The sequence below is a fragment of the Eschrichtius robustus genome, chromosome 13, assembly GCF_028021215.1.
Source record: "Eschrichtius robustus isolate mEscRob2 chromosome 13, mEscRob2.pri, whole genome shotgun sequence".
Lineage (NCBI taxonomy): Eukaryota > Metazoa > Chordata > Mammalia > Artiodactyla > Eschrichtiidae > Eschrichtius > Eschrichtius robustus.
Window position 1 is genome coordinate 95,770,750 of NC_090836.1, and position 68,879 is coordinate 95,839,628.

The following is a 68,879-nucleotide window of genomic DNA, read 5'->3' on the forward strand; positions in this document are numbered from 1 at the left end:
GTAGGACCAGGGAGCAGCAAATGAGGTGTGGAAGCGAACAGCCGAGTGTGCAGGGCTGGGTGAGGGCCCTCTGGCCAGAGATGACCGGGGGCAGCTGGACACCGCGTATCAGCAGTGGACAAGCCTCACAGACAGAGAGTCCTCAGCTGGGCCTGGTGCAGCAGCGGAAGGCCACCTGCCTCCCAGCCCTGGCCGTCTGTCTACACTGCGTGAGCCGGGTCCTGATCCTGGAGCTCTTGGAGGGACAGGTAGACATCGGTGTTCAGGGTCAGGCAGGAGATGGGGGCCCGGACTTGGCCTTGCCCAGGAGAGCTGGCCCAGGGGAAGCCGGCCCCCTCCCTCGGGCTGGGGACAGACACCTCCACTCCTGCTTCTCCCGGCGCCGGCTCCGGGGGTGACTGCAAATCCACCAGGTCAGGGGCTTCCGGGGTGGGAGGCCCCAGGGGCTGGGGGTCCCAGTCTCCAGGGACTCCCTCCTGCGGGGCGGAGGGCAGCCTCTCTTCACCAGCCCCAGTGCCCCCCAGGGCAGTGTTCGGGGGGCCTGGGCCACCGAGGAGACTGGGGGAGAAGAGCAGCAGGTCGTCCCCAGGGGGGAAGGTGCAGTAGGCATCCTCTTCCCCTGGAGGAGGTGGCAGGGGTGGGAGAAGAGCCCCCTCTGGCACCCCGGGCCCACCCTCATCGGGCTCCTCCATGAAGGGGTCGTAGGCAAAGTACACCTGGCAGGCCTCAATCTCCAGGGCGTTTGGGAGGTGGAAGAAGAAGTAGCCCTGGTTGGTGAAGCAGCTGGTCACCGAGTGGCCGCTGGTCTCGGTTGAGGATGGCGAGCCCTTGTCCTGCTGCTGCAGAAGGAGCAGCTGCGTGGCCTTGGAGTCCCTGTCCAGCACCTCCAGTGGGGAGATCTCGGGCAGTGGGCCGCTGGGGCTGAAGGAGGATGAGGGGAAGGGCGAGGAGAGCCACTTCTGCCAGGAGAAAGAGCAGCGGGAGGGTGAGTGGCCACCTCTTCCAGACTCAGCAACGTCCCCTAACTTGTCCTCCTTCAGCAGTCCGCTCAGGGCTGCCCCCTCCGGGAAGCCCTCCTTGACTGTAGCCCCCACCTCCCAAACACACACACACACACACACACACACACAAACCCTGCCCACTGGTTTGGGGAACCCTCTGCATCAGCCCAGGGGGTGTGGCTGTTTCCCAGGCCCAGCACAGGCCTTCCTGGCTCGCTGTAGGTGCCCAGGGGATGTCTTGGTTCAATGTGTGACTGTTTATCAAGCAGCTCCTGTGAGCCTGGTGCCGCTCTCGGTCCCGGGAACATAGCAATTGGTAGAATCCTCAGAGTGTCTGGTGGGGACCAGTGAGAGTGTGTGAACCAACCAACCACTGCTGAAGCAGAAAGGGTCCCGAGAGCACATCACAGTCACCATACAGCTGCCCAGAGAGGGCCTGTGCCCGGGCCCTGATCACACAGCCAGCAGGTGGAAGAGCTGGGTCCCAGGTTCCCCACTCACACTGCCATGGAACCATCTCCAGTGGGGAGCTAATTGTCCCCCAGTTGACCACTCCCTCCTGGTGCCCTGCAGCCCTCCACCCCCCATGCCCTCCATCCACAGAGAGAGGAAAGCACCCATCAGGGCACTTCTCAGTTGCTCTGGAGTCCACAGAGCCCTGGCAAGGAACAGGGAGACCTGGGTTCCAGCCCTGGCGCTGGCACTCTCTAGCTGTGTGACCCTGGGCAGGTCACTGTACCTCTCTGAGCCTCAATTCCACATTTAGCTGCCTCTTTCCTGACTTCCTCACTATGGGCCAGCAGAGAGATGTTAAAGAAGAAAATGAAGGTGGAAACACCTGGCACAGGTAAAATGCAGACTACCCAGCAGAAGTGTAGGGGAGTGTTCACCCCTCAGGGCAGGGTGATGGGGCCTCAAGAGGGTGCCCTTGAGAACCCCCAACAGCCTTCTGTCCTGGGACCCCTCTGCAGCTGGACTGTGGTCCCCCCAGCACAGGGACCAGGCCTGATGGGACCAGGCCCCCCGCACTCTTGTGCCCAGCACAGGGCCTAGGGGCCCAGTTGATGTTCTGCAGATGAATTAATGGACCAGAAGAGAAACATCCTGGTTCTCCGTTCCCGGAGTGAGTTCCCGGGGCTGAGCCACTCGACAAAATCTACACCCTCCCCCAAACCAGGAGTTCATGTTACAGGAGAAAAGGCCGAGAGAGAGGGAGAGCGAGGGCAAACTAAGGATGGCAAAGAGGGATAGCAGGCTAGGGAGGCAGGGAAAGAGCCAGGTCAGGTGTGGCTCCAATGCTAGAAGAAGCAGCAGAGGGCAGGGCCAGGCAGCAGTGCTGAGCAGGGGCCAGAAGAAAAAGAGGGCAGGCCTGGGGCCAGCACTGGTGTGCTGGGCCTCGCTGGGCCGCCCTCAGAGCTGTGTGTGGTCAGGCACTTCCTGGGCCTAGGCCTCCATCCACAATGCCCTGAAGCGCAGATGGGCGGGGGGCACAGGAAGAGACTCATCCCCCTTCATATACACTGGCACACGCGTTCCCAGGTCCCACAGGCAGGGCAGTGGGCCTTGCAGTCTTGGAGCCGGGGGTTCTGGGGCAGAGAGAGAGAGAGCAGCTGGCCTGTCACCCACATGCAGAGGAGAGGGTGGGGTCCCTCTTGGCCAGCCCCCAGTCACATCATGCATCCCCAGGGCCTCCTCAGGACACCCCCTCCACACAGCAGGCCTGGGCCAGGCATCTAGACCTGGGGATGACCTCGTGGGAAGATGGAGTGGCTTGCAACTCTCTAGAAAGGACCCCAGTCCCACCTCAAAATGTCCTAAGCCCATAGAATGAGAAGGACTTCAAGGCAGAAGAGGTCTGAGGATGCATCTAGTCCTGCCTCCAGCCGGTTCCAATGTAGGAATCCCTTCTGCCATGTGGCTGACACATAGTCAGCCAAGGCTGACTTGAATACCTCTGTTGATGGGGAGCTCACTACATTTAGGGCTGAAGGAGGAATTTTAAGGAGATACATTCCCCCTCATCAAGAGTGCTGTAGGTAAGCTACCCCCAGTCATGGGAGTTTTCCGAAGAATTCCAGAAGGGGCTCTGATCAGCCCTGATAGAGAACACCAAAGCCAGCTCCTGACAGCTCTGGTCCAGCATGGCTTTCCAGCCCCTCAACATTCCTCCTGACTTCTCTCCGCCCCCACCTCACCGCCCCCCCCCTCCACCAACACCAATCCAGGGAGCCTAGAGCGGGGGTGGGGTGGTAGAAGCAGCCCACCACATCCCCCTACCCCCTTGAAACTTCCTTCCTGAAGCATGTGTGGGCTGAGGGAGGGGAGATGACTAAACTTTAAATGGCGCTGAGTGTTCTGACATGTGGGTGTGCACTTTTAAAATGAATCTGTGTTTTGTAACTAGAAATGCCTAGAGGCCTTGCTTACGTCTGTGATAAGTCACGGCGCCTGGCCAGGGAGTTTTTGCAAGAGCAGGGAAAGCACTAGCCCCACGGGGCAGGTCTGCACAGGGAGCGGGGTGGAGAGAACTTGCACCTGGCAAATCCTGCTCCATCAACAGCCTGGTGCCAGTAATTCTGGCTAGAGCTTCGTGAGCACTTGCTGTGTGCCAGGCAATGTCCTTGGGACCATACACATAGTAACATTATCCCCCCACCACCCACCATTTTACAGGTGAGGAAATTGAGACACCCAGAGGTTCTATAACTTGCCCAAGGCCACACAGCCAGGAAGTGGTGGAGCCGGGGTTAGAGCCCAGGCAGTCTGGCTCAGATGGGAGCTGCCATTCAGCCTGAGAACACTGGGGAAAGGGGCCCGCGTCCATCCGCGAGGCAGCTCACTTTACATTTCTTCTTCCACAAAGGGCAAAAACCCGCTGTTCCTGCACCTCCTCCCCACCCATTCCACACCACTGCCCACCCTCCGGCCAGCCCGTGCCAACTGCCTACTCTGTCCTCCACCTCCAGACTCCTACCTGGAAATCTCCTCCATGCTCGGAGCTCAGCTGGGAAAAGAACTCCGAGGGGTCTGGGATGTGACACTTCAGAACCTTCTTCAGCCTGGACAGGGGAGAGGAAGGGAGGGAAAGAGGGTGAGAAGGGAAGGGGACCACAGTGTCCTGCCATCAGCCCCGCAGCTCTGAGGGCAGGGCGCCGAGCTGTTCATTTATTTTGTCGGTATTGATCGTGTGCCCAGTAAGGGAGGGTACTGTGCTGGGCACTGGGGACGCAAGAATAGCCAACAGAGGAGGTCCCTGCTCTTAAGGAACTGACATTCTAATGGGGAGCCAGACAGTGAAGCAAGTGTGCAAGTTTACCATTCATTGTAATGAGGAGACAGAGGGCAGGATGCCATGCAAGAGAAGGATGCGAGGGTGGGGGACCATGCAAGCCAGAGCGGTAGGGGACAAAGAAGAAAGGGCTCTGATCAGCCCTAATAGAGCAGAGTGAACCAAGAGGAGGGAGGTAGGAGAGACACCAGATGGTGAGCCACCTAGTCAAGGCTGCCATGGACGGTGGTTCAAGCTGTGCACTGCCCAAGGGCACCTGGGGTTTTTTTGGGGGTGGGGGGGGCGCGGTGGTGAATGGAGGCTGAATTCCAGCCCATGCTCTGCTTGCCAAGCTGAGTGCCCCAGTATCTGTGTGCATCTGCCTCAAGTTGTATGCCACAGCCTCAAGACCCCCAGAAAACCTGGCTGCCACCCAGAGGTCCATGCTCGGGTCCCGAGCTCCTTTCTGGTCTCTGGCCACACCCACCTCCCTGCATTTTCAGTTCCTGGAATGCTCCTGCCTTGTTCCCACCCAGGATCTTTGGACAAGCTATTTCCTCCTCCTGAGATGTGCTCCCCGACCCTTCCCTGACTGGTTCACTTCTCCAGATTTCAGTGGACTCAATCATTACTTCCTCAGGGAAGCACCCCCCCGACCCCCGGCCACCCCTTAGCTGAGGTTCCTTTCCCTGTTGCCTGCTTCCAGTACATATGGTACCTTCCTTCCTTCACCAGCCTAATCACGTGTGTCGTTATAAACGTGCATGATTAAGATGGATCTGCCTTCCCCCATGGGACTGTGGGTCCATGAAGATGGGACGACATGCCTGTGGTTGCCCTTGCGTTCCCAGCAGTCAGCACCGTACCCAGCCCAGAGCTAGGACTCAGTAAATAAAGGAATAAACAAATGAATGCCCAGACACACGAGGACCCCCCAACACACAGGCAGCTGGCAAGTGCACACACACACGTACTCAAGTCCTGGGAATGATGCTCTGGGCAGGGCTCCCGTGGGGCTCTCCCCGCCCCACTCCCCTCGGGCTGGTTCCATGGGCTTCCATCTTTGGCGGAAAGGCCAGGTGTTAGGCAGGGAGGGCTCTTGGGAGGGCAGAGGGAGCACTGGAGAGTGAGAGCAGGGGGCTCAGCCCAGAACCTGACCTGGCGGGGAGGGGGTCGTGTCAGACAGGAGCATGAAGGACAGGGAGGGGAGCGCTCTTACCACAGCCTGTTGTACCGAAAGCTGGTCAGAAAGTAAACCAAGAGGGCAAAACCAAAAGCGCAGCTGAGGCCCAACATGATGTGGCCCAACCAAGGAAGGGTCGGGGTCTTCTTCCTGGTTGCTGCCCAGGGTGGGAGGAAGAGAAGGGGAGGGGTTAGAGAAGTGCCCCCACCCACCCTGGCTCAATCCAGCATCCCCCACCCATGACCTGGTGCTGAGGGACAGGCCGACCTCTGACCCAAGGCCTTTACAGGGTCCCAGCTGGTCCAGCAGTCCTGCTGTGTGCCCAGCCGACACGGGGCGTCGCGGCCGACATGCTTTGTCACAGCATCCCTGCCTCGGTACCATGGTACCCACTTTACAGATGAGGAAACAGGCTAACAGGTGAAAACAGCCCACCCCTGACCTCGGCAGAAACCAAGAGTTTGACGTTTCAGGGTGGAGAGAGTGGAAGGCGCCTCGCTGGCCTCCCCACGAACTCACAAGGCCAATGGCAAGTCCCACCCCCTCACTGGTCCCCTGTTCCCATCTGTAAAACACGCCCATGTTGCCCACCCTGTGGGTCACATCAAGTGAGCTAATGATGGCCAAAGGGCTCCATACCTACACCCCAAGCCTCCCGCACCAGCCACTGCCTCCTGCCAGAGCTGCATCCCCACCCCAGCTCCCCATCAGTACCTGCAGGCTTTGTCCTGAAGGCCAGGGGCTGGCTCCAGGGGCTCCAAGCCTCGTGGTTGCCTAGCTGGGGCCTGGCCCGCACCTGAAGCTCATACAGCGTGTCTGGAGCCAGCATCTCCAGGGAGATCCATTGCTGGTTCTGCCTGAGGGTCAGCGGCAGGGTGTCCTGGGGCAGAAACAGGGCTGTCAGACCAGAGGGGTCCCCACTGCCCACCTCACCTCCTGTGGCAGGGCTGGCCGAGACGCCGAGCAGAACAACACCTTCCTTTATTCCCTTCAGCCACCTGCCCTCCACTGTCCCCTCATCCTACAGAAAGGCTCCCTGACTACCCAGTTGCTGGGGCCCAAAACTCCAGGGTCATCCTAAACGCCTCCCACATCCAAAGCCATCTGCCAGTCAGCTGGTTCCACGTCCAGAACCTGGTTCCGCCTCTGGAAACTATCTCTGCACCCTTCCGCCTTCTCTCCACTCCTTCCTCCTCCAGGTCTGAGCTCCCACCACCTCTGGGCACCATACAAGGTCCCCCTGCTTCCCCTCCCCCCAACCCCGTGCTCTGCTATAGTCTATTCTCCACTCGACCAGAAAGAGGGATTTCCCAAACACTTCTCCCACCTCTGCATCACCCTTTTTGCTTTTCTTCCGGTGCCCTAGACACACAGGCCATGTCTTGCCTTTGCAATGGCTCTTTCTTCTGCTTGGAAGACCCTCCCCAGATCCTCAAAAGGTCAGCTCCTGCTTGAACCCCAGATCTCAGAAAGGCCTTCCCTGGTCACCTGAGTCTGAAGTAGCCTGGCCCAGCCCTTCTCAACTGCGTTATCACATTTAATTTTCATGATAGTATGTATCAACATCCCATAGTCTCCTGTTTCTGGGCACCGGCTGTCTGCCCCCATCCCCCATGTGAGTTTCCTGAGAGCAGGCAGCTCATCAGGCCCGCCCTCCACTCTCTCCCCGCATCTAGCACGTAGTAGGTACTCAGTGAACGTTTGTTGAGTGAGTGAGTGAGTGTGAGTGAGTGAGAGAATAAAGGAATGGATAAGTGAATGAGTAAGCAACCAACCCCTGTGGACTTGTTTTTTTATAGTTTGTTTTTTTTTTTTTTTTTTTTGGCAGCACCCCTTGGCATGTGGGACCTTATTTCCCGGACCAGGGATCAAACCCATGCCCCCTACAGGGGAAGGGCGGAGTCTTAACCACTGGACCGTCAGGAAGTCCCAGCTCCCGTGGACTTGGACCACACTGGATTTGAAGAGGGAAGGGTGGTTGCCCAGGGCCTCTGAAATCTCCAGAGAGGGCAGTCGCCTGCCTCTTGGCTTTGTAAATCTTGCCTGGAATCCACCACCAGCTGGACCCCTGGGGTGTCAGGGGACACACGGAGGGAGGGGGAAGCGGGGCAGGCAGTACAGAGGAGCGGCAGCGGCTGCTTAGGGGCTTCTGTGGCTTTGCTGAGATGAAGGACAGCCAGGGTGACGAGGACAGGAAGGAATCAGGGCAGGTCCGGGTGGAGCTAGGTACTCACCTCCCAGCTGCAGCCCGGGGACCTTGTCCGGACCTCAAACTCCACGCTGCTCTGAATGTAGTGGGAGAACTGGGAGACATTCCAGGTTATGTTGCCTCTGTGGGTCCCTATGTGGACGACTTGGAGGGAGTGGGGGGACATCAGACGAACTGGAGACGGGAAGAGATAAAAGGAGAGAGAAAAAGCTTGGGGGACACCGGAGGCTGATGCTGAGATGAGAAAGCCGTGCCGGGCTCCCACCTCCACCTTTGCACGTGCTGCTCCTCCCTCCCTGCGTTCCCTTTCCCCGGAGACTGGCAGGTCCCTGCTCAAATATCACATATTCAGAGAAGCCTTCCCCAACCACCAACCACTCTCTGTCCCCCTCACCTGTTTCATTTCTCTTCCTAGCACTTATCAACACCCAACATATTAAATATCTACTTCTGGTCCTTTATTCATTTTCTGTCTCCCCCACCAGACTCTGAGCTCGTTGAGGGCAGTGACTTGATTCTTCCGGGTATCCTTGGTGCCTGGAACATTACCTGGCACATGGTAGGCCCTTGATTAAATACCTGCTGAATGAATGAATCAAGGCAGCCTTTCTCTGCACTCAGAATTGATCAGAGAGTTTTACCTGGATCATCTCATTTATTTTACTTAATTCTATTTCATCAACCTTATATGATTGTAAGATTGTATGATTCTGAAGTTCAATTGTTCTAAATTTTTATACATCTGAGACTCTGTAGAACCACACAAATAATAATAAGCAAATGTTTATTGAGCACGTGCTAAGCAGTTTCTGTGTCTTGGCTTATAGGCTACTTACAGCAACCACGGGCAGTGGGTAATTGGTTATCCCCACTTTACAGATGAGGAAACTGAGGCTCAGACATGTTAAATGATCTGCCAGTCAGATTGCACTCAATTAAGGCAGGGCTGCATTTAGAACCCTGGATCTCACCCTCTGCCCCCGTCTCTTCCCTAGAGATGACCTCCAAGTTCGGGAAGGGAGGTGGGTGAAGGCTGGGGGTGGGGCAGGGCACTCAGTCGTTCAACAAACCTTCCCAGAGCGCTGCCCAGATCGAGCCTGATGCTGAGTATTCAGAATGGAGACATGGGGATGGCAGAGGCTCTACCCTCAGGGAAGTTCACAGCCCAATGAGGGAGACAGACCCATAATCAGGCAGCAAAGACCCAGGACATAAACACCCTGAAAGAGGTGGGGGAGTCTGGGAAGGACTCCTGGAGGAGGTGACTCTTCACTGAGCCTTGAAGGGTGAGTGGGAATTTTCCGGGTGGGAAGAGCCTTCCAAGCAGTGGGGCCAGCGCGTGCAAGGACTCAGAGGCATGGATGGGCAAGTTGAATCTGGAGAACTGGGCTTTGGTGTGGCAGGAATATAGGCCATGAGAGGAGGCATGCTGGAGAGGGAAGCCAGGCCAAGTGGCCTTGAACGCCAGGGTAGGGACCCGGGACTTCATCCCAAGTTCAGCGGGCAGTGGGTTGGTCAGATGTGGGCATGGAAGCTGATGGGGAGAGACTGGAGCAGGGTGATCCCAGAGGGGGAGACAGGGAGGGAGGTGCCCACCCCCCCAACCCCCGCCCAGCCCCACCCTGGAGTCCTCTCTCACTGTTGTCAAAGGGCTTGAAAGTCTGGGTCATCATCCTCCTCCACCTCTCCCCTTCGCGGCACGTCACGGTCAAGTTGATGACGTCAACTATGGTCAGTTTCTGAGACTGCAAGGGAAGGAGGCCAGGGATGTAGCTGCCGGCAGCTGGTGCGGGGAGGGGGAGGCTGCTGGGATGAGGACGGGGGAGGACAGGAGGGGAGACCACGACTGCGACAAGCTGGACCCCCTCCCTGGGCCCCTCCGTCTAAGGCAGGGCCCAGCAAGCTTTCTGAAAAGGGTCAGTTAGTTAATATGTTTGACTCTGCAGGTCATATGGTCTCTGTCACGACTATTCAACTTTGCCGTTGTCATATGAGAGCGAACGCGCTTGGCTGTGTGCCAATAAAACTTTATTTATAAAAACAGGCAGCAGGCTGGCTTTGGCCCATGGGCCATAGTAATTTGTCAATCCCTGATCCAAGTGAAGTGAGCTGCCTTGGGAGGGAGGGAGTTCCCCGTCACAAGAGGTGTGCAAGCAGGATGAGCCCCCAAGAAGGTGCAGGCCCGGGCCTATGCTTGCATTATAGCTTTGAGTGTGAAAGCTTCCTCTCCCCCATCTCTCTCCACCCCCGCACCCTCACTTTTCTGGAAGGAAATGGCTAGGAACCAGCATCTCCTGTGGGCAGGCACTGTTCAGGTACCTTAGGCGCTTCTCTGGCTGATGCTCACAGTTGCCCATCCACACACTGCAGGTGTGAAACCTGAGGCTGGGACTGGTTAAGGGACTTGCCCCAAATCACACAACTGGTCAGCAGGGGAGCCTGGATGCAAACTCAGGCCTCTGCATCCAGAGCCCCACAGAGACCGTAGCCCTGGCCAAGTGAACGGCTTACGGCCGCCTCCTCCCTGTGCGGAGGGCAGCCCTGCAGCCCGGCAGGAGGAGGGTCTGGTGCAGACCCTGTTAGCATCTGCATTCCGGGGTCCGGGGTGGTGTTTTCAGGCCCAGGACCCTGGGCACAGTCCCTCTGACCTGCCGCAGGACCCACTGTAAACAAACCTTGAACTTGATCATCAGAGTTCCTGGAGCGGAGAACAATTGCTTCGTCTCCACCCCGAGGACCCTGCCCCAGCCGCCTACCAGCTGCTATGGGGGCCAGATTTTCCCAGATAATAATAGTATCATCACATTATTACAGTAAGTCCCCTACATATGAACGAGTTCCGTTCCGAGAGCACGCTTGTAAGTCCAATTTGTCCGTAAGTCCAACAAAGTTAGCTTAGGTACCCAACTAACACAATCGGTTATATACCACTGCTTTTACACTTGCTTCCACCAGGCATCCCGGGCTTGAAATAAAGATACTGTACTACTGTACTCTATACAGTACTGTACAGTAAAGTGCAAAAAGCACAACCACTTGTAGAGGATGCACGCACGTGACAACGTACGCCAGACACATGAACTAACTTACACGATTGGACATGCAAACGCACATTCACACCTTTGAAAGTTTGCAGCTTGAAGGTTCGTATGTAGGGGACTTACTGTATTATTATTAATATAATTGTCATTGTTGCAAAGATGCCAATAATACGTTCTGCTGAGTACTGACCCTGTGCCAGGCACTCTACTAAGCACCGCATGTATATTATCTCATTTAATTCTCTCAGTACCCAATGAGACGAGCACAATTGCTATTCTCATCCTACAGCTGAGGAGACTGAAGCACAGAGAGGCTGAGGGACTTGCCTAAGGCCACACAGCTAGGTGAGGCAAGGATCTGAAGCCAGACCATCTGCAGAGCTCAAGGGGACAGGCACAGCAATCTGGTTCGAGGGGCTCTGCCTTTATCAGCTACACTGTGTCATGTGAGCCCGTCTCCACATTCTCCTGCTCCTGGAGAATGTACAGAACCTGATAAGGGTTGGAAAATGTGGTCTGGGCATCCCTGGTGCCCACCGCTGCCAAGAAAGGTTTGCCAGACAATAATCTGATGGACACAGCCTCCTGCTCTTTGAGAGGCAGCCTAGTGTAAGGTTGAAAGGCCCAGGCTGGGGGTCTCACAGACCTGGGTTCAATCCCAGCTCTGCCTCTCCCTGGCTATGTGACTTGGGCAGGGACCTCACCTCTCTGAGCCTCAGTTTCCTCATTGATAAGAAGGGGACAGTGCTGGTACCCACGCATAGTCGTAAGGATCCCCTGGCAATCGTGTCAAATGCATGTTCTGTTCTGAGTGGCGTTCTAAGCGCTTGATCCTCAGAACAACCCTACCAGGTAAGGATCGTTAATATTCCCTTTTACAGAAGGGGTAACTGGGACTCAGAAGATGCTCAACGTCACCCAGCTGGTATAGGATGGAGCCAGGGATGGAACCCGGACCGTCCAGCTGTGCAATCCACACTGTTAACCCCACCCCACCCTGTACTTGCCCAGACCTCGGGAGGAGTCGGATATGGGGGTTATTATGACTAGTAGGTGCTCTCCCCACTTGATAAGGAACACAGGAGTGTCACAGGCTCCACAAAGCATGGGGGACACAGCAGGAGCAGAGGCAGAGTGGCCGATGCCTCACGTACCTCGGATCCCTCAACCCCCAGGTCAGGCCTCTGTTCTCCTTGGATGCCACCTCCCTCCTTCTGCCTCCTCAGCCCCAGAAGCCTGCTGTGCCGCAGCCCCTGGGCACTGGGCTTGCTGGGCCCCAGCTCCTCCCCTGGAAGGACGCCCCTCTGCACCCACCGGCCCCCTGGCCTCTCCCCTCAGCTACGGCTACTCACATCTGGGGGTCCTAGGATGAGGTTACACGCCCAGGATCCCGGCTTCACTGGGAGCAGCTCACAGGATCCGTTCCACTGCCTTTCAAGACAAAAGAACCCTCTTAGAAGAAAAAGAGGGACCCCCCCCCCCCACCACCCCAGAGCTGGCCCTTGGGAGAGTCCCCATGCAGCGCTGCTGGTCTGTGCCCGGGCTCTATGCCAACCCCCACGTGCCGACCTCCCTTCGTGAGCATCTTTTCCTGCCTCTTCATCCCAGCCAGGCCTCACGGCGGCTAAAGTGATCTAGAAACAAACCAGTTCAGGACACACGGCCTTCCCCGCCTAAAGCCCTCCAAAGTCTCCCCATAGGGTTTAGGGTGAAGATGATTCTTGATGAGGCCTTCAGAGCCCCTTGTAATCACCATCCACCTGGGAGCCAAGGTCAAACCCCAAAGCCACCTCTGCTGGCTGCCACCGGGATGTTTGGATCACGGTGACACTTCACCATCTCCTTCCCAGTCTCCAGTTTCCCCAGCCATTCCCCAGTTCCCTGTCCCCACGGCTGCCCTAGGCATCTGTCAAAATCCCAGGTTACTCAAAAAGTTTGGGGATCCCTCTTCTGCCCCCTTTGCCTCTAACACTGAGTCCAGCCTCGGCATAGCAGGTGAGCAGCCCTATGTCCCCAAACTACCTTGTCTGGCTCATGCCCAGCCCCTCCACTGCAGCCTGGACTGCACGCCCCACTGCCATTCAGGCTCCAGGAGTCTAAATAGCCGACCCCCAAGTTCTTGCAGACTCCTGTGACACCAAGAGTCTGTGGGTCCTATTAGTCCAAGATTCTCAAAGTGCAGAGTTCTTGGGGTCTGAGAGCTAGGATTTCAATAGTCTAAAAGTCAGTGACTATCAGATCTCACATCCCTGAGATTCTGTACATTTGTCTCTCGACCCCACACACACCTTTTATCCGGCTGAGCATGGATGTGGCAGGTCGTGACCTGCAGTCCCCCATCCCGTCTCCAGGCACAGGAGATATTGGCTCTCGAGTTGTAGAAGCACGTGAGCTCGGAAGCATCTGCTGGTAAGATGAGGCGTGCGTGGCTGGCTGCAGGGTGCCCATGGCCCTCTGAGGTTCCCCCGCCACTCCTGCACCTACCAGGTGAGGAAGTAGTCAATCCTGGCAGGCAGAGAAGGGGTTCGTGAATCCCTTTGAGAGAGGACAAAACTGAGCCCCATAGCCTGCAGTGACCCCCAGACAGGTCGAGGCAGGGCAGGGACAAGAAGACGGTGTCTTCCTGCGGCTTGGAGGGGCACGTGGGTGCGGCACGGGCAGGTGGAGGGCTGAGGGAGATGGTCTCTGGTCCCATTGCCCCCCTCCCCCCCGCCTCCTGCCCCAGCGGATGGAGCTTCTGCCAAGAAGCCGGGGTCCTGGAAGAAGTTCTAGAAGGGCCTTGGCCTCCTCCCTGAGGGAAAGCACAGTGGTCCAGATGCCAGGGTCCTCACCGTTCACCGATGTAGATGCCCGAGGGATGGCCAGGGGCAAGAGGAGGACAAGGAAGGACCGACACCAGGACAGAGCAGGAGCCGCCATCACATCCGCGGGTGGGAGCTGGGGAAGGGAGCCCTGGATGGAGGAAGAAGGGGAGAGAACACGAGTGAGCACCCAGCCGCGTCCTCCCCTGCCTAAGAGACAGGCTGGGCCCCGTCCTCTCAAGGTGCACCCCTCTGCTCCCCACATGCCAGCCTCAGGGCCTTTGAATCTGTTGGTCCCTCTATCCCACACATGTTCTTTCCTTCCCTTTTGAGATTCTGGGACCCATGTTTTCATTGCTGAAAGGACTCTCAGAGCAGGCCCAACCCCTTGTTCAAAAGTTGGGGAAACTGAGGCCCAGAAAGAGGAAAGATTTGCTTACGTCCACATAGGGAGGCCAGCTCAGAGCTGGAATTAGAACCCACCTCCTCTCTACCCGGCTGCTCCCTTAACCACACCAAAACTATTTGTCAAGAGGTTCCTCTGTGCTGGGCTCTATTTTAAACTCTTTAACTGCAGCAATAAGAGCATCTACTGGAGATACACTCATTATCCCCATTTTCAGATGAGAAACTGAGGCACAGAGAGGTGAAGCAGATTACCCAAGGTCACACAGCAGATAAGAGGCAGCTGTGGAATCTGAGCCAGGGCAGACTGCCTGGAGCCCAATAAACGTGTGCTGACTACCTCACAGCAATACCTCACAGCAATACTCGTGGAGGGAGTGGGGTGGGGGGTAGGGACTGAACACCCACCCTGAGTCAGGCACTTCCCGTACACCAGCTTATCTAATCTGCCCAGCAACAGGGGCTGGGTGCGTGCATTGTCCCCTTACACGGATGAGGAGACAAAGGCTCCAAGCCATTAACCCGCGCAAGGTCACATCGCGGAAGAGGCAGAGCTGGGATTCCGTCCCGCGCTCCACCCCAAAGCCCATTCCCTCACATCGTTCTGCCCTGCCCAGACCCTGTCCCAGGCGCTGGCCCCAGAGGTAAGGCCCACAATATCCATCCCCACCCTAGGGAATCAGGGGCCGGCAGGGGCATGGCCGACCAGTGGGTATCTGGCCTGGGTGTGGAAAGGAGCCCAGAGAAGTACCCAGGGGCACCTCCTTGCCCGTCCCACTGTCCCTACAGGGCAACGCTCCCGGAGCGGACCTGGTTGCCTCTTTCTTTGGACCCTCCAACCCCCTATAGCAAAGGGCGCAGGGTTGGGACCCCAAAAGGCGCAGAGCCCAGGAAAGGGGCTCCAGCAAGACCCCTGTGCCCCTTACTCATCGATCATGGCCCTGGGGTAGGGGCCCCGTGGATCCCCTGGAGGGTGTCACCTGGGGCCGGACCCTCGCCAGCAGGGCCAGCCAGGACCAGGGCAGGATCTGGCACAGAGCCTCAGGGTGAGAGGAGGTGGGTGGAGGCAAAGGTATGCAAGACCACGGGAAGGTCAGGGCCAAACCACAGCCCCAGCCGAAGCAAGTTGGGCAGGAGAAGTTGCATCAATCTAGAATGAGCTCCCCTCCACCTATAGCCGAAAGGGTGCAGCAGTGACCCCCAAGAGGGCAAAGAGCAAGGAGGATGCAGGCAGCAGGGTGAGGGGGTCTTCTAGCAGTCCCCAAGGCTGCACCCTCCTGCAGAGGAGGAAACTGAGTCTCAGGTAGGTTAAGGAACCTGCTCAAGGTCACAGGGCAAGGAAGAGCCCCAGCCTCAGGGAGGGCAAGTGGGACCTCTGAGTCCCCAGTGCCTTCCATCTTGGATTCTCACGCACACCCACGCACGTGTGCCCTGCCCTTCGTGACTGCAAAGCCGATCACACTTACTGACTCATTAGGTCCCCACCGCAGCCCTGAGAGTGCGTGTTGCCATCCTCATTTGATAGATACCAAGACTGATGCTCAGAGCTGCCCAAGGGATGGGACGCAAACCCAGGTCGTCTGATGTCAAGTTAGAAGAAGAGGACAACAATGGTGATGATGGTGATGATGATGGTGGTAATGGTGATAGTGGTGATAATGACTAATACTCAGCCCTCACTCTGCCCGGCACTGTCGTTAGCACTTTGCAGATATTACCTCATTTAAAGTTCACAGCAACCCCATGAGTAGGTACCATTATGACTCCTTTTATCAGATGACGAGACTGAGGTACTCGTAAGCCTCTCGGGGTAAAGCTGGGATTTGAACTCGGTCAGTTGTAGCCTGAGGCTCTGCCAGGGCTGACATCATGGGATGTAGGGTACAGGGGGGCTGGGGGAGGACATGAAGCACGGGCTCGGTAGCCGGAGACACGTCCTACCTGACCTCTGACCTTGATGGGCCCCTTCTCCCCTCGTCCTCTCTGGCCAAACCCCCCACCACAGGGCTCCCTCTTGCTGTTTAAGTCTGAGGGCGTCTCCCCAGCTGGGCGTGGGATGCTGGCTGCGGGGGTAGCAGGGGGACCCTTGGGGATGGCTCCGCCTCTCAGTTGCTCCAAACACAGTTAAGGGTGGGAGGTCTCGGCCCCCAGGAGTGGAGGGAGAGTCTGACCCGCAGGGAGCCGCAGAGATGGAGTGTCCCATCCCCTCCGGTAGCACCTGGAGAGCCTACTGACCTGCCCGGTCACACAGACAAGTAAGGGACAAAGCTGAACTTGAACCCAGGGGTCCGGCCTCCAGCCCAGTGCTCCCAGAAACCTCGCAGCACACCCACTTCATAGCCAGGTCTCAGAGGCGTCCCTCTCCTTTCCCCTCGCCCCACAGCCTCCTAAGGTATCCTTTACACAGGGGCGCCTCGCCGGTGTAGGCCGCATCTCTCCCACCCACATCCCACACCTTCTCTGGGCACCCAGCACATCTGAGACTCAGCTGGCCTTGCCCCTCCCAGGACTCCCACCTCCTTCTCCACCCCTCTGGGTTGGGGGGCCCAGCACAGGGCCTGGGGAAGCCCCTCATCCCAAAGTAGCCCCCGGCCTCCCATGGGGAGAGCTGGGAGGGAGGGAAAGCCTAGGACCAGGGACCAGCTTTTCCTCAAGCCAGAGCCATGAGAGCAGGGCCTGCCTTGTCACTGGGGAATTCTAAGATAAGGTTGGGGGTGAGGGCTGGCAGATGGGAGTTCAGGCAGAAACTTCTGGAGGATCTGAGTCAGAGCTGAAAGTCATCCCCGTGACCTTCACCTCCAGCCCCCTGGCTGGTGGCAGGGGCCAGGAGGGAGCCCCTGGTACCTGGGGACCGGACAGGGGCAGGGTAAGGGCAAGGTGGGACTTTACCTAGCTGGGACATGGGGCTGCGGCGTGCTCTCTCTGCTTCTCTCCACTGCTGGGACTGGAGCCATCTCCCCAAGGCCCAGCTCCGGCTCCCTCGGCCCAGGTAGTAGACGGCTGATGGGGCCAGCCGCCAAAGACTAAAACCCCAGGGCCAGCCCACTTCCTGTGCAGAGGATGGAGGGGGCAAGGCCTGGGGTGGGGAGGCGGGGGAGATCTGGCTGGTTAGAAAGCCTGAAACTCCTGTAGCAGCAGGGACCGATAAAGATCTCCCTCCTCCGCTGGGGGCGGTGGGGGAATGGGGGGGTCGGGGGGGGGCACCGTGCATATTGCGGCAGGAGGCGCGCGTGTACACCCTCACACACATGCTGTCTCTCACTCTCAGATAGATGCCTTGCTGCATACAAGAGCCCATGGGGGCAAGGCCCCTTCTTTTCCCTCCCACCCCATCTCACAGGCCACCTCAAGCCTCTGACACCTTCATCCGGTCACACACACTAACACCCAGACCTCACACAAACATGTCCCTTTAGGTGTACCCCAGCCATGGGATAAGACACCCCAACTCGCCGAGACTTCCCTTTTCACCCAGCCTTCCAGGAAGCCCCTTACTCAGTTTAGCATTCAGAGGCGACTATTTTGGGAGGCTTTGCAAACAATTTGATGGCTACTTATTGAAAATTCTAGAACCTTCCTCCTCTTCTCAAGTCATGGTTTATAATCCCTTTTCCTCCTCTTTGGGGGGCAGGGATCAGTTCAGTTCAGGGCTTTTTTTTTTTTTTTTTTTTTTTTTTTAATGATGGAAATTGGCAGACCCCTCTTTGGAAAGGTGCATGTCTATCTATGTGCTGTGTCACAGGCCCAGGGACCCCGTGAAGTTCCATCCAGTGTCAGAAGAAGCCGGTCTGCTGTCTCCTGATTTTAAACTCTCTGCCTCCGGGGGTTTTCCTGTGAGCTGCTGTCTCTCTCAGAAAAGGGAATGAGGAGAGCAGGACGGAGAGTAGAAAGAACAGCTCTGCAGAAGTTTCTGTCTGCAGAGAAGTGAGAAAACAGCATTGAAGACCTTGAGTAGAGAATCAGGCTGACTCCCTTCCAAGCGGGAAGCAGGACCCGATTCGAGGCTGCTTGGAAGCTGAGTGACCTGCTTCCCTGTGTTTCAATGTCCACACCTGTAGAATGAGGGGTAACAGTTCCTGCAGGGGTGTCAGGAGGACCAAACAGCAGGAGAGCGTAAAGCACCTCACCTGGTGACCACGCGTAGTAGGCTCGCAATAAGCCCACTTCTCCTCTCCCCTAGAGCAAGGCTCTCTGGCTGCAGGAGAGGGTAATAAACAGAAGCACCACAAAGATGAGAAAAATAGCCGAGATTTATTAAGCCTAGAATAGTTCTGGAAGCTCCCCAAGAAATGGGGCATGCTGGTTCTCCCAGGGAGGAAAGCCAGGTAAGGAAGGGGCAGGAAGGCCGTTTTTCGCTGTAGACACTTTTATACCACGTGCATGTATTTCCCGCCCCCAAATTCATGAATTCAGTTAAAACTTTAAAAAATGCATATAAAGAAAACATCCAAGAAAGACAAATAGACAAATATCATGTGATATCATTTATATGTGGAATCTAAAATATGGTACAAATGAACCTATTGAACCTACTTCTGAAAACAGAAACAGACCCACAGACGCAGAGAACAGACTTGTGGTTGCCAAGGGGGAGGGGGGAGGGGAAGGGATGGAGTGGGAGTCTGGGGTCAGTAGATGCAAACTATCACATACAGAACGGATAAACAACAAAGTCCTACTGTATAGCACAGGGAACTATATCCAATATCCCAGGATAAACCATACTGGAACACAATATAAAAGAGAACGTATATGTGTATAACTGAGTCACTTTGCTGTGCAGCAGAAATTAACACAGCGTTGTAAATCAACTATACTTCAATAAAAAAGAAAAAGAAAAATCCATCCCCAGGTGAAGGCAGAAATCATGCGCCCAGCTTGTAACGGTTTTGTCCATGGGGATGGCCTCGGTCTGCCCTGCATGTACTGCCCAAGGCTCCTCGTCCTCCATCCCTCTGTCCCTCTGTCCTTCTCTCCTTCATCCTGTAAACATTTACTGAGCACCCAGGATGCCCAGTGGCCAAGCCAGGCACGGAGGAGCCGGAGGTGACTGACGCCAGCCCTGCTTCTATGAGCAGCACGCAGGCAGGCTGGGGTAGGACCAGGGGAGGCGGCTCTAAGCAGCCACGTGCCCTGGGTGTTGGGGTGCAGCAAGCGTAGCTATGAAGGGGGCAGCCCCCAGACTCAGAATCCTCTAACTCAGGCCCCGGGGGCTCTGCTTTTGCCCAAGGACTCAGGCTAGGATGCCTCAGGTGGAGAGGCAGGTGGTGGGCTATGGAGAGCCGGGAAAAGTTCAACATTGCACACGCTTTGCATCCCCCCCTGAAACCTCACAGCTGTGGAGCATGGGGTGGGGGGGCTGCAGCATGGAGACAGCGTGGGAATGTATCGCCTCACCCCGCTGTGCCCCTCCAGCCTGGGCATCAGCTAGACTCTATATGCCAGCCTCCCTTGCAGTTAGAGGCGGCCGTGTGACTGAGTCTGGCCAGTGAGATGTGGGTGCAAGTGATTTAGTTTACTTTCAGGCCTAAAAAAACTCATTTTGGTCCTCTTCGGTGTTCCTCCCTCCATCCCTCCATCCCTCCCCCACTCCTCCCCTCCCCCTATCCTGCAAGAACCCACTGGAGGGAGTGAAGCCCTGCGGGGCGGGGGGAAGCCACCTGAAGGACAGAACTTCGCCCCCTACTCCCCAGGCAATCCACATCGGACAGTCACATGAGCAAGAAATACACTTTTATTGTGTTGGACCTCTGAGATTTGGAGGCTCTTGTTTCAGCAGTTAGTGGGCTTTACCCTGACTAATAGGGAAAGTGCCCGCAGGTACCTGAGCTGGACGTTAAAGCCAGGTGAGGGGGTTGGGAAGGGCAGGCCAGGGAGAGGGCTCAGGGCTTGGGTGGGGAACAAGCTGACAGAGACAACCAAATGCGTTATTCAGTCCCCACCCCAGTCCCAGCCTCCGCTGTCCCCCCAGCCAGGTCCACGGTGACCCCCTTACTGGCCTCCCGGTTCCCCCTGCTGACCCCTCCAGTCTGTTCCCCACTCAGCAGCCAGACCAATCTTTCCCAAGCTCAGATCAGGTCATTTCACCGCACCACTCCCTTTACAACCTTCCAGTAGTTTCCAGTGCGTTTAGAATAAAATCCAGACTCTTAATCTTGGCCTCGAAGTCCCAGACGAACTGGCCCTGCGCTCATCTCTGAACTTCCCTCCAGCTCTGGCATGACTGCCGTTCAGCAAGCATGCCAGGCTCCCCAGCTCTACCCACTGTCTACACACTGATACCCACCTAGCTCCTCCCCTGCTCTCTACAGAGCTAGCGCCTTCCTTCCCATTTTACAGGCAAGGAAACTGAGGCTCACGGGTCACCCAACCAGAATGTGGCAGAGCCGGGATTAGAACCAGCCAGGATTAGAATGGAGGACATCAGATTCTTTCTGAGGTGACCTGAAGAGGAATCCAGAAACTTCTCTGATGGCAGGGGACCGACAGAGCCCACTCAGGCCTGCCCAGACCTTTGTCTCCAGAGTTCCGGGGGTTGGACCCAGCCTCCTCCAGCAGGCCCCCTCCCCTCCCAGCACCCAAACCACCAAGCACGTGAACCCCTCGTTCCTGTAACTGCCCGCCCAGCACCCTCCACACTGTGTCCTCTGTGTCCCATCGTGAACCAACTTCCTGCACCCTCAGCTTTTGTGGACTAGCCCCGACCCCTGCCCAGAGACCCCACTTTCACAGGAGCCATGGGGCAAGTGCATATGGGCTCTTTTGGCTCCCGTATCCCCTCCTGACCATGACATTTCCACCTGCCCATCACGGGGCTGCCTTTTTTGGGGATCAAGCCAGGCTGCCAGACCCCACGCCCTCCTCAGCCCTGACATCTATCAAAAGCCCCTTCCCCCTCCTCTGCGCTCCAACTCCTGGGAGACTTCAGGACTCCTGCAAAATCTTCTCCCCAGGGACCCTCTGTCCGACTCCATATCTCGGCCCAGGCCCAGGCCCACCCTGGGACCCTGTCATCACTCTGACTTGTGCCAACGCAAACCCCTGAACTACCACCTCATCTCCCTTGCTGCCGCCACCCCTCCCACTCTCCAACGGTGTCCCGGTTAGGATTGAGTCCAGCTGCGAACTGAAGAGGATAGCAGTGCCCTAAAGTAAGAGAGGAGTTTCTCTCTCACGTAAAAGCCGTCCAGAGGCAGGCCATCCGCGGCTGCTGGAGGGGCTCTATGCTGTCATCAGGATCCTGAGCTCACTCTGTCTTGCTACTGGGGCATCCTCAATACCTTTCTCCTACCTCGTGGACCAAGGGAGCGGTTCAAGCTCCATCCATCACATGTGCATTCCTGCAGCTGGAAGATGGAGGAAGGAGCAAAGAAGGGCATCCTCTACCTGTTAGGACCCTTCCCCAGAGTTGCCCTGGACACTTCTAACTTACATCCCATTGGCTATAACTGAGTCACATGACAAACCCAGCTGCAAAGGAGGCTTTGAAATGTGCCTGGAGGGTACACAGGCTGGGGAGAACAGGTTTGGAGGGACCATTAACTCTCTCTGCTGTGACTGTCCTCTGCCATCCTGAAGACCTCCAGTATCTCCTGGGCCACCCACCCCACCGCCGGCCCCCCTCCCTGCCTTGCTCAGCCCTGACAGCACAGTTGCGCATCTGGTGGACACTCCCACTTCCACTCTCAAATCCTTGAGCCCCACCCCTCCCGGGGGCCAAAAGTCAGCAGGTGGCTGAGTCCTCAGCTGGAGAAAGTCCTACCACCACAGAGCCAGGTTTCACTGGTAACCAGATATGGGTCCTAGTCCCTGGTCAGGAGGCAATGCCGTGGGTGCTTTTGCATCCAGCCCTCAGCCTGGTCCCCCCCACCCCACAGACCGTGGGGTGCCCCCCACATCAGATGGGAAGCACAAGGTGGGTCAGAACTGCAGAGTGATCAGAGCAGGACAAGAACGAGAAAGAGCGGTCTGCTGGCTGCCTGCCCCCAGGGCTCTCCTCCCAGCCAACCCCCTGCAGACCATCTCTCTTCCCCGGGACACGCCACCCACCAGTCCCGGAGCCAGAACGTGACCCTCCTCCGTGGCTCCTTCCTCTCTCTCACCCCCCCCCCCCCCACTGCCAAGCTATCACCCTTGCTGTCTCTGCTTTGCCAGCGTCACCTGCTCGCCGGCCTCCCAGGCTCCAGACCTGAATACCCGCGTTCATCCGTGTTCCTCCATGAGTGGCCTGGTTCACTGGCCACGCCAACACCAGTGCCCCACGTAACTCGTGTCTCATGCAAACCATGACGTTCACATAGAAAGTCGTTCCCCGTTCTGGCTCCTCAGCCGCACGGCTCCAGGGAACCAGCTGTCCCACTTTGCCGAAGCGGTTTCCAGGACACGGGACTCTCAGTGCTAAAATTGGGACAAAGTGGGTCACCCCATTCCCACCCCACTCTTCCGGACGATCTCAACTCCCCGATTCAAAACCAGCCCTTCCCGGATCCCCCACCCCAGCCAGGTCGGATGCGATGCACACGACAGTCACCTCACCTCATGTCACGACCTTCTGTTCATGTGTCTACACTGGAAGTTCCCTGAGAACAGGAACCATGTCTGATGCATCCAGATTGCCCCAGAGCCCAGAAAATGACCTGACATACAGAGGTGTCAAGATGCAAAGGAGGAAGTAAAAAAGGAAAAGAACCAAGGTTTCTAAATCTCTAGTAGCCTAAAGGATCCAGAAACAGCAAGTTAGAAACAACCCGGGGAATAATATTTGAAGTTTCAAAAGGTTTGCAGGGAAAAACCAGTCACAAGAGTGGTTTGCCTTGCTGGCATTCCTCTCTGGGAGGCAGCCTGACAACATCTACCAATGTCTCCAGCACATGACCCAGCGGTGCTGCGTCTCAGACTCATCCTACAGAGAGGTGGTGCCACATGGGAAAAGTGGGTGAAGGAATTCACGCAGTAACGAGCCTGGGGGCGGCCTAAGCCTGCAGCCCCAGAGGACGGTTGGTGAGTAAGTTAGAGACATCCACCTGGTGGAATACAGGGTCACCGTGACAAAAAGGAAGGGACAGCTCTCCATTCCTGACGTGGAACAATCCCCAGGATGTGCAGCCGGGTGAAAAGAAGCCAAGTTCAGCTCAAAGTGTGTAGTGGGCCAGCGCTCGTGTAGAAGGACGGGGTAACCGTGAGTGAGTGTGTGAATGTGAGAGGGCGTGTGCCAGGGTGTGGGTGCATGTTTGTGAGGGTAAGCCTATGGGCGTGTGTGTGTGCATTCGTAAGGGTGCGTGCGAGTGTAGGGGGGGTGAGTAGGTGTGAGTGCCTGATGGGTGTAGAAGTGAGCCTTTCTGTGTGTGAGAGCGACTGCGGGTGTGAGGGGGAGTGTGGGTGTGTGCCTATTGTGCGTTTGTGAGAATGTGTGTGCAAGTGAGCGTGTGTTGTGTATGTGAGCGTGTCTGCGACCTGGCATGCACGTGCACCAAGTTGTTCTGGAACGAATTCCTAGGGTCTGGTAGCAGCATTTTCCTTCAGGGAGGGAAGCTGGGAGACCCAGGAAGCAGAGGAGGGGAAGGAAATTTCCTGAATAGCTTTTTGTCCCTTTTGAACTTTGTTTCACGGGAACATAATACCTATTTAAGAAAATAAATAAAATTAGAACCAAAATTGAAATGTAAATGTGTGGGACCCTTGGTGGGCGCTGGAGCTCCCCTCAGGGCTTCCCAAACACCAGGCTTCCTACTACCCCTGATTATTTCCAACCTCTCCTGAGGAACCTGAAAACGTTCCGGAGTCACCAGGCCCGGGGGCCACCTCCCTGCGCCGATGGCACCCAGGGACGGAAGCGTTTTGCCCACAGTCACACTGACTCCTAGCCCCCATCTCCTGACTGCCAGGCCAGAGTCTCGTTATGGGGACAGTCAGGAAAGCTCCGAAGACCCTCTGACAGCACCTGCAATTGTTTCCCCCTTTCCCGTGAGAAACAGGTAGAAAAAGATCTTTTCACTTGCTCTTATTCTTAAGTAGGTTTCACCAAGATCTGTGATCTTTCTCAGAAGACAATCTAGGTGTTGCAGCGAGGAAAGAGGACGTGTGATGTTTGCAAAGTGTCTGTGAGAAGTTCCTCTCTATCTAGAGGTTATGCTTGCTTGCTTTTTTTTCTTGGTGTTTTTATTAAGGAATCGGAAAAAATTCAAATGTCCCGTTATGGAGACTGTGCCTGGCTGTCAGCACTGCCCACAGTGTCTGCTTGGAGGAGAGCAGTAAACGGGGTCAGAAATTCACCCCAGCTCTGGAATGATGCCCCCAGTCAAGCCTGGCTCCAGGGCCAGGGAGCCTAGACACCGCCCCCGCCCCCACCTCAGAGAATGGGGACCCTGAACTCCCCTGGGCAGTGAAGATGTTGCTTCAGGCTGTGGGCAGGTGCAGGGTGGGCTAGATCTGGGTGCTGCCTGGCCCAGCATCATAGAGAGAGACTGAGAAATCTTCCCCTGGCCCCTGACTCTTGGCATCCTGGCACGTCGGTCTCATTGCCACCTCGAGTATCTAAATAAAGTGGGGCTGAGAGAAGACAGGCAACTATATTTTGGCATATCCTGAAACGGCCAACATGAGGATGCAGAAAAGACCGCAAGTCTCCTTCAGAACAAAGGGGCCAAACTGAGCCCGAGGAAGGGGAGCTCCAGGCAAGTGCAAAGCCTCGGAAGGTGCTGGGCCAGCATCAAGGATTCGTGGAAGAGGGCCCCTTTGGGTGGCACTCGGGGAAGCACGGTGGTAGGGGGAGGCCCTGTCCTTATTCCCCTGCATCTGCAGCTCGAAGCCTCCCCTGCTGTGTGCTCCCACGGGGGCTCCACCAAGCTTAAAGCAGGCTTCCTTTGACATCGTTGCTACTCACCCAGGTTCGCAGGCCCGCTCGAGGGCCACCCCAACCGGACTGTATAGACCTCAGGGACCAAGTGGAGTTTTTGGACAATCGGCAGTTAAGTAACATACATCTGACTCTCCTGGCCTCCCAACATCAAGGACTTTTGGGTGAGGGAGGCAGCCTCGTCTCTCCCTCACCGTGGGTTTGGGTGGGGGACCCCAACTCAGATGCCATGGGGGCCTGACAGGAACTGAAGCCTGTGGCCGGCAGATAGAGACCATGACAAACTGGGGGCTCCATCTATATGGGAGATGGCAGATGGGAACGTTGGCTCAATACTGCCAGAAAATTCTCAATTTTCAAAAAAAGCAGAAAATCGTGATTTTTTTTTTTAAATATGAAATTCTCTCACTTAAAATAGTGGTCATTAATTCTAACTTCAACCCACAGCAAAACACCACCACCAGGCCTGCCGCAGACAACACACTGCTGACCACGAAGTGTGAGGAAGGGGACTTCCAGAGGGAGGGGTGAGGCTGAGGGCTGACAAGGACCCTCTGTCGGGGAGGTTTCTTCTCAGGTGCTGGCCGGATATTTATTTTTCATCGTGGTCACGCTGCAGCTTTGCAAACCTTTCCTGTATTTGTGGTGTTTACCTCTTTAGGAGCCCTGGGTCCCAAGCAACAAGTCCAAGCTTTACTTTCCCAGCCTCCCTTGCAGCGGGGCAGCGAGCACGTCACTGGGCTCGCCCAATCAGGAGTCTCCACTGCAGACCTCGGGATGGGAGCCAGGGGTACTGGTGAGGAGGCAGAGAACTCCAGGAGGCTGGTGAGGGCGACATCAGAGCATCCCATCTCAGATGCTGCACCCCCGCCAAGCCTGGTTTGTAGAGATCCCTGAGCTGCAGAAGGTCCTGAATCGAATGCTTTTCTAATGAAAGTGGCCAGCTTGGGCTCTACGGTTTGCAACTGAGATTCCCAACTGACACAGGTGCTTTAGCCAGGCAGGGAGGAACAGTCACTTAGCAAGCAGGTTAAGACTCGACATCGTCTTTAATTACCAGCCCCCCACCCCTCCCCACCTCACCCTTCAGCTAGGGCTGACCAGCCTGGATGATGGCGAGGTGGGAACAGAGCAAGAGGGCACAAGAGAGTGTGTCTGCCCGGGGTTTTCTCTCTGCTGGGGCCCTTGGAATAGGGTCTCCGTTGTAACACAGGCCCGATGGCCAGGCGTGCGCACTGGGTCTCGGGAGCAACACAGGAGGATCTAAAACAAAAACCTGCCTCGTGTTCTCAAGTGGTAGGCAATTCTAAAGAGGCAGTCACAGCTGGATGTCTTCCGGGCCGGCTCGGTGATTGAACGCCTGACTCCCAAGGCCTGGGAGGCCCATGCACACCCCAGCTGGCTGGCTGACCTTGAATCTCTCTCGCTGACTGGTTTCCACTTTGGGTGCCAGTTAATAAAGAGACAGCCTGCCGGAGGTTTCAGAACTAGCAGAGGCCCCTGTGTTTGGTGGGTGTCTGGTTTCACTTTCGGGGTGAGTTAGACGTGGCCCGTTGTGAGTCCTTCCCCTGCAGCGAGGCACAAACCCGCCCTGGCTTACCCGAACCAAGTCAGCGCTTGCTCTGCTTGCCAGATCCTCCTTCCCTGGAGGGCCTGCGCCCCTCATCCCCACCCGGAGCAGAGTTTCTACCACGTGCCAGGGGCGCTGGGCGGGGGCCAGGGCACGTGTGAGGGCAGCAGGGAGCCTCAAGCGCCAGCTGACCCCTTCCCGCCTCCACGCGCCTCCTCACATCCTGCCCGGCAGTCAAACCACAAACCCCCGCGCCCAACACCACCGGGCCAGAGCTGAGAACACACATATCTTCTCTTCGATTCCACTTCATTTCAGTCCTGCCGCTTCTCCCAGGCCAGAGGCTCCTCCCAGGGGACACGAACACTGGCTAGGAGTCTAGAGACCTGGGTCCCAGCAGCGCCCCCAGCTCCCGAGTCGCATGTCCTTCCCTGCGGTAATCGCTATTCTGGGGCTACAGCCCACAGGAACAGGCTGGGGCTAACTTGGGTGAAACAGAAATAGAAGGATCTGGAGGGAGTGGTTCACAGGTTCTGGAGGCAGCTGAAGACCCGGACCTCGGGAGAGCAGATTCCAGATCAGCTGCGGAGGCCTGGCAGCAAAGATGCCTCCAAGGCACCAACATCCAGCTGTTTCCTGGCCTCGTTCCACTAGAATTCAAAGAGTATCATTGGGTGTGATGAGGTCAGATGCCCACCCCTTGTCTGGAGAGGCTGGATGGGGTACTTTGATTGACAGCTTGACCAAGGCCTTACCTAATGCAGGAGGGTAATCTCCAATGGGTGCTGCTACTAGAAACAGGGGCCCAGACAATGCTGAACAAGCAAGAACCAAAGGCGCCAGGCTTCCCCTCTTTGGACCCAGCTTCCTAGCCTCCCAGCCCTACAAGAATGGGATCAGGTCAGATGACCCTGAAAGTTCTTCCAGGAAAGGCATCCTCTGATTAGAGGAATCTGAACTGGGCATCTTCCTTCCCTGGCAGGGGCAGGGAGGGTGGGGGGGAGGCGGGGGGTGGGAGAGACTCTTCTCAGCCCTCAGGAGGGGCTCCTGGCATGAGGATGCTTTGCACACCCACCCTGAAGCCCCCCATTTAGGAGAGAACTAGGCAGGGTCAGGGCTGCTGCCTGAGTGGAAAGGAGGGAAGTTTACCTCCTCCCCTACATGTGGCTTAAACCAGTGACCTTGATCTCATGGGCCCCAGGGAGCTCATGAGCCAACCTGAAAGCAGCAGAGGCTGAAGGCCCCCAGGCTGCGTCACCCTCTCTCGGGAAGGCCGGAGGAACGCTGTGACTAGCTCATTCCTCGGGGCCTGGAGCTGCTCTCCGGGAAATGACCTAAACTGGAACTCGGGCAGCAACCAACTGTACCCGCCAGGAAGCCCTCGCCCACTCCTGACTGATGAAGGTGATTTGTGCACCCACTTTTCATGGGTCACCACATGGGACCCCTGGAAACAACCCTGGGAGGTAGAAAACAAAGACAGGGGGATGAGGGTGCTCAGGGAGGGGCAGCTCTTAAAGGCAGAACCGAGTCAGACGCTCAGCCATCCAGGCCCCCAACACAGGATTCTCTCTCTACACCACTTGCCCCCGGCCTCTTCACTCCCCCTGTCTCCCAACCTCCACCTCTTCAGAAGCACCTAGGAGCCCCAGCCTTACCCCTGCCTGAGCCAGGGCTCGAGGACCAACCAGGCCTGGCCAGTGCACCAGGGCCCGGAGGCAGGGGAGCAGGGCTAGGAAGGGGCCAGGGGACACTTCCTTCAGGAGGAAGTGGCTGAGGGCTTCAGGCCTGTGGTTCCAGCCCAGAAGTCCTGCTGGCCCCTGGCTGAAGCCACCTGTGCCCTTCCCGCAGGAAGCAGGGGGCGGCAGGAGCAGAGGGGGCAGGGGAAGCTGCAAGGTATGTGGTTTAGGCTGTGAAGTTCACACCAGGGCGAGCCCGGACACTCGAGTGAGTGGGCCTGCTGAGCCGCCCCTGCCGCCAGGCCCTCTTCCTGTCTCCTTCTCAGCTCTCTCCTGAAACTGCCCTTTGCCTGCCCTCCAACACCTGTCCCTTCTCAGTGCCCAGAGCACAGACCACCAAGAAGTTTCAGAACAGCCCACCTCAGACAGCAGGGGCTCCAGCATCACCAAGACTCCAGAGAGCAGAGCACCAAGAAGGTGAGCTGAAAGAGGGCAGAAAGTTCTAGAAGCCTTCCCTGAGAGGTACCAGGTAACAGTACTGACAACACTTCCCCAGTCCTTATTATGCTCCAGGCCCTGTTCTTAGTTTACAGGTATTAATTCCCGAATATGCCAAGTGCGGTTTGAGGTCCGACAGCACCTGCATCCCCAGGTGCTTGGCAGAAATGCAGTATCTCAGGTCCCACCCCAGACTGAGTCCGAATCTGCACTTTACCCAGGTCCCCAGGTGATTTCTGTGCACATGGAAGTTTGAGAAGCATCATATTAACTCATTTAATCCTGACAACAGCACTTTCAAGTAGGTACTCATATGATCCTATTTTACAGATGAGGAAACTAAGGCACAGAGAGGTTAAATATTTTGCCCATGGCCACACAGATGGTAAGTGCCAGGGCTGGGACTTGAACCCAGGCCATCTGGCTCCAGAGGACACTCTCCTAACTGCTGGGCTGCCACTGCCTTTGGAACGGGAATTCCAGGCACTGCTGGCCATTCAGTGCCTGTCCTGTTTGTGCTGCTCTGGCCTTCCAGAACCCACTCCAGCCTTCCCACCATTTCACCTTGCCTCTCCAGGGAGAGTCTGAATCATGTCTGAGACTCATGTCTGAGTCTCCCAGGCACAGGAGGTAAGAACACCTAACAATCTGCATGGAGCATTCATCAAGCATCTGTATCGTCCCAGCTCTGGGCTGGGAGTTATGGCAGCTACAAAAGATGCTCAAGATTCAAGTCGGCCTCAGGGGGTCCAGGGCCTAGTTGAGGAGACGGGAGACAGGAAATGGTCACATGGGTGAGTATAACTTTAACTGGAGGTGTTCAGACACTCCCTATGCAGCTGCCTCTTCAGGGCAGGCCTCGTGGTGGAGGCAGCTTTGAGCCAGAACTTGAAGGCTGAAATGTCTAACACAGGGCAACGGTCAGAGACCAGCCTGAGCAAAGGGGCAGAGGGGGCAGTAGACACAGGTGTAAAGCGGCCCTTGTGGCTGAAGCAGATGCCTGGAGCTTTTTCTTTTAAATAAATATTTCTCTTTTTTGTTTTTGTTTTTGTTTGTTTGTTTGTTTGGGCCGCACCGCACGGCATGTGGGATCTTAGTTCCGCAACTAGGGATCGAACCTGCGCCCCATGGAGTGGAAGCTTGGAGTCCTAACCACTGGACCGCCAAGGGATTCCCTGCCCGGAGCTTTAAGCATCCCCCAGTCCAACCCTCATCTGATGCCAAGCTCCCCTCCCTGCATCTCACCCAGAGTGCCCAAACTCCCCTGAATTCCCCCTGTGTTGAGGAGATCGTTCCTTCCCATAGGGGAAAAGCCAGGCCATCTCTGGTGTGCACACAGATGTATTTATTCAAGCCAGTACACCTGTGTACAGGTGGGTCTCCTTGAAGCACGCCTGAGCCATGCAGATCCAGCAGGCCCTGCCGCAACCTGGGGAGTGAGAGATGCCTCATACGCCCAAGGCATCAGCTGTACCAGACGGGTCCCCGCACCTTTAGGCCCTTGAAGTCCTGGCTCCTTGGAGATGCCGCCGTTAATCAGGAGTGTATCTGCAGGGGACCTGCACAGCTGGGGGATCCGTTCCCACAGCAGCTGCCTGGGGCACCCTCCACCAGAGCACTGGCCGGCACTGGAAAGGGGTTCCTCAGCAGCTGAGCTCCACCCTGCCTGGAGGAACCCCGAGGCCAGCGTGTCCACGCACACAGCAGTGCACCCCTCTTGACGGCAGTCTCTCTTGAAGGCCCTGAGCATGCGTGTGTAATAAACACAGCCTGAGCGTCCTGGGCCGGGAGTGAGGCTGATACGCGCTCCATGCACGATGCCATTTAATGCCCACTGCAACCACAGGAGCCCCCTCTACCATGGCTCCCACGTAGAGATGAGGACACGCAGGACTTCCTCGTAATCAGGATCTGAGCGCAGGTCGGCGACTCTAGAGTTGAGCTCTGAGCACCCACGCAGGATTCCTTCCCCCTCCCCCTCATTGCCCACCTCCTCCACGCCTGCCTCAGTACTCTGCACACAAAGGGCGCTCAATAAATGCCTTAAGAACACTTGAGTTGGGACTTCCCTGGTGGTGCAGTGGTTAAGACTCCGTGCTCCCAATGCAGGGGGCCCAGGTTCCATCCCCAGTCAGGGAACTAGATCCCACACGCATACCGCAACTAAGGGTTCACATGCCACAACTAAGGAGCCCACGCGCCGCAACTAAGGAGCCAGAAAGCCACAACTAAGGAGCCGGACTGCCACAACAAAGACCGGATGCAACCAAATAAATAAATAAATAAATATTTTCACAAAAACAAAAACAAAAAAACGCTTGAGTTAAAACACTGCAGGGCACGGTGACATGTGGGCCCAGAAGTTGCCACCAGAGGGCGATGCATGCCTCTCCCCAGCCTCCACACCAGGCTTGCTCTGCAGGAGGGAGGTGGGGTGAAGGCAAGGAGAATGGCCCAAAGTAGACAGTGGCTGCTTCCACCCTGGGGGCTCCAGGTGCCCACAGGACAAGAGGGGGAAGCAAGCAGGGCCCCTCGATTCCAGGAAGGCAGCATGAGGGAAGCCCAAGGAAAGCCAAGAGCAGTGACCTGCAAGGGATCTTGGAGACTCTCAGGTCTATCCTCTCCCTGTAGAGATGATGAGTCTGAGCCCAGAGAGAGACAGCTATCAGCCTTAGGTCACACAGCATAGCAGAGGTTTAAACCCTGGCCTCCAGCCTCCCAGATTCCTTCATCCCACTTAACCCTCAGATTCAGAGCAGGGCACTTAACCCAGGTGGTTCCTCACCTTCCTCTAGTCAGTACAGACCAGAAATGGGTTCCTGAGACAGCCCCAGGCCCCGGCCCTCTGCTCCTCCTGCATCTCCTTCCCTCAGCCCTGGGGAAGGCGAACACCTCCACCTCCAACCCTCACTACCCGAGTGCCGAGGACACACAGTCCTGCACTTCCGGGCCCCATCCACGTTCTCGGCCCTCCATCTCCCTTGTCCTGCTCAGCCGGCCATCCCTCTGCCTCCCAAGTATCACTGCCATGCTTTTGGCCTCAGCTGCTGTCCTCTTAGAATGAAAATCAGATAATGTCCTGTCCCTGCTTAAAAGCCCCCAAAGGCTTCCCACTGCACTTGTGATGCAACCTCACCTCCTTGCCCTGAAAGACCCAGCCGCGCTGCCCCTGCCCCTGGCTGCCTGTCAACTCCTGGAGGGCTCAAAGCTCTTCCCTGCCTTGACCCTCACCCACACTCCCACTGAGCTCCCGCTGCAGCCTTCCCAGGCCAGCCCCACCCCGTCTAAAGCACGGGCCTGTTCAGTCCCAGCACCTGCGCTTCTCCCCCAGGCATTTGCTGTCATTTATAATTGGTTGGGCATTGGTCAAGGATTTGTTTGGGGTCTGTCCTCCTGGCTGGATTATGGCTCCTCAAGGTCACAGGTCAAGTCCATGGAGACCCATGGCTTCTCTGGCACCTAAAGCCATGTGTGGCTCAGGGTAGGTGCTCAAATTGTATTTGTTGAAAGAATGGGTGGATGGAGGGATGGATGGAGGGACAGATGGATGGAGGGAGGGATGGATGGATGGAGGGAGGAATGGAAGGACAGATGAAGGGATGGATGGATAGAGGGAGGGATGGAGGGGTGAATAGAGAGGGAAGTTTGGAAGGATGGAAGAAGGAAGGTCTTGGCATTGGGCTGAGGAGGTGTCTATTCATCCCTTCATTAACCTAACAGGGATTTACTGAGTACCTACTGGCAGCACCGTGCTGGGCACTGGGGGAGTCACAGGACGTGTGGGACCTGAAGTCTGTCTAACTCAAGGAAGTGTCTCTTAGTAAGGGAGTAGGACAAATATGCACATAATTATAACTAAGGGAGCATGTCAGTACAATGACTGTCAGGTTGAATTTTCAGGACAGTCCTAGTGTCAAATGATAAGAGTAATTTCATGTGATTTGATTCTAAACCTTGCAAGGTTTTATCTAAGTAAAGTAACAAGGCAGGAGAAATCGTTTTTAAGACTATACAGGCAATTTTGTCTTTAGAAAATGTGGTCATAATGAGTATAAAAAGACATAGAGTAGGCCTAGTTTAAATAAAACACATGCCGGGGAAAAATAAAACAGATCCTTGCTTGACTGGGGCAAGCAGGGAAGACCTCCCCGCATACACCCTTAACCTCCCCAAATTCTAGGACTTGTATTTATCCAGTCAACGAATTTTTATTGAGTACCTACTATGTGGCAAGCTCTCTTCGAGGCTCATGGATTATAACAGTGTAGAGCTTACAGTCTGGTGGGGGTGGGGAGGTGGGGAGGCAGTGGCCGTGGGCGGCCAGGGACCATAAACGCAACAGCCAAGCAACTTCCGTAGGGAGTTCGGAGAAGACAAGCACCGGGGAAAGGAAAGAGCAGGATACATGGGATCGGGAGCACAGATTTAAATGAGGCGGCTAGAGGAGACCTCACGAGCAGGTGATGTGAAAATCTGAAAGAAGGGCGGAGCCAGGCAGCACTGGAGAAGGGATAAAAAAGTATAGAGTGTCTCCTAAGTTTGCACAGCAACTGATAGCTCCCTGAAATGTGCCCCAACATCCCCAGTCCACAGCTTTGCCCGTGCCAGCCTAGGAGTTCCACATGGGATGAGGTGGACTTGTTCTCAAAAAGTATTTGCGGGATTTGTGGATTGGATTGAACAAAATGGAACGCTACCTGCAACCTTCTTCTTCACCTTCCTCCTAGCAAACTCCTACTCATCCTTCAAGACCCAAATATATATGGGCAGAGTTGGTTGCTCTCTCTTCTGAGCTACCCACCTTTATACGAACTTTGCACCATATACAAGCTTCTTTTACAGTCCCCAGTGTACTGTACTTCCCTAGTTTGCCCGCAGGTCTAGGCTTTCCCATGAACTAGGAGCCCTTGAGAGGATCTGACTTGTCCCAGGGGTTTTTAGACACCTAGAGCCTCCTGGAGACGCTTGATTAGTGGTGACAGACTTGAAATGACCTATTGTCCTTCAGTGCTCCCTCTCAGGTAAGCGGTTTGCGTTTCTGCGGACCTGGGGTACATTAGTTGAGGTCCTTTTAGAATTCAACTCCTGTTAGTTAACATTGAAAAAAGGTGACACTGGAAATGAAGGCAAGGAGCTTGAGCCCCAACCAAATCTCGGGAAGGGAAAAATCAGGGCAGCCCCAGGACCTTGGGACCACCATGCCTGGGCTCCGTGGTCAGCTCCAGCAGTGGCTCTGCTGGGGTTGGGGACTCCCTTACAGCTACCAAGTACCCTGGCCACCAGGGGGCAGGGTAAAGTAGAGAGAACGGCCCTGGGTAGGGTAAAGTGGTGGTGAGGGGTCCCAGGGAAAGAGGAAATTGAGCCTGGGGACCACACCCAAAGTACCTCCCTCACAGGGCCCTGCCCCACCCAAGCCTGGCCTCCCCTTCACCTTGTGTGAGAGGCCCAGGGACTCCAGCCCAGTTTGAATGGTCAGTGCGATGGAGGTACATGCCTGGCAAACCACCGGGGGCTGCATTTTTAAAGAAGGCCTTCTTTTGAAAAAATTGAAATTGTGACATTTGCCAATTTCTATGGTGTAGGTACTGCCACCACGGCCGATCTCAAGCTAACACTGTGATGTGCAATCTGGCTCCGGCACACCATTGGCTGTGGGTATCGAGGTGCAAGGGCACGAGCTCCTCACAGACTCCTGTAAGGGAGTCCTGCCCTGTCGTGAGACTGACCAAAGAGCTTGGGGAGGTGTTGCAGCCTCTGAGAAATAATAGCTCAGGATGTGGGTTTGAATCCGGCGTCCACCTCTGACCCAATGACCTTAACCTCCTTCAGATGCCGCCCACCGGCTAGATCCAAAATCCCAGGTCCTGCACACCTGCTCCTTCCTGCCTCCCGGCCTTTCTTTCAGTTCCTGGGAAGTGCTGAGCAGTTTCCTATCTCCAGGCCTTTGCCCACGTGGGTCCCTCTACCTGCGGTTCTGTCTCCCCCTCTCACCCTCCGGGGCTCAGCTGCACCACCTCTTCCTCAGAGAGGCCGTCTCAGACCAACCCCCCAACCTTCCAAATTAGCTTCTTCCATTATTACTTTGAGAACACTTACCCTAATGTGAGGTCCTAGTGTGACGATCTGTATAACGTTCATCTCCCCTACTAGACAGTAAGCCCCACGAGGGCAGGGACCGTATGGGCTTTTGTTCACTGTTTTGCCCCCTCTGCCCAGCACAGAGCAGGGCCAATCATGGGTAGTGAACCCCAAACTGTTGAATGAATGAACATATGACACAGGAAGGAAATTATCCAAATACAGTTTCTTCTTCTGAAAAATGAGTATGATAAAATGTCTACCTTCAGATAATATTTAAACCTATAAAGAGCCTACTCTGCGCCAGGATTTTCATAGACTTACTCCTTTAATCCTCACGACAGCTCTCTGGGGTAGATGCTGTTATTATTATCCCCATTTTCTAGGTGAGGAAACTGAGGCACAGAGAGGTCAGGAGGTGACCTGCTCTCCTTTATCCGGTTAGATCTGAACCCAGGCAGCATCTGTCTCCCGCAGCCTCGGTTAATCTCAGGGAAGCTCAACTCTTTGGGGGGAGGGTTGGGGAGGGCTCGCAGAGGTGATGACATTTGGTGCTGCTATAGCCCCCGTGCCCCGAGACCTCGAAGCCCAGTGGGCAAGGCTAATAACGGATAAGCGCTGTGATCAGGGATCACTCAGGGCCAAGGCTGTCCCCCAAGTCTGAGAAGTCTTCCTAGAACCAAGATACCCTGGCCGAGGAAGATAGCCGCATCTGATGATGTGTCTGGAGAGCTTTGATGAGAAACGAACCAGCAGTGCTCTTGACCACTTCTCCCCGGCCACAACACTTCTGATCTCACTCGGGAGTTCAGCCTAGACCCTTGGGGCTCACAGGCAAATCTTGCTTCCCATCGTCCCGTTCTCCTTCCCAGGGGTTGGGTTAGTTGTGGTCACATGATCAGTTCTGGCCAATGAAAAGCGAGCAGGGGCTGCTGGGTGAAAGAATCTCTAGCTCTTCTTTCACTCCCCCTCGTGATGCCTGATGTGACACCTGGGCAGCCATCTTGTGGCCACCACCTTGTGGCTGCCATCCTGTGGCCCTGAGGGAAGGTGGCTTGAGAACAAAGCTGTTGCACTAAGTGGGCCGAGTGGAAATACGGGACAGATCAGGGTCCTTAGTGATTTTGCTGAGCTGCTGAATTAACCAGCCCCAGAGCTGCCCCACCCTGGGATTTAGGGTTATTTTTCCTTTTTTGAAGCTGTGTGTTCAATATGTGTTCCTTGCAAGATCAACCCAACAAACACAGCAAGGATATGTAACTAAAAGCAGAGAGAGGAAAGGAGTCTTGTCCAGGTACTTGCGTTTCAAAATAAGAAGGAAAGAGCTGCATTCCCAGCCAAGAGCTTTGGGAGAGGATGCTCTGAGTAGACACATGGTCCCCTCCACCCAAACACCCAAGATGCCCCGGGCGGAGGCAGGCAGAGGGGAGGAAAGGAGTGTCAGTGCTGGGGCTCCTGGTGAATGTGGATCCCGGCCCCTCCTTCCCAGCTGAGCCTGGCAAGGGCTCCAGGGAAGACCCCCAGCAGGTCTGGGGCATCTGAGACTCAGAGGGGCTGTTCCTCTCTTCCCAGGCAGAACCCCGGGGAGGTGGCTGAGACCCCAGGGAAGAAATGGCCAGATAGTGCACCCAGGCAGATAGGCCTGGGCTCAGACGGCCCTCTGAGGGATACCGAATTTGTGAGATAAGCACTCGTGCAGAGAGGACCCGGATGTCCCAAGAGGAATGAGGACCCAGGAGGCTCTGCAGGAATGGGCGTAGTTCAGCAGGTATGTAGGCGGAACCGGGAGCCTGGAGCAGAGGGGATATTGACCCACTCAGCAGATGTCCTTTGGACAGGCACTGCCAGGTGACCCCTCCCGCTGCCGGGATGTGGCGCTCAGATGCAGCTCCCCAGGAAATGTGGTAAGAGAAGAACCCCAGCTGGCCAAAATCGCATTTCTTCAACTTCAGCCGAATGGAAGTTAAGCTTAGTCATGGAGAAATAAAGCAAGTTCTATTCTGTGTACATCTGAGTTTGCGGCATCAACTCATTCCGAGCAGTGGTGAAGAGCAATCAGCCACCGGCGACCCCACCAACACCAACACCGCTGCTTCCCTGCAGAGGGTCCCCTGTTTCCTCCATGTGCCCGCACCCCAATTACTACTTCCTCCTGTCCACGCCACCACCTGCAGGCGACCTCACACCTCATCAGGCGACCTCACACCTCATCCGGACCCTGAGCTGCAACCCCAAGCCTTGCTGCTGGCCACCCAGCCTCCCGTCTTCCTGGGTTTGCAGACCAGCTGCTCCCAGCCACGCTGGCTTAGCTCCGTGCCCTCTTGACTCATGTCATGGAAATCCCTCCTTCCTTTCTGGCTCCTGCAGCCACCCACTGGCCCCAGCTCTCCCCAGCTCAGCCCCACCCATGATGTTCTTGACATCTGTTTCTGATCTTGTTGAGTTTCTGCCCATGTTTTTCCCTTCCTCCAGATGTACACGTGGCAGCATGTGGCTACTGAGACAGGCCTGCGGAGCTGGCAGGAGGGGAGGGAGCAGGAGAGTCGCAGGATCTTATCCCCTGGCCCAGGATTCCTGGTTCTTGCTTCCCGCTGTTCCTCTCTCCCTATGCTCAGTAAAAGTCATTCATCCGACAAACGCTCTCCACTCTTCAAGGACCCACATGCCAGCTGCTGCTAATGCACAAACACCATTACAGTCGGTCCTCACTCAGGACAAGAAAGGGATGGTCCCCGGGGTGGGGAGGTGGCTACACGGGCATTTCGCTAGCTCGCTGGGGTCACCAGGACTACACGCTGCAGATCCCCAGAGGGATGTTATCCCCACAGACCCGGCAGTGGGCTGAGGGGGGGCCTCTGGTTTCCCAGGGCCCTTGACGAAGGAGCTCCACCAAGAACTTACCTGTTGGGAGAGTCTCCATAACAAAGATCTAGTGGCTCTTACCCCCCCCCCCACCATTGACGATATGCCTCCAAGTCAGGAACTGGGGGATGCCATGGGAACAACTGGCCCAGACAGACCAGAGGCTGCCTCTGAAGCAGGGATGGAGAAGTGTTTGTAGCAGGTCCAATTAGACAACGGAGGGCTGCCGGTCTTGGAGCCCTGAACTAATGTGGCCTGGAAATATCTGGGGCCTTTGGCCTCAGCTTGCAAAGGGCAAGCTTCAGTCCTCCTGCAGGTGCTTGGCAAGTAGTGTCAAAAGCTTTTCTGCCTCAGTAATCAGCAAATCAAGTCCTCATGATGTCCATGACCAAAGGCTCCGGCCCGGCACTGGAGGTGACCTTTACCACCAATGTCGGAGCAGGGGTGCTGGTGAGGCCGATGATACTTCAGCAGATCCTGGGCCAAAAGTGGGCAGTGGGACGGCTCCCCTGAGTAGCCTCTGACCTGTTAGGGCCTCTTGGGTGAGAGCTGCGAGGCCTTCAGGTGTGGTGGGAAACCTCCTTCGGGGGCCAGATGGGCTCCAAGGAAACTAAGACTTATGTCTCCCCCTGCCTGGGTGGCTGCAGGCTCAGGTGAGTCCTGGGGCAGTTATGGTGGATTTGTCTTTATAGCATCCTCTTCCACGTGGTACCCAGAGAGCCATCAAACACAGGCACGCAGGCAGGGCGGATGCCCCCATCAAGCCAATAAGGGGAGTCGCCACTGATTACATTAGGTATTTTTATGTGAGTAGCTACTATGCTAGCTTAGAAGTCAGAACCCACCAAGACTGCCCGTTGTAGGACATGGAGCACTTTTCACCAGAGAATATCTAGCTATTCTCTGGCAAATATTACACACAAGACATGAGACAAGAGCCCCAAGTGAGGATCTGTGGTTTGTTCAGCACGTCCAAGTGCCTCACTAGAACATAAACTCCATGGGTGTTCTCCATGGGGAGGTGATGGATGGTGCCTCCAATTGCAGCCTCCAAGCCTCGCGGCGTACCCAGCATACAGTAGGTGCTCAGTAGTTGTGGTTCAAAGGATGAACGCAGGGACTTCCCTAGTGGCGCCATGGTTAAGAATCCGTCTGCCAATGTAGGGGACACGGGTTCGAGCCCTGATCCGGGAAGATCCCACATGCCGCGGAGCAACTAAGCCCGGGCACCACAACTACTGAGCCTGCGCTCTAGAGCCCGCGAGCCACAACTACTGAGCCCGCGTGTCACAACTACTGAAGCCCACGCGCCTAGAGCCTGTGCTCCGCAACAAGAGAAGCCACCGCAACGAGAAGCTTGTGCACCACAACGAAGAGTAGCCCCCGCTCGCCGCAACTAGAGAAAGTCTGCACACAGCAACGAAGACCCAATGCAGCCAAAAATTAATTAATTAATTAATTAATTAATTTAAAATTTTTTTAAAAAGGATGAATGCAGTGCTCACCGGGCAACCTCTCTTCTAATCCTTATGGCCACCCCATGAGATAGATGATCATCATTCCCATTTTACAGACAAGGAGACTGAGGGCCCGAGATGTGAGGACTTTCCCGGGGCCACAGCCAGGGCATGGCACAACAGACCCTGGGCTGGTTTCACTGCCTCCAAGGCACACCAGCTGAGTGAGTGACCGAGGCGGGCTGGTTCTTTTGTGGGTGGCAAGCACGTGGAATGGAGCCCTGGGCTGCCTTGGTCCCTCTGGGGCCCTGAACCTGGGCCCAGCAGAACAGGATGGGCTGCCCTCCCAAGGTGGGCAAAGGAAACCGAGCAGAAAGAACCAGGCTGAATTGCCAAGAAGACGCACAACTTTTAATCATGCTGGACAAGCAGGGCAGGGGTGAAGTCGGGCTGGGGGTGGCTGTACAGGACCAGCCTTCACGGCACCGGGTCAGGCCCTGCTGCCAGCCCCCAGCCATGCAGCCATGGCTCCCCTGGCTATGAGGAAGCACCAGAGACCACCACCGGGGCCCCCTCTGCCCTGGAGTCCGCATAAGCACCAATGGGCGGAGGCCGTCTCCCTCTGGGGAGAGGTTCAGGCCACCTGGGGTTGCGGAAGGGGAAGGCTGGGGGCCACCAGGCTGTCCCACCCTGGGAGAGGGGGAAGGGACAGCAGTCCTGATGTCCCTCACTTGGCCTCAGCCTCGCCCAGCGCCTCCCTTGGCATCATGGCTCAGAGGAGGGTCCCCCCAATTGACCTGGAATGTTGCTCGCTTTGGTTCCCCAGACCTGCTGAGGGGTCCAAAGCCCGGTGCCCTCTGTCCTGGCTCATTGCCCGGCAGCATTTGTAAAGGCAGCAGCAGGCCAGAGGCGGCTCTGCTGGGCAGGAGCTGCCCACCCGGGGCCTCAGCACCTTAACAGAGCCTGGAGAGCCGGAGGCACTGGGCTGGCGAGAGACACCAAGGAGGTCAGAGCACCTGGGGACAGACGTCAGTGTCTGACAGTGGCTGGGAGCGTGGGAGAACTGAGGCCCAGGCACCTTTGGCAAAGCGGGCTGAGCACGGCCCTGACAGCCGCCCGGCAGCGGGGCAGGGAGGGCGTGTGCTGAGGAGGGTAGGAGCTCTCACAGGCTTCCATCCCAGCCGCGTGGGGAGCTATGGGTCTGGGCCCCCTTACCCCAAAATGCCCCCTAACCCCTGGGTCCTCTCCTCACAGCACCTTTCCCCTGACCAAGGCCCCCCTGGGTTTGCTTTAATGATGGGCATTGGGCAAAAAAGAAAGGACCAGGCAGAGGATTCCCCCCACCTGGGGTACCCTATCCTGCCAGCCTTGGGGAGTGGTGGGTAATGGGGGGGCCACAGTGCCTGAATGCCCAGAACACAGACTTGTGTGATCAGAGACCCATGTGTTTCTCCGGGTCTGGTTTCAGAATCTGTGTCTCCCCACCCTGGCTGGACTGGGTGCCCACCGAGAGCAGGGCCTGTGTCTGGTTCACCTCAGCCTTCCCGGAGCCTGGCAGAGAGCGGGCACTCAGTGAGTGTTCGATGACTGAATAAATGAACTGTGGCTGCACAAGTCGGGGCGCAGACAGGAGTTCAGAGAGAAGGGAGCAGGCGCAAGAGACAAGAGGAGGGGGTATCCTAGAAGGATGAGAGAATTTAAGGATGTTGGGAAGATTCTAGAATGTTTGGAAGATTCCAGAATGTTCAGAGAGTACCAGAATGTTGTGAAAGTTATAGGACCTGGCTACTCAAGTGGGGTCCATAGACTAGCAGCACCAGCATCACCCAGGAACGTCCTGGAAATGCAAAATCCTGGGCCCGTGCCGCACCTGCTGAATCAGAACCAGCATTTTAGCACAATCCCTGGGTGATACGGATGCACACTCAAGTTTGAAAAGTGCTGGTCTAAAAGGTTGGGAAAGTTCTCGAAGATTTAGGTTAGGAGGTTTCTGAAAATGTCCAAGAGAGGAGAGAGGCCCGAACAGACTGGGAGGGGTGATGGAGGGAAGGAAAGAGGAGGAAGCCTGCCCAGAATGCCAGGTCCCAGGGCCAGCTTTACAGACAGGCAGACTGAGGCCCCGCAGGGGACAGACCTGCCCGTGGCCACCCCAGGCCAGAGCTGCCCCATGGGAGGCACTAATCGTCCTCGGGCTTGATGAGGTGGCCGCTGAAGGTGATGTAGGTGTCGATGTCGTCGCTGTAGACGGCGTTCTCACGCTCACGCTTGAAGAGCCGCGCCCAAACACGGTCGCCGGGTGCCAGGGCCAGCATCACGCTCTGGCTCTGCATGATGCTGCGGTCGCTGGGCTGCGCGTACAGGATGACGGCTGCCTCGTCGTTGTGCACGACGTGCACGTAGGTCTCCTTGAAGTTCCAGCTGTGCACGTTGAGGCTGAAGAAGTAGAGGCCGCGCAGGGGGGCGACGAAGTGGCCGGCAGCCAGGTTGAAGTGCCCGTCCGGGTTCACGAAGACTGTGTCGAAGAGCAGCGGCTGGAAACCCTCGCTGCTGTGCAGGGCCGTCTTGCGGCCCACCGAGAAGGCTGAGAAGCGCATCTGGCACGGGCCGCCGGGGCTGCCTGCTTGCCCCTTGGCACCCTTGGTGCCCTGGGGGCCGCGCTCCCCCCGGGGGCCCTCCCTGCCCAGCTTCCCGGGCGAGCCCAGCAGGCCTCGGTCCCCTTTGTCACCTACGGAGACAAAAAAGAGAAAAGTCAGGGCAGGCACCCACGCCTGCACCCAGGGGGCTCCTAAGTGTTTGCAGAAGGCTCGCCCCTGCCCAGAGACGGCAGGCCAGAGAAGAGCCAGCACCTACTGAGCACCTACCGCATGCCAGGCATCGCCACCCCGAGCGCCCCTCTAAAGGAGACACCATGTCCACCTCCACTCACAGAGAGGTGAAGGGACTCGCCCGGGTGGCACGGCTTAGGAGCAGGGAAGCAGGACTCCAGCTGTGGTCTGTCTCCACGCCAGCCTGCTCCCTCCTCAGCAGCGAGGCTCTCACTGTGGTCTCTGCCAGACCAGGCCTGGACCCCAGCTGTCACTGCACCCGGCGGGACTCCAGGGGGATGTGGGCGTGGCATTTCTGCCCCAGAGAAGGGATCACCCGGACGGAAGTGTCCAGAGTCGGAGCCAGGCAGCCCTTGGTGGGCGTTACCGCCCCTCTGCATGACCTGGGGCCTTCATGTTGGTGTCTTGCGATTTTTTTGTCCGTGTCTTGAAGAGGATCACGCGCACCTCACAGGGATGTTCCTGAGCCCTCTGGGAAAGCACCGGGTGAACTCTGCAGATACGAGGCAGGACGATTCACCCAGCACTGCCCAGCCCACCTCCCCCTGCCCTGGGCTCTGGCAGCATCTGCCCTGCTTCCCAGGCAGGCACGCCTCTGGCCGGCCCTTGTTCCAGGCTGACCTTGAACGCAAGAAAAGCAGGTGACCACCTACTTTTTATTTTTTTACCACCTACTTCTTGAGGGACCAGATCCCAAATAGTTCCCTGCTGCCTGTCACAGAGCCTGCAATCACACCCTTAGCCTCAGCCCTCTGAATGAACTAGACAGCCCTGTGTTGTCCCGGGGCCCCCTATGACCACGGCAATGCTGCTGGGAAGAGGGGAAGAAGGGGCAGAAAAGAGGGCACAGGCCCTCGGAGGAGAAGCCTGGAGAGAAGCAGGCAGGAGGGGGTCCATGGCTCTGTGGAGGTCTTCCTCACTGGCCTCGTTGGTGAACTACCTACCTCATCATGTGCCCTGCACTTTACAGTTTGCAGAGCACTTGTTTCGCCCCAGCCCCAAGGGAGGGCGTGAAGGGTAGTTATAAGAGGGGGTTACCTTCTCCTTTTTACAAATGAGGCAGCAAGCCCAGGGAGGGAGAGACAAGCCTGCCCCACGCAGCAAGGGAGCTGAAGAGCTGGGGCTGGGACCCAGGACTCCTGACACCAGCCGGGCGCCTTCTGCCCAGCAGGCAGCTAGCCTGGCCCAGGAGAGGTGACATGGGGTCTTAAGGAGGATAGTGAGGGGGGGAGTACAGTCAGTACCCAAGCACCTCGTCAACCTCACACAGAGGGCTCTGTTGGCCTTGGGGAAGCAGTGATGTGTGAGGTGGTGGGCAAAGTAGGGAGAGGACAAGAGGGGTCCTCAGCTACAAAATCTGAAGGCCCGAGGGTCTCAGGTGCCAGCTGACCCTCTGGAGTCCTCGGCGACGAATCCTAGCTCTGCCCCTAACAGCTGTGTGACCCCAGGAGAGCTCCTCCCCTCTCAGAGGCTCAGTTTCCCCATCTGCAAGGTGGGAGGAATGACAACATACCGAACTTGCAGGGTTGTCGTGAGCAAAGACAGAGGTTAAGGATGTCAAGGGCTGGCCCCAGGACTAGCCATTCACAGCCCCCAACAGCAGAAGTAGCTTCCTTGAGATTTGGTTTTAGAGGACAGGCAGCCAGCTCTCACCTGGGCGGCCCTAGTGGCCCACACGGCTCTCCCTGATTCTACCCTTGTCTATTCTCCACAGAAATTAGAGTGATCCATTTGAAACCTAAGCTGGGCCAGGTCCCTCCTCTGCTCAAACCCTCCCCCACTCCCCATCTCACTCAGAGGAGGAGCCCACGTCTGATCTGTTTTGTCTCCAACCTTGCTCCTCCCCTTGCCCCCTGTTCCTTAAACACATGAGGTCCGCTCTGGCCCCAGGGCCTTTGCACCTGCTATGCACTCTGCCTGGAACGCTCTTCCCCAGAGATCCACGTGGCTTCTCCCCACCTTCTCAGTGAGACCTACACTGACTACCCCCATTTAATATGCAACCTGCCCCCCACAGCTGCACTCCAGACACCCCTTACCCTGCTCCACCTCATCACTTCCATAGCATTTATCACCATCCGTCTCATTAACTTGGGTGATACGTTTATTGCTCACTGTCTGCCTCCCCCACTAGAACAGAAGCTCCGCAGCGGTGGCAGCTCCGTCTGATGTGTACACGCTCCATCCCAGAATTCAGAATGGTCCTGGTATGCAGTAGGTACTTAATAAATGTGTGAATGAAAGAAAAGGTCTGGGACAGTTTTCTGTCCTGGCTTCTTCTGCTCCTTCCACCTCACCTCCCTGAGCCCAGGAAGAGATCCCCACGCCCTCCCTGTCCCCGACCAGGCCAGTCCAGCCCAAGCCACATGTGGGTCCTCACCCTTCAGGATGGTGATGTTAATGTAGGGCCTGACCTCAGGCAGCATGTACGGGAGGGCGGACGGAGAGGCCAAGGACTCATGTGCAGCATCAGCAAGGACCAGGGGGTCCTCAGAGTCACAGCACCGTCGACAGAGCCCAGGGGAACTAGAGGCCACGGCTTCCCCAGAGGTGGGCTCCTCGGTGGGAATTCCAAACACAGAGAGAGGGTGCAGGAGCACTGCCCAGAGGAGGCCCAGGGCAGCTATCCCCATGGCGACCTGGAGCAGGGAAGGAGGGACAGAAATACATTACCTTGACATCTACACTCTGCTGATGCCCAGCGCAGATGCCACCACCCACAGCACGTGCGTTCCTGACATAACTCGGGGAGAGGGCATTAGTGCCCCCATTTAACAGATGAGAAGACAGAGGCCTACACAGGGAAGCAAGTTCTCCAAGGTCACAAAGAGACTTGTGGTAGTGCAGGCCCTGGAGGCTGAGTCTCCTGGAACCCAGTCCCTGGGCATCTCTGGCACACGTGGGCCCACGAAGGAGGACCCCCTCTGAAGACGAGGGTCCTGGGGGGCGTTTGCTGGGGTGGGTGAGGAAGATGCCCTGCTGCCTGTGTGTCATAGCCAATGAGACTGTAAAATGCTTTTCCCACCCTCCCAACCTCCCTCTGGCTTGTCTTCTTGCCCCAGACTCCACCGTCACTGGAGGGCGAGGTAGAAGAAGGTGCCCCTCGGGACGGACAAATTAGAAACAAACAAACAAAAGAAGTCCCTGCAGAAATGCACACTGAAGGTGTGTAGCTGGTGTCAGCCCACCTCCTCGCTCAGCATGTTTGTACAGTCAACAACCTACCAACTCAACCTCACACAAGAAGCCCTGCAGGGAAAGGAGCAGGAGAGAGTAAATTCATTGGAAGATGGTCGTGTCAATCATCATAGACCTGCCAATCAGCTGCCAAGTGGTAAGTTGGAACTAAGGGGCAGGAACCAGGAGGTCTGGAAAATTCAAAAGGAACAGGGAAGTCCAAGGGTTTGTGAGGATCTGTCTTTGGCCTTGGCCAAGAAGGGATCCAGAGTTCACGGAGAGGGGCAGAAAGCAGCCTGGACAGCAGTGACTGGAGACAAGCCGGGGCTGGGTGGGCAGGAAGCCAGGCAAAGAGCCTTTGAGGTGGTGGCAGTCTTTGGGGGCTGGCACCGAGTTATCGCAGGATCAGAAACACTTTTGAAACCAGACTGGTTTTTACACTTCTGGTGTTCTTTGTTTATTTCCTTTTGTTCTCCTTTAACATTTAGTACAATTCAAAAATATTTTTCTGTGGTTAATATGTGTAGAGAAGATAAAATTATTATTTTTTTTAAATGCCATTCTAACCTAACCTGAACACCGAGGTAGGAGTTGGGTTTTAAAGGGGCAGGAGCCCTCCCCCCAACAACCCCCTCCCTGCTCCCTGCGGGCGGGGTAGTAGCAGGAGAAGAGAGGGGTGGGCAGGCAGTCTCCAGAGCCATCACCCCTCTCCTGAAGATGATAATTCCCAAGCCTCCCCTGCCTCCCCAGCCCCCATTCTGCTTTCCTGGTTCTGCTCAATAAGGCACGTCAAATCTTCAGAGATCAACATCCCTTCTGTCCGAGATTATGACCCTTAGCTTTTATTTGTAAATTACACATCCCAGGGGTTTTGAGAAGAGCAAAATCCCCTCTTTTTCTCCCCATAGATGTGACCTCATGGGAAAAGATGAGGCTTTGGAGTCAGACTTGAGATCCCAGAATAGTTTACAAGCTGTGTGACCTAGGGCTAGTGGCTTAACGTCTCTGGGCTTCTTGCTCCTTGACATTTACAAGGAGGAGACAACACCACCTTCCTCCCCAGGTTATTTGGGAGGATTTAAATGCAGGGAAATTGCCTGACTTGTAAAAGACTCGTAATTAAACGTTTGTTCCTTTCTCTGCTGGCCAACACAACCTCTCCCCAGGGCCTGCATGGGATAGGAAGAGCAGAACTGTTCCCAGAGGATTAAAACTGTCTGGGGACATTTCTGTTGGCCTAGCCAGCTGAGAGTCAAAAAATCTGTGACACAGAACTGTGACCTGGTTGGGGGGTGGGGAGGGGGGATGCAGGAAGCAGGAAGCAAAGCAGCCTTTAACAAAAGTAATAATAACCACAGCCATGGTCACTGACTGTCCCTGGAGGAAGGTGTCACACAGGGATCAAATGTGAGGGACCACGCCATTGGGGGTGATTTGGGGGTCCCTGCTGCCTCCATGAGGGAACTGGGGCCTCTTTGGGGTGGGGGGAGGGCCAGGCCCTGCTGAGCTGAGTTGGTGCCTGTCCAGACAGGGGTGGGCACAAGACAGGAGCATCGGAGGGCAGCCCTTCACCAGGGCTAAAGTCTCAGTCAAAGGAGGGAATGGGGAAGGGAGACCCTAGAGGGGCTGGCCGGGGTCAGAAGGAGAGAGCAGGGCCCCGAGATGTGAGATGTGTCCAGGAAGAGAGGAGAAAGGAGAGGAATACCAGGCTCTGACCCCAACCCCCTCTGCCCTGCTGGAGGAAGTTGCAGGACCTCCCATCACTTACCCAGTGTCCTGCAGCCTCAAACAGCAGCTCACGGACCCCGGGCCTCTGGGCCGCCTCTGGTTCCTTGGTCCATGTTTGCAATTATAACTTGTTGCTGGCCCAGAATCCCAGGCCCGGAGGGCTGGCCAAGGAGGGAGGGAGAAAGGGATGGAGGCAGAGCAGAGGGAGGGAGGCAGGGCGGAGGGAGCGGGCTGAGCTGGCTTCCCACTTCCCCTCCTCCCTGCTCCCTCCCCTCCAGCCTCTGCGTTCTTCGGAGATACAGGGAGCTGAAGATTTCCTTGGCTTAACTCTTTGGTGGTCCTAGAGGGTCTTGTTTAATTCAGAGATGCCATAAAGTTCCAGCAGGAAGGGGTCTGAGGCCCCTGATGGGAAATCGAGGCTGGGAAGGGGGAAGGGCAGGGAGCCCCAGAAGTTGCTCAGGAAGGGGAAGGCAGTGCTGGAATCCCCATGCCGGGGGCTCCAGCCTAGGCTGAAGAGCTCGTTAGTTCTGAGTCACTGAGGCAGGAGGCATGGAGGGGGCATGGGCACCAGCCCAGTAGCCTCAGGTTCAAATCCTGGCACTGACACCCACTGGCCAGTCCCTTCCCCTCTCAGATCCTAGTTGTCTGTAGAACTCCACTCCCCAGCCCCATCCGTGCCAGTCACAAGAGGAAGTTTAGTAAATGTTTGTTGAGTGAAGGTCTCACCTCCTCTGAGATCAGGTAAGAGTATCAGGTAAGGGTGGCAGCCAGGTCAATAGCCCCACCCCGAATGGACACCAAAGTCCTCCTCCTCTGCCTGGAAATGCTGCCATGATTATCCATCTTCCTGGTCTTCTACAGCCAATCCACCCGTGGAAATGACCCCCAACAAGGTCACAGGAGGGCAGCCTGTACAGAATGCCCCTGGGCCTCTGCTTCCTTCTGGGTACGCTGCAGGAGGCTTTGCAAAGGCTGCAGCCCTGGTTCCCTGGGGTCAGAGACCCCAGTGCAAAGACTCTCTCAAACATCCCTCGCCCTCTAGCCCCCTCTCATTCTACATTTGTTGAGTACTTACTGCCTGGGCCAGGCTTCATCTTTGCAGGGGTTTTGGGGAGCCAAAGGGTATTTACATCCATTTTTTTACTCTTCTTGGGAAAGGGAGCTAGTGGTGGGAGCTGATGTGACTTACACAGGGTCACACAGTTAGTGAAGAGGAACCACAACCCTACAGAATGGAAGTGCTCTCCATCCTACCAGAGTTCCCACGATGGCACAGCTGGGCACGGTTGTGGGCAAAGGCTGCAATTCAGGGCCTGCCCCCTGGGCAGAGAGAGGTGGTGACATTATCACTCTCAGGAGACACAAGAATGCAGCGACCTCGGGGGGTTTTTTGAAGTCTGGGGCTTTGGGCACTAACCCCCAGGCCCCACTCACAGCTGGGCAAAGTGTGGAGGATGGAACAGCCCTGGCTGTGTGTCCTTGACCATCTCCCATCTCTCAGCTTCTGTTTTTTTATTACTTTGGGGGATAAACACACAACAGAATATCCAGGCCTGGAAGGACCCTTAGAGATGATCTAATCCAATTCCTTAATCTGTCCAGCAGGGACACTGTGACCAGGGAGGGCAAGTCTTTGGCTCAAGGTCAAACAGCAGACTGGAGTCCAAGTTGGGATGAGAGCCAGACTCCCCCAACTTCTAGTTTTGTGCTGCTTCCCCCTCCCAACCCACTTGGAGTACCCCACCCTCACCCCAGGCCTACTTAGGGGTTCAAGGGGCCCCAAAGGAAAGCAGATGGAAGGCCTAAGGACACTGGGAAAACTGCCAGGTCCACACTGACTGTGCCCTCTATGTGGCCCTGCCCCAGGCAGCATTCCCCGGGCACGGAGCCAGGGCTGCAGAGGGAGGGAGGCGCGGGAGCCCCCTCCCCACCCTCGCCTCACTGCTGCCACCAGAGGGAAAAGGGCTGAGTCAGCAGCACTGGAGCAGAACACAGCTCCTGGCTGTCTCACGGAGATCTGGCTTAGGAAGCCTAGCATCTGAGGAAAACGCGAAGAGAAGGGAAGACGGATGGGGGATGTGGAGGAGCAGGGTGGGGACACAGAAGTGGTTTGGTCCAGGGCCCATTGTGTGCTCCCTGCCTCGCTCAACAGCCCCTCTGCAGAGGAGGAGCCTGATCTCACTTGACAGGTGAGGAGGCTGAGGTCTGGAAAAGCACATGATTCTCATCAGGTTCTAGGACCAGCTCCTTTGACTCCCAGCCAATGTCAATGCCCCAGAAAAGGGTCCCTTACCCCCCTTGGTCCAAGGCAGCTGGCTGGGGGCAGGGCAGACAAGAGAGCAGGACTCAGGAATATTATACACTACTCTAATATTTTTCCTCCCTCTCTCTTTCACCATGTCGCAAATTACCCCATTTGTGCATCAGCCCTTGGTCTCCCAGCCATTCTGAGGATCTCCCCAGCAGGCCAGCCAGGCAGCTTGGAGACAAGAGCCCCAGCCCTGGGGCAGACAAAACTGGGTTACGTCTCAGCTCCACCTCCTTCTAGCTTTGTGTCCTTGGGCATGTCTCCCTACCTCTGAGCCTTGGTGACCCGAGGCCAGAGGAACATGAGGAGGCCAAGACCATCTGAGCAGCCTGGTGGGATTACCCATGGGGGTACTCTACACCGGCCACCAAGCAGTGCTTCTCCGGGGTTAAACCCTGAATAGGGTGAGGGCATGAGCCCATTCTCCTCATGCACACAGATGAGGCACACACTCACCAACTCTCAGAACCAAGCTCCTAGCCACATCCACCTTCCAGCCCAAGGTTGGGAAGAAGATATAAAAATAGTGACATTTAGTCAGTGCTTACAAAGCACCAAGAACCCTTCATGCATTTTTGAAAAATGTGTGCCTGTCAAAAAGTGAGACAGAACCCAAAACATGATTCCCGGAGTCAGCTATGCAAGTCGTGTTTGGCAAGTCACAGATCTAATTGTTCTAGGACGGTAATAAAGGAACTAAACAAAGGAAACCGTGAGCGCCACCAACTGGGGAGAGGCTATGCGCCTGGCACCCACCCCATTCCACCCCGGGCTTGTGATGCTCCCCACCCGTCCCCTTCTTAGCTAAGGAGGGGAGAAGGGGGAAGATGGAGGGCCCACTAAGACGTGCTAGGGGCTGGCTGGGGCGCCCGTTCCCTCACTTCTTCCTCCAAACCCCACTTCGGGCAAAGTGGGCAGAGGGTCCAATGAGACCCTCTCTCTCCAAGGCAGCTCGTTCACTCGTCTTCCGGGTTCTGCATACCCCTCCTTCGACTAGCTGGGTGATCCCGGGTGAACTTCGCTCTCCGGACTCAGTTTCTCCGTCCTGGGCTTTTCAGCAACCCATTTCTGTTCCTACGGGTGTTAATCCGAGTTGGGCGAGTTTAATCCCATTTTACAGAAGGGGAAAGAGAATCCCCAAGGGGCCCAGAGAAGGAAAGAGCCAGCCCCATCCCAGTCCTCCTGGACCCTGACGAGGACCCTGTTGTTACAGAGTGGGAAACTGAGGCTCAGGGAAACAGGTGCAGCAACTGGCTCCCTCCCCACGGCTGACTAGCGGCAGAGCCGGATGATGGGGTTGCCAAGGCACGCGGGAGGCCAGCGCCATCCTCCCCGCTTCTCTCCGCAGAATTAAGGGGAGTGACTCCCACCCCCAAGCCGGGGAAGCCCCTCCATGCCCACCCGCTTCGGGCTCAAACCCTGGGAAAAGACTGCCGCCAGCTGCAGCCACTCTTGGCACCACCTAGCGCTCAGCCAGACCAGACTCCCGCCACGGAGAAACCCGCCGGCTTGTGGACGGAGGGAGCGGCTCTGCTCCAGCCACCGCGCCTCTACCCGGGAATCGGACAGCGAGACGAGAGAAACGAGCCGCTGCGGCGCCGGGGAGGGGCCTTTGCGAGTCCAGCTCCCGGAGGGGTCGTACAGAACCGAGCAAAGCCGAACTTGGCCGAGCAGAGCCGAGTCCGGCCGAGCCCAGCGTGTCCGGCCGATTATCGCCGGGTCTGACCGAGTGGATCCGAGTGGTGCCGAATAGAGCCGAGTCCGGCAGAGCGGAGCGGCTGAGGACGCCAAGCGGAGAGGGGAAGGTTACGCGGCGCCCCCTGCCGGACACAGAGCACAGCGCTGGCGTCGGCCAGAGCCAACCGGCCGCCTCCTGGTCCTGCGACAGTCCTGTGAGATGGGACTACAGAGCCCATTTTATGGATGAGGAAACTGAGGCTCCAAGAGGTTTTGAGTCTGGCCCAAAGGCACGCAGAGCTAAGAAGTGGTGGCTGTGAGGCTCGAAATGGATTGTGTGGCCGTGAGCTCACCTGCCACACCACCCATGTCAATGGTCATTGTGTGTTTGCTTTGTTCTCCCCATAATTGCTGCCATTTATCATGGTCAGCAAGGAGGAAGGACCCACCCTATCTGATGAGCGGGCGGAAGGCCTGCGCCGGAGCACAGAGACAACCCCTCCTCTTACAGATGGCGAAACCAAGCAGGCTCTGGGCACACTGACCAAGCGCAGCAAGGCCAGCAGTTCCTGTGTGCAAATATTGACATGTTTCTCTGTAACGCAGAGAGCAGGACCGAGAGGCCCCGTACTCCTGCAGGCCTCATTTTCCCTTCCTGTTAACAAGATGGCCAGAGGGCAGGAGCTCCTGGCTGTGTACAGGCTGTGTCCCTGGGCTGTGTGAGCCAGGACCTGGGGTGTCTGGGACCCTGGGGGAGGCCAAGTGTGGCCCCGGGCACTTTCTTTGAGCCTGTGAAAAAGTGAAGACTAGCCTTGCTCTCCGTGCACACATATGTGCATGAGTGTGTCACTGACATTCACTCCTATGTACACACCACCTTAGCCTGCCAGGCAGGCCTATGCCGAGGCTGCAGGGCTCGCTGGAGGGTTCTCACAGCAAGTGAGTAGTGTCAGAGGAAGCCAGCGGTCAGGCTGCATTAGCGGGAGCAGCCGCCCTTGCTGGCCAGGGACTCCCGGGGTTGGTCCAGCTTGATGTCGATCATCCCTTCTTTGCTTTTCTCCTGGACATTCTCCATTCCAGGCAGAGCCGAGGCCACACATCGGAAGAGCTGCTTCACGTTGTAGCCGGTCTTGGCACTGGTCTCGATGAACGTGGCGCTCAGTTCTTTGGCACGCTGCTCGCCCTCCTGGATGGTCACCTGCCTCTTGTTGGCCAGGTCGGTCTTGTTGCCCACCAGCAGGATGATGACATCACTACCCCTATCTGTCCCGGCATCATCGATCCGCTGGTCTGGGCTGCCCTTCATGCCTGTTGAGTCTTGCCCAAGGACATCATCTGTTACCGCCAGTGTCCGCCAAGGAGCTGGCACCATTGACCTCAGAGCTCTTTCCACCTCCAGCATCACTCCTGCCACCCTGGCCCTCAATTTCATAGTTTCTAAAAGCTATGGACACTGGACTGGGGGCTAGGAAAACGTGGTTCTTGGTCCTGCCTCTGGTGCTGTGACCCTGGGCAAATCACATGACCATCCCAGGCCTCACTATCTTCAGCTGTAAAATGGGTAGCAGAGCTGTTCTTAGTACCTTGAACATCTCGCATGCCTCCTCCAGGTGCACAAACGCCGGTTCCCTCTTGATGCTTGGCTGGGCTATAACCCTTCCGGGGAGACGTCCTCCCCAACCCGTGGCTGGATTCTTGCTTCTGTTAAAGCACTTCTCATGTTTATTTAACACATAGCACCTACGATGCACTGTTCTAAGCTGTTTATAAATCTCCATTCATTTAATCTTCTTAACAATAGACATCTACTCTCATCTTCATCTCAAAGAGGAGGAAACTGAGGCACAGGAAAGTTAATTAACTGGCTCTAGGTCAAACAGCTAGTGAATGGATGAGCCGGGTTTTAAAACCAGACAGTTCCAGCTTCCGGGGGCTTAAGAACCACCTCTTTATCTCTTATGTTCAGTACAACTTCCTTCACCCCAGAAGACAGGCCTTGTACTTCTCTGCCTTCAGCTTTTTGCAGTTGGTGGCTGTTCTGTAAACACTTGTTGAAGGAAAGAATGAATGGATTAGTCCAAGGTCCTCCAGAGACCCAGGAGAGGAGGGACTGTTGGCTCCGTTTTGCAGGTGGGAATTGTATTAGTTTGCTGCCAGAACAAAGTACCACAAACTAGGTGGTTTAAACAACAGAAATTTATTTTCTCATAGTTCTGCAGGCTGGAAGTCCAAGATCAAGATGTCAGGCAGGGTTGCTTCCTTCTGAGGGCTGTGAGGAAGGACCTCTTCCAGGCCTCTCTCCCAGCTTCTGGTAGTTTGCTGGCAACCTTTAGCATTAACTTGTGGAAGCATCACTCCAGCATTTTCCCCATGCTCGTGTCTGTGTCCTAATCTTCCCTTTTCTTAAAAACACCAGTCATATTGGAATAGGACCCCACCTGACTCCAGGGTGACGTCATCTTAACTGCTTATAACTGCAAGGGCCCTATTTCCAAATAAGGTCACATCCGGAGGTACTAGAGGTTAGGACTTCACATGGATTTGAGGGGGAGCAGTACACAATTCAATGCACAACTGGAATTAACCTCCTAGGAGGTCCTGTCTGACACAGCTTCTGTCCCTGAACTGGGCCTCACCTCTGCTTTTCTCCCTTTCATTCACTGCCTTCCTTCAGCCCCAGGGCCTTAGCACATACAGTCCGGCTGCCGGGCACACTCAGGTTCACCCTCTGCTCTCAGTGCCGCCCCCAACACGGACCCCTCCCCCCCAGCTGTGATCCCCCAGAGCACAGTGCACTGCCGTCCCCACTGGATAGTGGTCCATTTACTTGTGTGGTTGCCTGTGAGCGCCACAAGGCACGGGAACCGTGTCTGTTTCCCCAGCCCGGTGTCAGGGCCTTGCACACAGTGGGTGCTCAGAAAAGTCTTTATTAACTTAATGAACTTTGCCCAGAGAGGTCAGTGAATGGCCAAGGCTGTGTGGTAGATTCATGGCAGAGTGGGCCTAGGTCCCAGGCCTCCTGACTTTGGGTCTCATGACATTTTGGGGATGTGTTTGCCCCATGGCCTTCCAGTAGGATCACCAAGAGTCTCACCAGGGCCTGCCAGTGACAGGGAAGCACCCTGAGGTTTCGGCGGGACCGTGGCCTTGCACAACTCCGGGGAGAGCTCCTCACGTTACAGCCTGGGGTTCTTGCCGCCTTTAGAGTGCTTTCTTCTGTGTCTGGAGTCCTGTGGCACCCAGGCTGTCGCCTCCCCATGGGACTGTGGCCTCCGTCTCCCCCACCCCTTGGAGGTGAGGAGGGCCTGAAGCCCGGGGGCCTTGGCCTCCCCTATCCCAGGCCCTGCAGACTCCTAGCTCCTTTCTGCTGGTGCTGAGGCTGACATATGAAGTCCTGGTCCAGAGCCTGGTGGCCATGGGCTGTTGCCAGGCAACAGCCTCTGAGAGACAAGTTCAAGGTAAGGTCTTGGGTCTGAGCAACTTGGATGTCTGGAGAGACGGAATCAGGCAGAGAGGGTCATCGCCACCCCCTCCTGCCGGCTCGGGCTCACAGCCCCAGAGCCTGCCCTCAGCCCACAGCCCTTGTGGTCCCCATAACCCACAGATCCCAGCCCCAAACCCCCATATAACTCCTTCCATTCCCCTGATGCCCCCCCCCCCATTTATTCAGGGTCACCACATTGCACAGATCCAAAAGAGGCTAGGGTCACAGTGTGAAAATTCCCCCCTGGAATTGAGAAATGGAATTTCCCCCATTCAGTCATTTATTCCAAATAGTCATATGAGGGGCCCACAGCACTGCCAGGCCCTGGGAACACAGATGCATCACACACAGCCCCTGCCTGGAGGGACAAAGCTATTGGGACCACCCCCCCCCCCCGACACACACACACACACGCACAAGAGCGTGCACAGGTAGTGACATGTGGTGAGATGGGGAAGCTGGAGGGCTGTGGGATCCAGAGAGGGGACCCTGGCCCAGGCCCACTCCCCACACAACCTGGGCTGCAAGCAGTTCCTCTGCTCCCACCCGGTGCACACCTGCCACACACACAGCAGGCCCTCGGTGTTACACCCCAATACACATTCACTCGTGGATATGGCTGAGATGCCCCGAGCACCTATTATGTGCCCTGCACTGTGTTTGCACACCCCTCCCCCATCCCGTTATTGTTGCTGCCTGGCTCTTCTCTCCCTGCCATTGATAGTCAGTCCCTGACCCAACTCCTACCCCAATGGTCAGGCCAAACTGTCCATCACAGTGTCCCACCTTCTCTCTAGCTGGAAAGATGGGCACATGACCCACATCTGGCCAATCATGGCATCCTATCACCTTGTCTCTTGGTGATTGGCCCAAGGGGCCATCATGTGACTCAGTTAGAGCCAATCAGCTCTCTTGCATGAGATCTGATATTTGGACACAGGAAGAGAGTATATCTACTGCCTTTGGATCAAGATCTGTAAGGGTGCAGGCTGAGGCTTGTCAGGAACGTCTTCCATGACTCCTGGAGGACCAGGATTCTGGGAGGCTATACACAAAGAGGCCTGGGCACGCAGAGCTGAGAGACAGGAGAGAAGGAGCACCCCGATAGAGATGGATGCCCGTACCCACCCCCACCCATGCACACCCGTCTAAAAACACAGCGCCCGCCAGAGGAATTGGCCCAGGCCAGTCGTCATGTGTCACTGACTTTATTGACAAGAGTTAGAGTCAGAATTTCCCTAAGGGGCCTCCCAGCCACCCTTGCAGAACAGGCTCACTTGCCCCAGGAATCAGAAAAGTAGGGTTGGCCAGGAAAGCAGGAAATGCTGGAATGCCAGGGGCCCTCTTTCCTCAGACCCACAGATCCCCCTCAGGGGAACACCAGACTGAGGACTGGGCCTCCAACCTCCACACAAGCTCTAGTTTTGCAAACTTCTTTCCGCCTGATGGGGCCTCACTCTCCCCCAAGCCCTGCCTCCCTGATCCTTGGTCTCTGACCCCCAACTTCCCTTCCTCATGTCCTGTAGTGCACTCACCCCCAAGGGCTGGAGACAGAGAAGCCACTTGATGAAGGAGAAAGGGTTGAAGGCCACGCCTGGCAGGGGGCTGCCTCCACTCTATAATCTCTTATGGCCCACCCCCAGCCATTGCAGTGTACATGGCAGTGTACCCCAAATGACTCCTTTTCTTCCCAAATCCCAGGAGGCAGGCAAGCTGGGACAACCACTTCCATTTTATGATGGGAAACTGAGGCCCAGAGAGGTCAAGGCTAGACAGGATCAGAAGGTGAGTTGAAGATCTAGGCCTCCCAACTTGTGGTTCCCATGCTCTCCCTGAGGGCCCCCTACACTCTGTGGGGTGGGGGGTTGGGAGATTTAACTGGAGGTACCACCCTCCCCAGGGCCAGTCTCTCTGTGGCTCTAAGGGGTCATCTCTGGGAGGGAGTCCAGGCCAGCCCAGGCCCAGCCTTGGACAGTGGCCTCTCCCTGTGGCCTCCCTCCAGCCTCCTCTAGTCTTGTCTTCCTTGGGCCTTCCCGACCTGCTGCTCTGGGGCATGTAGAGGACCAGGAGGCCTGCTCCCCAGCCTGCAGCGCTGCACCACTCCTCCCAACCTCTCCAGGGAGCCAGGCCTTGCTTCTCAGCTCTGCCCCCAGGCTTCCACCAAGGCCTAGCCCTTCTTACCAGCACTGCAGGCCCTCAAGGGGGCTGAGCCTGTACCTTTCAGAGCATTTGCTTTTCCACCCTGATGGCATCCTTTCCTTGAGTTTGATCAGGCCAGGCACCGGCAACCATGTTTCATTGATGCTGCAACTGAGCTCAGCCCAGAGGGGCCAAGGTCGGCTCCAAGGTCACGGAACAGATCTGTCCTCCACCTCCTCCTGCTTGTCCTCCTCCTTCGCCTTTCTCTTCCTCCTTTCTCTTCCCCCTTCCTCTCCCTCCTCTTCTTCTTCCTTCTCCTCCCAGCTCTGTTTAGACACTCTGCCTTCCCATTCCAGGCTGCCTGGGCCAGGTCCCTGCCTTAGTCGCCGAGGGGGGAGAAGCAGGGAGGATTTCTCCTGTGAGGAGGTTCCTGAGCCCTCAAAGACCCTGAGACCCCCTCCAGCCACAGGACACAAAGTGAGCTGCTTTGAGGATTGATTAGCTGCCCCCAACAGGGCCTGAGCTAGCCTTTGGGTGGCCTAAGCTTATGCAACATGGGGTCCCTCTTTAAGAAAAGGAATACAAAATTACAAGTACAAAATTAGACTCAGGGCCTCAGAAGGCCCCGAGCAGTCAGGGACCCTGAAGCTCGACTTAATTAGCTTCCTGGAAAATCACCTCTTCTCCTCTTGTCCGGGAATACAGGAGTCCTGGCATTGACTGTCTGGGCCAAGAGGGCCTGGAGGTTATTGGGTTGTTTAGCAGGTGAGGCCTGAGGCCCGGAGAGGAGAAGAGCTGCCCCACAGCCTTGCAGCAAGAGGGAGAGAGCTGATGGGGGCCTGGGCAATCTCACACCCCTTCTCCCTACCAGGTAAGACTTTATCCTATTTGCGGATGCAGTACCACTCCCTGTGAATGTGGGCCCCCACTCCCTCTTTTGTGAACCTGACTCTGAGCCCGGGAAATCCAGGCCTTGGTTTATCCCTCTGAGGGCCAAGATTCAGGATGCTCTGTTTCGGAAGGGGAAAGCCAGTGGGTACCTATCCCCTTAACCTGACCCTACCCAGCCCAGCAGTGGTGCCCCTCCAGACTTCTCATCTGATAGAGCTCGTCCAGGCCGTATCTCCCATCCCTGAGTCACAGAGGAGAACACAAGGCCCAGAGAGGGGAAGTGACCTATCTGAGGTCACACAGCAAGTCTCAGCAGCAATGGGATCAGAGCCCAGGCCTCTGAACTTCCCGTCATGGGCCCCTGGCACCTCAGGTGGCATGCCCTAGGTGTACCCACAGTCTCTGCCCTGTCCTTGGGCTACCCTGGCCCTCCGCAGGCCCTTACAGATAGCTGATGTGCAGGGTGCCTGACTTCTCCGCAGCTGAGGGTTCTTGGGGTAGGAACTGACGCTCCTTTCTGGTGGGGCCGCTGGGAGGCTGCTACTGTCCGCTGGGACCCGGCTGTGTGATCCGGTTGACCCGGCCATTCATCTCCTTCAGCTCCTCATGCTTCCCTGCTCCCTCCTGCCCATCCTCCCCACCTCCATCCTCTTCCTCATCCTCCTCTTCCTCTGTCTTCTCTGGAGGCCCCAGGGGAGGCTCCTGGTTGCGCACACGGCGGGAGGGCCGCAGCAGGACCCTGCGGAAGCCCTGCTTGAAGCGGTAGGAGAGGAAGCCGTAAAGGATGGGGTTGGCACAGCTGTTGGCGTAGGGCAGTGCCACCACCAGGAAGTAGAGGCCGAAGAAGGCGGGTTCCTCGGGCAGCGGGCACACCACGTTGATGATGTTGAGCACATAAAAGGGCATCCAGCAGAGGACAAAGAGGGCCACCACGGCCACCACCATGCGCGTGACCCTGCGCTCAGAATGCCGCCGCCGCTGGCACGAGGGTGCCCACACCCGCCGCCCAGCTGAGCGCACCTTGACCACGATGAGCAAGTAGCAGAGGCAAATGACCAGCAGCGGCCCAAAGAAGCCCAGTGCGGCCGTGTAGATGATGAAGCCAGCCCGCCAGGCCGCCGCCGGCTCGGGCCACTGCATGTGGCAGGTGCTCATGCCACGGGGCACGCCCGAGAAGACCACCACGGGCAGCACTACCACGGCTGAGGCCACCCAGACGGCCGCGCTGACTGTGCGGGCCACGGGCGCCGTGCGCCAGCGGGCTGAGCGGGTGGGATGCGCTACCGCCAAGTAGCGGTCCACGCTCATGACAGTGAGACAGAAGATGCTGGTGAACTGGTTGATGCCGTCCACAGCCATGACCAGGCGGCACATGAGGGACCCGAAGGGCCAGTAGGACAGGGCGTTCTGGGCGGCCAGGAAGGGCAGCCCCAGCATGAAAAGCTCGTCAGCCAGCGCCAGGTTGAGGATGTAGATGTTGGTGACCGACGGGCTGGCCGTCTGTCGCAGGACCACGTAGATGACCAGTGAGTTGCCCAGCAGGCCCACCACGCACACCACCAGGTAGACCAGTGGGATCAGAATGCCGCTGACAGCCAGCCCCGCTGCACTCCGCGCTGAGGACGCGTTTCCGAGGATGGCATCCAGGGGCCAAGCCGAAGAGGCGTTCCAGGGTTCCGAGGGCGTGGGCACCAGTGAAGGATAGCCAGGGGTGTCCATGGCCAAGAGAGGGTGGTCAGCAGTCAGCTACTGGCCTGGAGGAGGGAGGACACGGTTTGGTCATGGCAGGGCATGGCTTTCTCTCTTCAGCCCCCTCCCCCATCACACTGAACTTGGAGACTTCCTGGGCACCTGGCCAGAGTTTGACGTGTCACGGCTCATTCGCTCTGCACAGGCTAGCAAGGGAGGCGGGCAAGGTATCCTCACTTGTCACATGAGGAAACTGAGTCTCAAAGAGGTGAAGTGACCACTCTGTACCACATAGCGGGGGGTGTGGCATGGGACTCTGGGGACCAGCACTGACCTGGACACCAGTGTCCGTTCACCTGTGCACAGGGCAGGTGCTCCACACGTGTTCAGTAAAGGGATCATTCGATAAGCTGATGACAACATAAGCCCTTTCCTCCATACCGGCATTTTCCAAACGTTTTTGACACCAGTGCCTTTTACATTGCAACCCGTCGACATCATATTGTTCCAGAAAACAATATTTGCCCTTTCTACATATGATTAGCCTGCTGGCAGAGCCCCAAGTGGATCACCCACTGTGATAGACTGAATGTGTCCTCCCCCACACCAAATTGATATGTTAAAATCCTAACCCCCAGTGTGATGGTATTAGATGGGAGGGCCTTTGGGGGTGATTTGGTCGCGAGGGTAGAGCCCTCATGAATGGGATTAGTGCCCTTCTAAAGGAGACCCCAGAGAGCTCCCATGTCCCTTCCGCCATGCAAGGAAACAGCAAGAAAACAGCCACCTATGAACCAGGAAGCAGGTCCTCACCAGACACCGAATCTGCCGGCACACTGATCTCGGACTTCCCAGCCTCCAGAACGGTGAGGAATGAATTTCTGTTGTTTTTAAGCCACCCAGTCTATGGTATTCTGTTACAACAATCTGGACAAACTAAGACACCCCCCAAACAGGTCTCAGCTCTCACACTAGAAAAACACTGCTGCATATCACAGGTCCTTAACCTTGAACCCAAGACTCTTGATGAACTTCAGAGGATCCATAAACCCCCCCCAAACTCTGGTGAAAGTTAATACATCCTTGTTTTTTCTGGGCAGAGCCCAGCGCCTTCATCAGATTCCTCAGATTCTGAATGGAGTTAAGAACCACAGGCTCAGAGGTGTCCCTTCCCCTGGAAATCAAAGCCCTTGAGGACTCTCTCAGCCCTGCTCATCCCGCTGCACCCCGGCAAAGGCCCTGCTGTGAACAGGGCTTGTGAAGGATGATTGGCTGTGAACCTGGGGGGTGGGCGGCTGGGGCCCCTTCTGCCCCAAAGGCTGACCGATGGCGGAGAAATTCACAACGCGCTGGAGGTAAGGACGAGAATAGCCAGCTCCCCCCTGCGCTGGTGGGGCGGGCTCCCCCGAGAAGAGGACACTTCAAGTGGGTCTTGAAACGTGAGTAAGAGCTTGCCCAGCGGCACAGTGGGAACAAGCGTCCCCATTCACTCTGTGAGCACTTCTTACTACACTTCTCGTGAGTTATAAGGAGCTGGGACTCCTCCTGGCTACCCTGCTAGACTTGACTCTCAAGCGTGGAGATGCTAGTATTCGGCTCTGGTCCTCTCCCTCGTCCCTTTCATATAAGCGCGAGTTCTGCATCAGTGTTTGAGGCATCGAATGAATCAGAGGAACCCCGATGGACAAATCTTAATGCAAAGGGAAGATGAATTGCTGATAGTGGGAATTCAGGCCCTGCTGGGAGAGACGTCCTGCCCCAGGATTGGCTAGCCTCCCTCAGCAGGACTTTCTGGCTCTCCGGAGACCCAGTTAGAGGCCAGGGCTGAAAGCTGGAGCCTCTCTGCGACTGGACCTCCTCCCCTCCTTCCAAATGACCCGCCCCCTTCCCCAGTCCCTTGGCTGCTGGCTGCCCTGACTCTCCCTACAGAAACCCCGAGGGAGAAGGAAACTTCTCAGAGGAGCCTTCCTCCAGCGCTCTCCTGCCCGCCGAACCCTGGACCTGAAACGCCTCCAGCGAGACCTATGGTCCCCACTGCCCTGTCCGGACACCACTTTTCACATGCGAAGCTCCTGGAAACGGCAGGCACCCCAACTCAGAGCGAACGCCTCTGGGTGGGTGAGCATGCCCGGTGCCCCTGCCCAATACCCGGGACTTCCAAGGGCTCTGAGCACCAGGCGGGGTGATGCCAAGAATGGCAAAGAACCCCTTGGTCCTGGCTCTTCCTGATGCTTCCCCAGGCTGGCCGGTCTCAGAGCACCCTCTCCCTGCTCCTCCGAGCCTGATGAGAGCCCTCAACCTGCCCTCACCCCAGGCGCTAAGCAAGGGGGCATCTGGGCAGTGGGCGCATAGGATCGTAACGGTGCTGCCAGCCCTTTGTCACTGAGCTAAGGTTCCAGGCTAAGCAGTGACATGCAGCATCCTATAGGGTCTTATGAGGGAGGCACTAGGGTTGTCCCCACAGTACAGACAGGGAACAAAATTGAGGCCATGCACTCTGGTCACACAGCTAGGAAGGGACAAAGCTGGGAGGATTCGTAAGACCATGTCCCGCCCACTCCATTTCACAGGCCGGCAGACTGAGGCCAGGCCTGGAGAAGGCACTTGTCTAAGGGTCATAGCTGGTCCGGGCAACCAGCTGGCATCCAGCTCTCCCACCAACCTATTCAGAGCTCTCCTCACTCCTCCTCAGGCTCTTGAACTATTAAGATCATGGGCCCAAATCCCTAAACCCTTAGAGACCTAAAAATAGAATTTTAGAGTCTTAGAACTGAGTTGTAGAGTCATAGATTTTTAGACTCCGTATCTTTGAATCGGAGAAGGTCAGAATTCCAGAACGCTGGGATCAGCCCTTCTTAGACCTGGAATTGTGAATCTGGGACCTTAGAGTCCGGACTTCCTCGGCTGGGGAGCCCTACGTCACCCGTCCATCCACCTCGCCTCCTTGTGTGCACATCGTCTTTATAACATCCCCGCCAGGTGACCAATCACAACCCAGGGCTGGAGGAGGGAGGGGAGCAGCAGACTCCCAAGAGAGGAGCAGTGAGCCAGGCAAACCTAATTTCCAGGCTGCAGGGACAGATGCCCCCGGGGAAGCCTGAGGGTGAGCTCTGAGGACGGCCCCTCCTGCCCAGACACACACATGTGTACCCACAGGCACACGTGCTAACACACATGGCCCTGGCGGGAACACAGTGTACCAGCCAGGCCCTGCCTTTATACAGGAGGATGAAATAGCCCCTCCCCAAGCCCTTGGTCCCCCCAGAAGACTCCCTGCCTCCACCCTTATCTGGACCCATCTTCCCTGTCAAAGTTTAACGGGCCAGAGTGCCAGAAGCAAGGAAATTATAGCTTTCCATTGGGGTAAGTCAGACCTGCAATTCAGATGCCACCTTTTCTTTAAGGAGCTAGGGTGCTGTGCATGATCTAGTTCATCCTTTGGAGAGGAGGGCCTTTTTCTCCTTGTCTGGTTTATCTTTGGCACAAGCTTGCCTGAAAGCCGGGGGCGGACTCCTCAGAGGACTATTCCAGAGGGAACAGAAGTCCAGAGAGGGTGAGTGGTCGCCCTGAGCCCCACAGCAATTCAGAATCGCCCCTCAGGGATGCCAGACACCCCAGTCGTTCTCCATTTATCTATCTCCCTCCCCCTTCCCCTCTAGATTGCCGGCTCTTGGGCGCAGGACCCTGAGTTATTTATATCTGTAACCCTAGCACCCAGCACAGCACGCAGGACATGTGCAAACGTGAGCAGACCAAGCAGTTCAGCAAGTAGAACTAGGAGCCAAGTAAGAGGGTGTCCTGGGCAGAGCCCTCGAACTCACATCATGAGATCCTCACCAAGCCCAAGAGGGGGGGTTTTTAGAGAGGAGGAACTTGAGGGTCAGAGAGGTTCAGTAAGCTGTGCAAGGTCACTCCGCTGGTGAGTGGGAGGCCAGAAGTTGATCCCAGTTCTGTTTTTTCCTAAACCATCCATACCTCCCAGGCCTGCGGGCTTCCCTGAAGGCCTCGGGCTGAGAGACATCAAGGACTGAGACAGCCCTGGACAATGCAGGCTGATAGTCCCTGGCTGACTCTACCTCCTTCTTTCTCTCTGCTCCCCTGGGCCTGTCCCCAGGGAAGAGACCCAGATCTTCAGTGCCCCCCCTCAGACCTGGGGTCCGACCCACAGGAACACACCCCACAAGCCCACAAACCCTAGGCTGGGGGCTTGGGCTCTGCCACAGAGGGGGGATGCCAAATTGCTGTGTGACCTTGGGCAACTCACTTCCCATCTCTGGACCTCAGTTTTTCCTATAAAAATGAAGACAAGCCTACCCACCTCCCAGGGTTGTTGTAAAGATTAAATAGGAGTGGGCAGAGCACAGTGCCCAGCCCAGAGGGGGAGCTCAGGAAAGCTGGCCTTTGAGCCAAGGAGGCTAAATGCCATGATGCATCTGGTTTTGTCCAGCTCCGACACTCTGCTGTTCCGTGACTCCAAGGTTCTGGAATCATGGTATGAGATTCCGAGATTAATGCCCACCCTCCAGCCCCGCGCTGTCCACGGAGAGGTCGCAGGATGGCCTCCTGCCTCCCTGGACCTCCCACCCTCTCCCAGTCCCCAGCCGCAGCCTCCCAAGTTCATCCTGCGCAGAGGGTGAGCTCCAGCACCCCACCCTCTGGGACCCCATCCAGGCCCCAGCCTCCTTACCTGCCCATGGGGTGAGGGCTCCCCTCCTTGCCGCCAAGCCGGTTATCATTCTGCTGCCCCCCTCTCCCTGCCCAGTCCCCAGTGCCCCCGAGCACCCCTTAGCCGGGCTCTCCACACTGTGCCCACTTTTAGACGGCTCGCGAATGGAGCCCCCTCCTAGGCCTACAGCGACCACGTCTGCCCACAGAGCCGCTCCCATCTGGTCTCCGGCCCTGACTTCCCACCAGCGCCTGGTGCGTCACCCCCCATCTCCAGGACACGTCTTGGGTGGTGGCAGGGGGTAGGGGCACAGATGGGGGGTCTGCAAGCAGGAGCCTGGGGTGGGGGAGGAGGGAGAAGCCTCCCAAGAAAAAGAAGAGAAATGGGGAACAGGGGACCATAAAAAACCAATAGAAAGAGAGGGAAAAGGGGGGTCGGTCGGAGGTAGAGAGAGAGGGAGAGACAGAGAAGACGGCAGTGGGTGGAAAGCCAGAATGAGGGGGAGTGATGAGAAATGCGTGACAGGAGAAGAGAAAGAGGAGGAAAGAGCGAGAGAAGGGACGAGAGGGAGGGATGCAGAGAGAGATGCAGGGAGAGAGAGCGGGGAAGGAGGGAGGAGAAGGAGGGGGTGGCAGGGAGAGTGACAGAGAAGGATTGTGCCACAGATGGTGACATGGAGAGCCAGGGAAGGAGGGAGCAGGAGTGGGGTGCGGGAGGGGCCGGGAGGAGGGGCCGGAGCGCAGGTGCGAGTGAGGGAGGAGGGGCGGCAGGTTAGGGGAGGAGGCTGGAAGGGGTCGCAGATCCTGTTACCGGGGAGATTTCAGCCACCCACGCTGGCCTTGGCTCCCGAAAGGGGTTGGAAAGGAGAGCGTGGTACTCAGGGGAGCTGGGGGCCGAGAGCCAGTGGTGGGACGCCGCCCAGGCCACCGTGCACACGTCCCCCAGGGTGACAGCTGGGTTCCAAGGCCAGTGCCGCAAGGAGGGCTGGGAGCACGGGGCGAGCACTGGGTGGGGAGTACGCAGTCCTACGGTCTGGGTCCCCCAGCCGCAGAGGAAAGCCGGGTGGGGGTTATCAGCCCTGAGACTGGTTGAGTCTGGAGAGCCCCGGGCAGGGTGAGGAACAGAAGGACAGGGTAAAGAAGAACTATTTCCGGCTTTGGGGGCCAAGAGGCAACATCAAAGCTCGCATACAGGAGAACACAAATTTCCACTCTTTGTAAATTGACAAAATTTCAAATGTAATGATAAATAATCAAGGACATTTTTGTTGTTGTTGTTAATACAGATCTACTACCGACGAGGGTGGAATTCTTTTTTTTTTTTTCGGAGGGGGTAACATTTTGCTTCATCGGAGTTCAAAGTTAGCATTTCCTTCATCAAATCGATTGCAAGTGGTTTATAAAAAAACAGCCCTAGCAGGCAGGCTGTACAAAAACAGGCGGTGAGCCAGACTTGGCCCCTGGGCCAGATTTGCCAACCCCTACGATCTCTGTCTGGAGCCTGAGCACAGGCCTGGCTGCCCCTGGACGTCGTACCCCAGCTTGTGCCAACCAGCCATGTGACCATGGGTAAGTTGTCCCCTCTCTGGGCCTCAGTTTCCTCATCTGGATCATGGGGAGATGGGACTAGATCATTCCTAAGTTCCTCTTTTGGTGGGAGCATCATAAGCGTATAAGGATCAGTGAGTAATGACCGCTGCTTTTATGAAGCCCTCATCCGAAGCGGGCTGCTTCACATACATCACCCAGCTTCATGGCCACCACACCGCCTATGGTGAGCAGTGTTAGCGTTTCCGGTTTCCAGATGGGGAAGCCGGGGCTCAGAGAGGGCACACAGTTTACTCAGATCATACAGCTAGTGAGTGGAGAGGCTGGATGGCTTCGTGCCAAAGGCGTGCTCTTAAGCACCTTGCCCACCTGAGCGGCCTGACCCATTTTGAGAAGACAATGGGGGATAACAGCCAGGAAGGGAGAGAAGACGGAAAGGAGTGTTTACTGAGCACCTACTATGTGCCAGGCCCCTTTCCACACTGGGCCATTCCTCAGGACCAGGGCTGGACTGACTTTGTCCCTAGGTCCCCAGGGCTGGTGTGTCATAGGCCCTCAGAGAGCCTTGCTCTTGCAGAGGTGGCGCTCCGGCTGCTGCAGCACACAGTAGGACAAAGGCGGGGGGACACCGCTTCCGCCTGGAGCACCCGCCACCCCCCAGCAAGGCCCTCTCTCCAGGCGTCAGTGATCTGTCTGTTCAAGTTCATGAGGGGTGGGTGGGCTCCGAGGCAGCTCCTGGGAGTGAGGGGGGCGGTGTCCACAGCTCTGTCCCTCCCCCACCCAAGGCCCTCCTGTGGCTTCTCAGCAGCTCAGAATAAAGCCCACCCCTTGCAGCCCACCAGGCTTTACACCCTCCCTGCCTTGCCACCTGCCCAAGTCTCCTCCTCTGCTGATTTCCTTCACCTACCTGTGCTCCAGGCACACCCAGCCTCATTAGTTCATTTATTTGTTTGGTCTTTCATTCGTTCATTAGATGGGTGAGCTCAGAAGACCTCTCTGAGGAGGTGAGAGAGATGGGGTGGGACGGGCAGCGCTCAGCTCTGAGGTGAGGACAAGCGTGTGTGTTTGAGGGACCGGAAGGAGACCAGTGTGGCTGGAGAGGAGGGAGGCGGGGAGGCCGCCGAGGCCAGACCGCGTAGGGCCTTGTCCTCTCAGGCTGACTGTGTTGGGAGCCTTGTGGGGCACGAGCAGAGGAGTTTTGTGACCCGGTTTATGTTTTTCAAAGGCTCACCAGTCAGGAACCGGTGAGAAAGTGTTGGTTCTCCTCAGGGCCTTCGCACAGGCGGTACCCTCCTCACCCTTTCCCTCAGGCCACTCTCCTCACCCTTTCCCACCTCCACGTGTGAGAGGAAGTCCTCCTTCAGGGGGCTTCCTCCTGGATGCTTCCCTGCCCTGGACCAGCCGGACCCCTCCCCTGGACTTCCCAGAGCCCCCAACCCCGACCCTGGCCTCGTATGGCCTCTAATCCAAGTTCATCAAGATTCAGCTCAGGGGGCCGTGTCTTCTGTGCTCGGCTGTGAGCTCCAGAAGGGCAGACTCTGTGTGTGTCCCCACCATGTCCCCAGGCCTGGCACCAGCCTGGCTCCGCACATTCAATGAGGAGAACAGGATGGGTGGATGGATGAATGGATACGGATGGATGGAGGGATGGATGGTTGGGTGGATGGATGGATGGATGGATGAATGCATGGGTAGCTTCAGGGTAAGGGAGGAGGGGAGACTGATCTGCTGAATGTCGGCTGGAGGCTGGAGAAGTGGAGGGGGTTCCTGGGTGCCAGGCTAGGGGAGCTGTGACCTGAGTTAGACCCTGACCCCCACCCAGGCGCCTTCCCCAAACAAAAGTGACCCTGGCGCCCCGATCAGCCCCTCCTCCTGGGGATGGCGGGGCAGAAAGAGAAAGTGCAACTCCACACCTGTGAGCTCTGGGGAACTGGGACACTGGGTGTCTGGGAGCCGTGAGGTGGCCCTGCCCTGCCTGGCACTGAGGTCGTGGAGCCTGAGCGCCTCTAACCTCAGGCCTGTACCTGGTACCTCCGTCTGTCCCTGGTGTCCTGGAGGGGCTGCCGGGCCTGCCTCCCCAAGACAGAATAATGTTATGTCTCCCCCAACAGACCCTGGCCTCCTCAAAACTAGGGCCATGTCTCCACCCTCAGACTGGAAGGCTCCCCAAGACCAATGACTGTGCCTCTGCCGTCGGACAGGCGGTTTTCCAGGAGCTGGGGCCCAGGCTTCTCCCATCCCTGAGAGCCAGGACAGAGCCTCTTCTTCCTCCTTCTCCTCCACAATGCCCAGGCCAGAGCCGACCTCAGGGCAGGGTGGGGGGATCAGCTACCGATGCTGAGGTCTGTCCTCTCAACTAAGACAAGATGAGCGAAAACGCCTTCCCAGCCCAGCCCCTGGGGCTTCGTCACTGGAGTCCCTATTAGGGGCATCCTCTGGTTCATCAGCCCCAGCTGTCTCCTGTTGGGGTTGAATCTCAGCTTTGCCACTTACTGGCTGTGTGACCTTGGATATGTGACTTAACCTTTCTGAGCCTCAGTCCCTCTTCTTCAAGACCTACTGCATAGGATTGCTGGGAATTAGAATTAGTTAACTTCTTTACCCAGCAGCCATTCCCAGAGACATCTCCTGCAGTCAGGAGAGATGGGCTAGCAGACTGGGCAGGTGAGTTTGAGCCCCAGATCTGCTTCAGTCAAGCAGCATAACTTTGAAAAACTCCTCTGCACACCTTCTTCAGTATAATGTGCCCCCTTTCCCACCCAGCCCCAAAATTTCACGTGAAGGTCAAATGAAGGAAATGCCTGTCAGCTTGTCCCCACCACTCCCCGCACCAAGCCTTATTGCTTTTACTTCTAACTCTCATCTTTCTAACCTGTCCACTGCTCTCCATCCCCGGAGCCTCCCTTCTGGGCCAAACCACCACCACCTCTTGTTGGTCCCCCTGCTTCTGCCCTCACCCCCTCCTCAGCAAGGAGAAAGAGTCTGTTAAAAACAAATCATGCCAGTTGCTTCCTCCTTGAGACCATCCTAGGGCCACCTGTTGCTGTAGAACGAAATCTGCAATGCCTACCATGGCTGGGTGCCCATGTAAGCTGCCTCTGCCTGCTTCTCTTCCCACTCACCCTTCCTCTCTTTCTAAGAGCCATGGCCTTCAGGCTGAACACACATGCCCCAGGCCCTTTGCACAGGCTGTTCCCTGGCCCTCTCTTCATCCTTCAACAGGTTTAGGGCAACAGCCGCTCAGGGGAGCCCTCTCTGAAGCCTTTTCATTCTCTGACGCTCCCTCCTCTGGGCTTCCTTTTCATCTGTAACGCAATTATTTTTAATATGTTTTTATCAAAGTACTGTTTGCAAGTAAATTTTAAAAGCCAATAGTGCTGGGGCTTCCCTGGTGGCGCAGTGGTTGAGAGTCTGCCTGCTAATGCAGGGGACACGGGTTCGAGCCCTGGTCTGGGAAGATCCCACATGCCGTGGAGCAACTAGGCCTGTGAGCCACAACTACTGAGCCTGCGCATCTGGAGCCTGTGCTCCGCAACAAGAGAGGCCGCGATAGCGAAGAGGCCCGCGCACCGCGATGAAGAGCAGCCCCCACTTGCTGCAACTAGAGAAAGCGCTCGCACAGAAACGAAGACCCAACACAGCCAAAAATAAATAAATAAATAAATAAATAAATAATTTTTTAAAAAAAAACCAATAGTGCTAAAAAAGACTTATAACAGCAAAAAATAGTTCTCCCATGGCCCTGACCCATCCTCTGTCCCAGAGGCAATTCCACCCTCTTAGCTATTTCTCCTTGTATTTATCTCCATCTTGCTAAATGTCCAGTTTATTTTTCTACCAC

The 68,879-nt window shown here is 56.4% G+C and overlaps 4 protein-coding genes across 4 annotated transcripts; all 4 read right to left on the reverse strand.

The window, feature by feature from the left end:
- Positions 1-200: 200 nt before the first annotated feature.
- On the reverse strand, positions 201-13,621 carry IL2RB (interleukin 2 receptor subunit beta). Its single transcript, XM_068561885.1, has 9 exons — positions 13,534-13,621; positions 12,991-13,105; positions 12,055-12,133; positions 9,301-9,406; positions 7,687-7,835; positions 6,167-6,332; positions 5,489-5,609; positions 3,976-4,060; positions 201-959 (listed from the first exon to the last, which is right to left on the reverse strand). Exons 1-9 carry the CDS (start codon positions 13,619-13,621, stop codon positions 201-203), a joined length of 1,668 nt encoding a protein of 555 aa, XP_068417986.1.
- A 25,675-nt stretch (positions 13,622-39,296) lies between these two features.
- Positions 39,297-46,863, reverse strand: C1QTNF6 (C1q and TNF related 6). Its single transcript, XM_068561420.1, has 3 exons — positions 46,678-46,863; positions 44,113-44,371; positions 39,297-41,632 (listed from the first exon to the last, which is right to left on the reverse strand). Exons 2-3 carry the CDS (start codon positions 44,363-44,365, stop codon positions 41,085-41,087), a joined length of 801 nt encoding a protein of 266 aa, XP_068417521.1. The 5' UTR covers positions 44,366-44,371; positions 46,678-46,863; the 3' UTR covers positions 39,297-41,084.
- A 4,735-nt stretch (positions 46,864-51,598) lies between these two features.
- On the reverse strand, positions 51,599-51,994 carry LOC137775859 (ras-related protein Rab-6B-like). The gene has a single exon (XM_068561978.1). The coding sequence runs from the start codon at positions 51,992-51,994 to the stop codon at positions 51,599-51,601; it is 396 nt and encodes a 131-aa protein (XP_068418079.1).
- A 5,682-nt stretch (positions 51,995-57,676) lies between these two features.
- SSTR3 (somatostatin receptor 3) lies at positions 57,677-58,855 on the reverse strand. Its single transcript, XM_068561183.1, has one exon. The coding sequence runs from the start codon at positions 58,853-58,855 to the stop codon at positions 57,677-57,679; it is 1,179 nt and encodes a 392-aa protein (XP_068417284.1).
- Between the last annotated feature and the right edge of the window lie 10,024 nt (positions 58,856-68,879).

What these genes read in the sequence shown, in the direction of transcription:
- IL2RB (XM_068561885.1), bottom strand. Translation starts at nt 13,621, where the DNA reads ATGGCGGCTCCTGCTCTGTCCTGGTGTCGGTCCTTCCTTGTCCTCCTC. An exon ending in TCATCCTAGGACCCCCAGAT is followed by an intron (nt 9,407 to 12,054) that starts GTGAGTAGCCGT and finishes CTTCCCTTGCAG; the next exon opens with TCTCAGAAACTGACCATAGT. An exon ending in CTTCAGGACAAAGCCTGCAG is followed by an intron (nt 5,610 to 6,166) that starts GTACTGATGGGG and finishes CACCCTGGGCAG; the next exon opens with CAACCAGGAAGAAGACCCCG.
- C1QTNF6 (XM_068561420.1), bottom strand. Translation starts at nt 44,365, where the DNA reads ATGGGGATAGCTGCCCTGGGCCTCCTCTGGGCAGTGCTCCTGCACCCT. An exon ending in TAACATCACCATCCTGAAGG is followed by an intron (nt 41,633 to 44,112) that starts GTGAGGACCCAC and finishes TTGTCTCCGTAG; the next exon opens with GTGACAAAGGGGACCGAGGC.
- LOC137775859 (XM_068561978.1), bottom strand. Translation starts at nt 51,994, where the DNA reads ATGGTGCCAGCTCCTTGGCGGACACTGGCGGTAACAGATGATGTCCTT.
- SSTR3 (XM_068561183.1), bottom strand. Translation starts at nt 58,855, where the DNA reads ATGGACACCCCTGGCTATCCTTCACTGGTGCCCACGCCCTCGGAACCC.